The sequence below is a fragment of the Toxotes jaculatrix genome, chromosome 12 (genome assembly GCF_017976425.1).
Source record: "Toxotes jaculatrix isolate fToxJac2 chromosome 12, fToxJac2.pri, whole genome shotgun sequence".
Taxonomy (NCBI): domain Eukaryota; kingdom Metazoa; phylum Chordata; class Actinopteri; family Toxotidae; genus Toxotes; species Toxotes jaculatrix.
In genome coordinates, this window is record NC_054405.1 from 12,677,777 (window position 1) to 12,749,865 (window position 72,089).

The window sequence follows — 72,089 nt, forward strand, 5'->3', positions numbered from 1 at the left end:
CAGGACTTACCTTTCTCAGTTTTGAATTTGATTTTTAATATTTCATTGTGGTACAGCCTGTGTTAATGTTACAGTTATGGCTCCTCATCCTTAGGTTATAATCTGGTAAACACATTAGAGAACAAACAAAACAGAGGGCAGGAATAGGATTAAGAAGATGCTCTTTACTGAACCCTAATGCTGGATTTGGGATTGTGTTGAAATATTGGTTTAAAAGATTTATTTGGTGGAATGAATCATAAGCGCTTTCAGAATGAGCTTGTCTGAGGAAAATGGTTGCTTCACCCTGGCCCCGGCTTGGCTTTTTATTTTCTTAGCATTGAATTATTTTTACTCTGGACTATTTCATTTTTTCTTATCTTTCACGTTTATGTATTAGAGCTAAAGCCACACTGTCAACACAAATGAAAAATACAATGGCAGCCTAATTATCAAAATGATTTGTGATTTTTTTTTAGAAAAAAAAAAACCTTATTTTTCACTGTACATAAAGTTAATCACAGTGTTCGTACCTGATCATAAATTGGCAAATGTGTTCTTTTTCAGTAACGACTGTGACGCACAAATCAACAGTGCTTGAAGTAAATCCATTTAAGACAAATAAGAAAATTATATAAACATATCCATCCATTTTATTTGCTGCTTTATGGCCACTTTAACAACCAGACTGTTTATTCATTTATTCATGCACAGCATAACTACTCTTCCTTTATTTTGTGATATATTACATTATATTATAAAGCGTTATTGTGCTATTTTATAATAACGGGATGGGGAAAAGCAGCACAGTATAAATCACAATGCATACTACTGCAAAACACCAGCAACCTATAATGCATCAAGGCTTCTAAACTTTAACTGACCACCAATAGAAGCAGCAGTTGTTGTATTTAAGTGTATTGTGTTGCAATGCAGTATATTGCACAGGTGTTTATGATGGTTCAGTGTCCACCTGCAATACATTTGGGACTCGCTGTCACCTTATGCTTTGTCGCAATATCATTCATGACAAGGAGATAAATCAGATTTTTTTAAGCTTGTCTGCGCTGTAGGCACCCTTCATTGAGAAACACGAGCACGCGCGCACAGGGTGCGGGAGCGCGCCGGTCTCACACTTCTTTGCCACAGGCGTCCCCTGCTGCCGGTCTGCAGCATCTCAGGCCTGCCGGAGGATTAAAACCACGGAGGAGTGGACCTTGACACTTCCGCCTCTGTGCGGTGTCATCCCCACTCAAGTGTTTCGCTGACGGTGTCCGTCTTCTCCTTGATTTGACATTGTAGAATTTCTTTTTTTTGGTCGACTACAAACGGCGTAGGCGCTCCTTAGGAATACTATCTCCTGTTTAATCTACATGACATCCGATAATATCTGTTAACAAGTCATCGAATCTGCATTACTACCAAGTACATATGTAGCAGACTTCTTGTTTTCGTCAAAGGTCGTCGGCACTGTTATGATCACTGGCTGTAGATATGACTAGTAAATTAAGTATTTACATTGCCAAACCTTTCACCACTCACTGGCATCCGTCACACCTTGATATATTTGTTCCAACATGTTTGAACTCAACCAGGATACACATCTAAGTTCACTGATGCACTCAGAAATTTAATTTAATACCTAGAAGTGACTGCTGACAAAATCCGAGCTGAAACCATTAGTCGATTAACATACAATTGACTGGAATTTTTGTCATAATCGCCTGATTCTCTCAAGTAAAAATGCTACACTTTTTTGCCAGTTCTGGCTTTTTAAATGTGAAGATTTAATGCTTTTCTTTGGCAAACCATGATAGACCTTTTTCCATTATTTTCAGTTATTTTATAAATTCTATCTATAATGTAAATAACTGTTAATAGAAGCCTTTATCAATAGTAATAATAATACTAACAATTATGTGGGCATGGCATAAATGCCATGCCCACCTTCAACCTCAGAGATACACACTTAGTACAGCTTACCTAGGTGTTTTGTAGTTATTCTGGATTGCAGGGTCTGGTACAGCCCAAACTTAAAATCCCACAAATTTTCCAAACATTTTCTTCTTTAGGATTTGAATATATTAAAGCAACAGTCACTGATTCTAATGTCTGAGCAACATGATGCTCAAGCTTTTTATTATGTCCTACATGACATCACAATGTACCAAGATTTTAATTGTTAATCCTAGGAGCTAGTGTACACTTCCCTGCTGTTTGCGATGGAATAACTGAATCTGCACTCCTGAAAATCATTTTAGACTTGGTGTGAAAGGTATTCTACAAAACACGACCAAAACCTCAATAGGGTCAGTAACTTTTATCACCACAAAATGAACAGGCGCAAAAGCTCATGTCTGCTACAGTCTTAATCAGTTGTCAAGTCATTTTCAGAAGGAGCTAACACTCAGATGTTCTACTCTACAATCCCAGTAGTGACCACGGTCAAACCAGGAAGGCTCAGGAAGAGATAAGCGTGAGTAAATATAGCAGTTGGGTGTAATCCACTTCGTGCACTGCATTATCCAGTGAGTGTTCATCTCATGCTATGACAGTGGAGGAGACAGTTGACATCAATGGTTTAGGTTGTTCCCCAGAATAAATTTATTCAAGTTGGGACCATACAAACCTAGTGAATGACAGGAGGAGGTATCAGATTTCTTACAGGAATGACATTGGTAAAGTGGGTGTGGAACGTTTAAAATCATAAGGATGCACAAGGTACTGCCATCGCCCACAGCTAGTGGTGAGACACTAAAGTTTGTTCCCATAAATAAGGCAGAATGCTGAGTCCATAGAAATGGAAAGTTATTACATTTAGCCAAATTGGACAGTGATGTGACAACATGAAGAATTAGATGACTTTCTTCAGCTCATCGTACAACACCAGCACGAAGGCGCCGCCCATGCCTCTAAGCACGTTGGACCAGGCTCCCTTGAAGAAAGCCTTAGAGCCCTCATCACGTGCAATCTTACGCCAGCAGTCAATGGTCCCGCTGTACATGATGTCAGCTGAGGAAAGTAAGACAAGAGCAGAAGTTAGATGAAGAGCAGAAATAAAACACAAGAAGTACTCAGGAAAGAAAGGGAACTATACTGCAAACACACCTCCTTTACGTCCGGACTGCATCATCATACGTCTACGGACAGTGTCGAAGGGGTATGAGGTCAGGCCAGCAACAGCTGTCACAGTCTGAGCAATCATCCAGCTCACCAATATGTGAGTGTTCTTGGGGTCTGGAAGCATACCTGAAAAGACACAAGAAAAAAAACATATATAAACATATATCTGTAGAAGCTGCTGACTTCTCTCTACAAAGTTTAAAAAGTACAATCAGCGTACCCTTAGCTGTGTCATAGATGCCGAAGTATGCAGCCCTGTAGATGATGATACCCTGCACAGACACATTGAAGCCCTGGTACAAGCCTCTCAGACCATCAGACCTGAAGATCTTAACCAGGCAGTCACCCAGACCATTGAACTCTCTCTCAGCTCCAGCCTTTCCCACATCAGCTGCCAGACGGGTACGGGCGAAGTCGAGGGGGTACACGAAACACAGAGAGGTGGCTCCAGCGGCACCACCAGAGGCCAGGTTACCGGCAAAGTACCTCCAGAACTGGGCGCGCTTGTCAACGCCATCAAGGAAGATCTTCTTGTACTTGTCCTTGAAGGCGAAGTTGAGGGCTTGGGTGGGGAAATATCTGATGACATTGGCAAGGTTACCTCTCCAGAAGGAAAGGACTCCCTGCTCCTTGGGGATACGGACAACACAGTCGATGATACCCTTGTACTGCTTATCTGCAGTGATCTGCTTACTGGCATGCTGGACCTGAAGTAATAGAAAAAGGAGCAAAGAAAGACAGGTTAGGTTTAAACTTGGTAAGTCAATTACCTGTTGAGTGTATGACAAACACAAGGTCCCCTTGTTGTGACCTTGGTGGATGTTAAACCTGTATATGTCAAACTGTAAGTGCATTTTCACAGAGGTCAACATCAATGTTTACTAGTAATCAACTGATAACGGCTGCTATGCTTAGTTTAGAGCGACCATATGTTTATTAATTGGAAAAAGATTTTTTTTTTATAATCCTTTAACATTTACATAACTCGGGCGGGGGTCAGTACTGGGATCGCTAGAAACAATGCCGCAGTACAGGTTGGACAGAAAAGGATGTAGGACTTGTTGACCCGGCTGTGAATCACTGGAGCCGGGCCTTGATGCAGCCACCACACTTAACGTTAGCCAACGTCAAGATGTACATTAGCCACCGTGTCGATATCGTAGTCAATTAAAGCGAGAACATAATCGACATGCCGCCCTGTTGTAAGTACCTATTAAATATTACAGCTATAAACACGCTGTAGGAGTTTCCGTGTGTTTGTACACAATGTCCCAGTGTCACTACAAACGTTTGTCCTTTGTTAGCTACGCCGGCTAAGGTTAACGTGGGAAGCTAGCATTAGCAGCCAGGCTCGTGTAGGTCATTTCCCATCGCATGATGACCTTAAATCCTTGAACCCATCACTCCAAAGACTTTCGTCGATTCTACATCAACACATACTACTGTGGTAAACTACAAGCCCGTGGACACGAGAGGACTACCGGCAGAGACGAGCACTTAACTATGTTCAATGGCAGTTAGCGGAATCACAAGCGCTAGCCGGCTAACACAGGGCGCCTTCCGGGAGACAGCTTCTTTTACCTGAAGGAGAAGCTTCACTCTCTCGATTGGGGCGACGGCTGTTTTGGAGATGGCAGCGGAGATGCCACCGGCCAAGAAATCCTTGGCGAAAGAAATAGCTTGTTCACTCATGGTGCGATGTTCTTGATGTGCCTTTCAGGTAACCAGTTAACAAGATATATCCCCACTGCCCTCTACGGTTGATGGCCTGCACCGACGAAATGGCCGATTGTACAGGCGCGTTGCGGATTTATCTAATACAGTCGATCGCGAGACAACACGGGAACTAAGCGTTGAGGCTGACGGCCAATTCGCGAGCGTTATGAAGTTTTCCACCAATTACAGTCTGCTGTCGTCACTTTACGTAAATTCCTGTGTCCTAGAAGAGGAAATCCTGATCTTACAAAATACAGGAGAAGTGATTTAATTAAGATAGAAAACCATACGAGCTATTGCTTGGACTTGTTCATATTTGGTTTCCACTTCGGAGTCACGAACATAGACCAATAAAGACAGGGGCTTGATCATAAGGCTTGATAGACACAGCTTTGTGCTCTAAATCATACTGGAGGAAAGTCATAGGGACATACTGAGCTCAGATTGTCAAGGACTACAGAGGCCTAATCACTCAAATGAATGACAACATATTAACTGATCTTAAACAACTCCCTGTAACTGTAACTAATAATACTGCACGGCCTCTGTTGTTTTTCAATGATGCGCATTCCCTCTGAATTGATATGTGTTGTATAACCTTGCCTATAACTTTTTAACTATTAGGAGGTGAACTGCTGTTCCAGCTTGTGGGTGTTTTTCTCTAGTCTATTTATGCTTATGCTGTTTGTAAAATCTGGATGTTATTAGATGCCAGATGTTTGATTTCATCCTCAAAATATGTTCCTCAGCAATGGCTCTGATGGTACCAGTGCTTGGAGAAGTACACAGATCCTTCACTTAAGCAAAAGTTAAAAATGCATCACTGCAAATTAAAGTCCTGCATTAAAAATGTAAGTTACGTACAAGAACAAAATATCGTTATTCAGAACTCTTTTCAGAGTGTTATGTTATATATTAATAATACATTGTATTGTCACATATTATTACTTGATGTTACACAATTTGGGTATGTATAGACAATTTCTGATACTTCATGCACAACTGGTTAATGGCAAAGCAAGCATTAATTTTTAAAAATATTTTAACACCATTTGTTTTGCATGTGATATCTTAATCTGAAAAATGACTAAAGTGACTAGTGACTAAAGCTGTCAAAATAATGTAATGGAGTAAATATTAGCATGCAATTAAAAATACTCAAGTGAATTACAAGTACCTCAAAATTGTACTTAAGTACAGTGCTTGAGTAAATGTACTTAGTTACATTCCTGTAGTGGTTGGCACCACAGGTTTATGCACTCACATGAAATGAAATGCCAGATCCTGAGTTTATGGGGGGATCTAATTTGTTACACTGTGTATCCTGGACGGCAGCAATGTGCCGAAATTCCACAATAAAAGTTTAATTTGTGTGGTTAGCAAAGTGGTTAGCACTGTCTCACAGCAAGAGGGTTCCAGGTTTGAACCCTGGTCTGGGCTCTTCTGTGTGGAGTTTGCATGTTCTCCCTCTGCCTGTGTGGGTTCTCTCCGGGTACTCCGGCTTCCTCCCACAATCCCAAAAACATGCATGGGTTAGGTTAATTGGCCACTCTAAATTGCCCGTAGGTGTGAGTGTGTGCGTGAGTGGTTGTCTGTCTTTGTGTGTCAGCCCTGCGATTGACTGGCGGCCTGTCCAGGGTGTACCCTGTCTTTCGCCCATAATAAACTGGGATAGGCTCCAGCTCCCCCGCGACCCTGACGGATTAAGCGGTAGAAAATGAATGAAGTTTAATTCATCCAGTCTAAGCTTGTCCACTAGAGGGCAGCAAAAGACTTAAGGACTTTGTCCTTTTTATTTTATTTTATTTTATTTTTTATTTTATTTTATTTTTTTTTACTCTTTGTATGCTCTTGGCATTTCATTTACATTTAAGTATGTAAATGAAGTGCCAGTCATTACATCCTTTTGGATCATTTCCTCATCAGTCTTTTGGATCATTTCCATGATCCAAAAGACTGATGAGGCTTGACACATTGCTTGCTTCCTGTTTTCACTGAAGTGTCTTAGTGTTATGACAATATGTTCTAGTGGTTCATATGTCCCTGTGGCGGTTTATGAAATTACTTGTATTTTGTTTCAAGCCTCATCAGAACAAGTAAGTAAGCAAAATATGTTTCTCATTAAGATGATGCCAGCTGTTGAATATAATGTTTATAGCTTATTACACCAAACCATGTTTAGTTTGGCCACACAAAACTCTGATAAGACTGTTCTAATTAAAAAACACCTTTATGTCACACTAATAAGCCCGTGCTCACATTATTAGAGCATCTGGACCTGTGGAACTTACAGTAACCTGCGTAGATCTTATCTCACACACAGGGCTGACCACAGGGAGGAGCTGCTGTGATGCCATTCAGTCTGCATCAAAACACCCTCTGAGGAATCCTTGATAGCCCTCTGAAGCAGGGGTAGCTGTTACCTGGAGTAGACCACAGTAAATTTAACCTTACTTAATAGACAAAGGTGCTAGAAAACAAGTTGTGTGAGACTATTCACTCACACACTACAAAATTTGTTTGATGTTACAGTAGAAACAACTTCGTTTAGAGGAGATAGTTTAGTTTGAGTATGGAGTGTGAGGTCGCCTTGTGCTGCCATGTTTACGGTGGATAACAGTGCTTTATCAAAGGCTTTGCTTTGTTGTTCTTGTTTGGTTGGATGTGCATTTTAATGACAGTCACTGTCCACTTGTATTTCTTACTGGCACTTGAGCATCCAGTTGAACAGGATGTGTAAATTAATCCACTAATCCCTCTGCTCTCTTTTAATTATAGTGAGGACAACAGGTCATTGGCAAGCACTTTGCAATTTTAAATTGCTTTTGTTCTCTTTTAGTGACAGGCAGCGGTGGGTTTATTTAATCACGTTTTGAGTGTAGTATTTTAACTAGAAATTTGATACTTTCAACTCCAGAGAAATATTTCAAACAAACAAACAAGTAACTTTCAAGTGGAAAAATTCTGTTGTGTAACTTTAACAAATTTAAAAATGTAGATCAAAATCTTCAATCAAATTGTTGATTGATTTTTTTTTTTGGTTTAAAACCAAAACCAAAACCACCAAGGACGCTTTGTTTCCTTCTGAGGACGCAAACAAAAGTGTGTGGGAAGTGTGTGTGAGAAATTTAATTGCTTTTCCCCAAAAGCTGCACTGCAATCACATGTGCAAATCTATTTTTGTGTTCATATGGGAGGGAGTAACACAGAAAATGGCAACCTTTGTTATACAGTATCTGTGCATGCACAGACACAAACTGAACAATTAAACTAACTTTTTGGGCAAACAAAAGGAAGAAAAAAAAAGACATCTCAGTGTTACAGGTGAGTCACATATATTTTAGTATTTTTTCACTACATGTCACCCTCTGGACCAAGCAACCCAACAACCACAGACCAGCTGCATTGGTGGTTCCAGTGGAACAAGTCAAAATTTCACACTCCCAGTCCTGCTGTAAGCTGATATAGGAATGGAAACGGCAGTGGGGCTGTAAACTGGTCACAGGCAGATGGGGGAGGGGGGATGGGGGGGAGTGTTTAATTCAACATTTAACATTTAAGCTTGTAAGGGGAAAAAAACGAAAAACAAAATTTATAACAGAATTATTGTCTTCACAGATTGGTCCAAAATGGAAGGAGAAGACTGTGTTTGTCAGTGAACTGATGCTGCTTCTTCTTGAGCTGAAGACGCAGCATCAGTGAACTGATGCTGCTTCTTCAGCTCAAGAGTAGGTTTTCTCTGAATGTTGAAAACGTTTGATTATAAGTTAACTTTCAAAGTCAAAGCCTTTTATATTCAGTGAAGGTTTGCTTTGAACACAGCCAGTCTTTAAAACCATTAAAACACAATAAACAGTGGAAACAGTTTAGTCAATTAAGTGGATTAGTTAGTGAGTGAGAATTCTGTTGATGTGCTATGAATACGTACCCCCCCCCCCCCCCCCCTTTCAAAAACATAACTGACTTTTTAATGCAATCTGTAATATACACCTTGTGTTGTCCGTCAACAACCCAGCTGTTCTCCCACAGGAAACATTTTAACATCCCACGGGCATCTTCAGCCTTTTCAGGCGCCAATCATATTGCGCCTTTAACAGAGATGCGCCATGCAGTCTCTGCGCTCTGATCTCGATTCCAGCTGGACAACTGTGGAGCTGCGACGCAGCCACACACATGTGCAACTGCGACATAACTCGCACTTGGGAGACTGTAGCGTGTCTTACTGGAGCTGCTGCAGACAAACTTTTTTGTTTCTTTTTTGGATTAAATGTTTTTTATTTGGAATCTGCCGTTACACGCTCACTTGAGATCAATATAACTGGGATCCGACAAATAAATGGGACAACAAAAATCGCGAGAACTTGAATCGCTCCAGCTGTGTGCACGGTTCAGTTTTGCCAACTTTGTGTACTAGCCCATCCGATCTGCCTCAGTCCGTGCAGGCGCAGCAGCAGCAGCAGAAGAGGAGGCTGGATGTGGCAGGAGACGGGTCACTGAGCTGCAGCGAGCCGGGTGCGAGTTTCCCAGTCCCCAACTCTCCAATGTCACCGGGCAGGATGATGATCATTGGACTTCTGCTCAATGTCTTCTCTCATGGTGAGCAGCATATTTCTTATTCCTAACAGCTGGCATATTGTTTAAGATGTAGAAAATGTTACCCACCGTTGAGATTGTATCATCACCTTAGTCTGGCAGTGCATGGCTCAGATTATGTATTTTCTTTTGGAAAATATCTTGTTTTGGAACTTGAACAAGAAAGCAAATGCGTGTCTGCAAAGAGATTTTCATGCACATGTCTGGTGAATAGTAGCAATTAGGCTATGGATTGAAACAAAGCCCCCAGCTCAGATGCACATGAAGACACTGGATTTCAGATTGGATTGCTGGTAATAACTTAATAATTTTGTAAATTTATTGTATTAAGAGGACACTTGGCTCATTATTAAAAAACCGGGAATGATTGGATGCCTAAGCATAAGACAGATTTATTTCAAATTTAGGAATATTCTCAGTTTTGCAGATGATAACTCTGTTCCACGTTTGAGTAAAACTTTTGAGATGACCTTCAAAATAACATTACAGGGGTCCATAAAATCAGTTTCCCATTCATTATCTCAGAAAGCAGCTTTAGATTTTACATGTGGATGACATCATGGGTTCAGGTCTGTTATTTCTGCCTTGGATTCGTTCCAAATAGAGCTGTTCATCTCCCAAATATTGATTGGGCTGTCCCAGATCATGGAAATATCACACGTGAATTGTTCAACTAAATGGTCTTCTCCTTTACATGAAAGCGTGTTGGCTGCCACATCTGTAAATCATTGACGTTTTACATAAAATGTGCATTAAAGGTTGCTGGGATGAAGGATTGAATATGAAAGCAAAAAAAAAATAAATCCCAAAAACTTAATGGCAATAATGTAACGGACTAGTTTGTAGTGTCAGTGCTTTGTGAGTCTTTGTCTTTACTGATAATCAAATGGAGAAGAGATGGTGTAATACCTGTCTGATTTGACATACAGTGCATGAATTTGAATTCCTCTGCTACCACACACACACACACAAGCTCCAGCAAAATGAGTTGTAATCATTGAAGTCGATAATAGTGACGGTGGCTAGATAAGAAATCTCCCAGTGGAGCATAAAGCTTGTTGATCTGTGGTTATTGATATTGAATTATGTCATTTTTGATCATAAGCCGGAGCCGGAGCAGAGATTCTTTTTCATAATTTGAATGCGGTTTTATGTGTTGTCTGCAGGTCATGTATCCGTGTCCGTTGTTAACACAGACCAAATAAAAACAGAACTCAAATACACACAAATACTGTAAATGTTAGGATTATTTGAGTGGTACAGGGGGTGCAGGCTTCATTGCACTCAGGAAAATTCAGATAATGTCAGGTGAAGCTTCCCGTAAGAGATTAGTATCATAAAATGATGAATGCATTCCTGTGAATGTCAAACCTTTCAAGCACCTAGTATATCATCCAGTGCGTCCACCTGTCAGGCACTTAGGCGAAATCAAACTAAGAAACGCAGTTATGTTCAAGTGCTGTTTAACTGGCCTCTGAGTCATTACAAATGCAGATTAGGTGTCTGTCATGATGCTGAATTATGCCATTATACCTAATTGCAAAAGAAATGATTGGATTTAAATTTTGTTTATTGACATCATTAAAGAAAAGTGAAAGGCAGAACTCCCTTGGCTTTCATCTGGTTTTGGATCAGCCTATTGTAAATCTGCTTTGTTTCTACAATCTAGTCATAGACACTATTAAGTGACACTGTGATGGACGCTCCCTGTCTAGTTTTAAAGGTAATGTATAAATAGCCCTTCTGAACTGTATTTCATTTCACACAGTGTTATTTATACCTTGTTATATATCTGGCCGTGTGCAACGCTGTGACCTAAACAATGGAAGTACAAACTTCAGCAGACAATAACCTCCCCTAGATGTCCAACATCTGCTTCAGGACTCCATACTTCATTACAAACTACATAAGAAAACACAGGAAAGATTCTGCATCTTGAAAACACATTTCATGATTTGAAAACTTGTCTCCTCTGATATAAATGACATAGTAGTTATTCTCTATTCTTATTGTTTTCATTTGTTGTGCGTTTCTTTTTCCAAATTAATAGCAGTGCAACGGAAACACATCTCACATACAATGCACGAGATCACTTTGAATGTGTCTTTGTCCAGATATCAGTGGAGAGCAGGCTATTGTTGAAGGACACTAAACCTGACTTTGACCCTTTGCTTCAAGGCCTGTGTGGATTATTGCTAAAGTCCCAGCACAGACTGCAACTGGTGATTGAGTGTTGCTATTTTGGTACTTCATTTAGTGGACGTGATTAAGCCTCAACACGGTTGTCATAAATTTATTAGAGCACATTTTCAGGCTGTGTAAAGTTACACAGGTCTTAGGTGGACTAATATCCACATGCTTGAGCTGTTTATATTCAGGATTTGAGTGTCTTATATACACACTGAGGGGTGCACCACCTTGTGCACACAGGTTTATCTAACTCTTGGCCTCTTTATCTTTCCCGCTGTGCCATAGACTCTTCTTTTTCTCTCTTTCTGCTGAGGCATTGTCTTTATGTACTCTGTGCTTGTAATTCAGTTGCGTTTAGGACGACAGCACACAAAGATTAAATTGGCAACATGCCCATTGGACATTACTTAGATAAAAACACAACCCTAAAATACACTTTCTGAAAATGCAATTATTTCACATATTTGATGTTTTACTTTCAAGAAATCATTTTAATTAAAATGTTCACATCAAGGATAACTTTAACATTAAAAAGTGGTTTTCTGAGCGACACCTGCTTTCCACTCAACTCGCCATCAAGCTCACAGCACAAAAAACTAAAAGTTTCTTGAATATTAATTTGTACCATTTATGTGTCACTGCCTGTTATACTTAATTTGTTCGCTTCATGCTTAATTTTACACGCTTGATGGCACCAACACAAACCCGTAGCCCGATAGAAACTGTCTATTTATATCGCTTTCTGGCCAAGAAATTATTTGGCACATCATAATTTAGGACTGCACCAGGCAGCAGAAGGAAGAAGCCTGAAATATTTACGCTGCTCCAGACATCCTGACTGGCTGATGCGGCACCTGATAATGCCTTTTACCTGGAGTACAGAGGAGGGTTGTTGCCTACATGATGTGGCTGTACAATCCAGTGGGGCAGCTCATTAAACGTGACCTTATCCACACACTAAATGGAATTGGCAGCTATTGATTCAGAACATGAAATGATGATTCTTGTACACACTATTGAATTGTCACCTTTGGATGCTTTGAGCCTTACCACATGCTGTCAAAACATAGAGATTGTACTGAACAGGCATAATTTAATAATTTTTGGAGCCAGTTCTCAGTTATCTCTTTTGTTTTAGAAAAAGCTACTCTGTTATGTGGTCCAAATTCTCAGTGGAACTGTCCTCATCTCTGCCATATGCTATAATAATGAGAGTGGTCACACATTGAGTTGCTTATTCCTCACTGCAAGTGAGCATTTTGTTGCAAAGCGCTGCGCATAATTCCAGAGCTGGAGTCGCTTCTGTGGGGTGTGTGCATGAAAACTGATTAAAGCAGGCGCAACTGTGCTGCACTTTTCGTTGCTCCAGTCACACAGAGATTCAGCCTTGTTAGCTTGCACAAACTGAGGGGCAAACCAAGGTGTAATTTGCCCATGCATGAGCAGCACTTTAGGGCAATTTTCAGGACATGTGAAACTTTGTCACATGTAAAACTTTTTGGAATGAAGTTATCAAGGCCCCTGTCTTGGCCTGCGTTGGACGATTAAATGTAATTGCAGCTTTTTGTGAAGACAGGGTATTGTCAGGAGGGAATAAAAGAAATCAAGTTGTTTTCTGAAGTCTGCTTTGTACAGGAGATATATTTTTATTCTCCTAGTTATTGAGTGAGACTGTATGTGTGTTCTTCACTGAGACTAGACATGTTATTGCTGTCATCAATGTGGCTCTGATGTGATTGTGTGAAGAAAGCCACAGGAGTCACTTGAAGAAAGATGTGGAATAGACACATCTAGGATGGAGAGATTTTAGATGATTTGGCAAAAAAACTGGAGGCAGACAGTTTGAAGGGAATAATGAAACCCAGCAGGTATGGCATCGTGGAGGGGCTGAGAAGCAAGGAGTTGTAAAGATGAGAGCAGAAACAGGGTTAGAGATCCTATATATGCTGAAGTGATAAAAAGTTGAAAAGAAAGTTTAAAGTCGATGAGCTGATTGGTGGAAATTGCAAAACTTTGGAGCTCAGCAGAAATGGCTGTGTCAATAAGGACCCACACAAGTTCTAATCAGCACTAATTAACCAGTTGTGTCCTTCCTGAGAAAACACCTCTGTCCAGAGGTGGGACCAAGTCATTGTTTTGCAAGTCCCAAGTAAGTCTCAAGTCTTGGCCCTCAAGTCCCGAGTCAAGTCCCAAGTCAAGACAGGCAAGTCCCGAGTCAAGTCCAAAGTCAAGATTGACAAGTCTCAAGTCAAGTCCAAAGTCCTACACTTTGAGTTTCAAGTCCTTTCGAGTCCTTTTAACCACACAGCAATAATATATTATGTAAGAGGTAAGCATATTAAACAGATGTCAGAACATCCCTTATAGCAACACATGAACTGTATTGAAACTACTCTTAATTACTCATATTATTAATATCAATCTTAACATTGTGTGATAATATATTTTGTATTTTAGTGTGTTACGTTGCAGCACGTAGACCAGCAACTCACGTGTGCAAGCTAACTTGTTTTTTCGTCAATGGACTGCTAGAGAGTAAGAGCAACGAGCAGTATAACTTTGTTTTCCTGTCGGAAAAATCCGTCTGACAGCAAGCTAAAACGGTACACATATTCTTAATATAGCGCACATTTAAAGTGACCTTGATTTTATTAGGTTTGCCTCTTTGTAGGTGGCTAAAATATGCGTTGCTGCTAACCGCCGTCTACTGTGTGATACCTTGACTAATGTTATGTATAAGTACCTCAACCATAGCCCTGTTAAAAAAATACTTAACAAAGGTATGAATAAGGGAGTGAACTCGCAGTAGACGCAACAAATTACCGTGTTTGCAATGATTTAGCTACACAGCAAAGAAAAATTAGCTACTTAGCCAATAAATGTAAGCTTTCATTCAGAACTTACCTTTCTTTGTGCAACTTCAGATGTCGAACGAAGTTCGAAGTTGTTGCGTCTCCATCTGTAATCTTCGAGCCACATGTTTTGCATACTGCAATTCGTTTTTTATTGACCACCTCGTAGTTTTTATACCCGAACGAAACTATCTTTGGTATCATTTTTTCCAGCTAGCGCGCTGTTTGACAGTCCGTCTTCATTGGTTGTCCTGCAATTTGATTGGATGGATGCTGTCGGATCAAAACAACGTTGATCTAATTTGATTGGATGTTGTGCCAACAGCACATACACACACAGACGCACACATACAAAGAAAGATACAGAGCGTTCCTTAATAACATCCTTTTTAATCTTTGGGTTTTTGAGGAAAGTAGCAAGTCTTGTCGAGTCAAAAGGCTCAAGTCCAAGTGAAGTCACAAGTCATTGATGTTAAAGTCCAAGTCGAGTTGCAAGTCTCTTTACATTTTGTCAAGTCGAGTCTAAAGTCATCAAATTAATGACTCGAGTCTGACTCGAGTCCAAGTCATGTGACTCGAGTCCACACCTCTGCCTCTGTCCACTGGTACACAAATGCACAACATGCCAACAGACCGGAAGTTTGTTCTGGTATACAATGAACACCAGAAGTGCTCATCAAAAAGTCAGAAACTGAAATGCCTTCGACAAAAACTCAATCAGAAATCCCCGATAAACTATAATAGCACAAGATGGTGCAGTGTTTTAATCCAGCTTTTACTGTGTGAAATAAAAGCATTTTAATTTTTGGAATGAGATGGGGTCAGTCACTTTGTTTTGTGTATTTTTAGGCTTGGACCCAATCTACTAGTTACTAATGTTTACAAAGGCTGCCTATTCCTTAGCCATCTGCTCGGTCCAATTTTTAATAAATAAATATATATATATATATATATATATATATATATATATATATATATATATTTTTTTTTTTTTTTTTTTTTTTTTTTTTTTGAATGTAGTAGCTTAAATCAAAATTAAAGTAAGCATTTTGGCAGGAAAATCATAATTCCTTTTGACTTACAAACGTGCTCTATTGTCCTGGAGCTCACTTGCTCTTGCTTATTACTCCCATGTTTTTCTGTTCGGTCTCTTAAGACCAATTAGTGTGTTTGCTTACACATCAACATTCGACCAACTGCACAGTTTATTGATGATATTCATATATTTAGTTTATTAGAAAGCACATATAAATACTATATTGGATTTACACCAACCAGGATGAGATTATATCCTTAAATATTCTGGTTATCAAAGGTCAGTTCTGTCACTGAAATCACATGAGCTTCATGGAGTTGCAGCTTTGAAATAATGTCCTACTAATGAACACAACAAGCTATTATTGTGAGGCCTTAGGACATTTGAGACGTCAATGTTAAAAGTTCAAAAACTGCTATAAAAATACTGTTAAATTTAGGGCTGCAAGTAATGATGGTTTTCATTACCAGTCAAGCTGCAGATTGTTTTCTTGATTCTTGAGTCTATAACATGTCAGAAAATTTAAAAATAAAATGCACATCACAATTTCCCAAAGCCAGTTTACCATCAAAAGGCTTGTTTTGTTTGATGAAAGTCTGACCTGAATCCAAAAGTGATTAATTTTCTAACAATGAATGAAAAAAGTAGATAATTCTCACATTTAAGAGGCTGGGACAAGTAACATTAAATTATTAACCAATCATCAAAATAGCTGTTGATTCATGTTTTTTGTTTTGTTTTTTTGTTTTCTCGACTAATCACTTCAGCTGCAGTTGACATGATAAATTCAGAGGGTACTGTAAAAACTCCACCTTGTTCCACTAAAGGCCTTTACGTGAAACATCAGTATGCATGTTAACACACTACTTTATGTACAGACCAGTCAGGAATCTCACTGGTCTGAATGTAGATGAGATGAATGAGTGCGAGTAGTGGCAAACAATTAGTGGCAGTCACAGTCATGTTACACCACTCTCACTTTTGCTCCATTTTGTTGCTATTTCCTCCTCAAGCCTGAGGACTTCCTTCCGAGAAGTCCATTTTGTCACAGTCCCTCAAACATGTTTTATACCAGAGTCACACTCTCCTGCCATCTTCCCCCCTCAAGTCAAATTACTGCCAAACAATCTGGATTCTCTGCTACCCAGCCCACGCGCTTGAAAGGACGGAAGAGAAATTTGCCAAACCACTTTGCTCCCTGTGAATGTCGGTGTGTGGTGTGCGGTTTGCCGTTTACGGCGTTAACCTTCATCAGCTTTGCCTCACAAATTCTATTAATCACCCCAGTGAGAAATCAATAGAGTGTATTATGGCTCACATATCACAGTAATTCATCTCCTATTCACTTTTCTCTCCTTTTCTTTTTGCTTTAAACACACATTCCAAACTCGGACCAACAGTTCAGTTAACCCAGACTTTTACTTTTATAATTTGTTGCATCTCAAACAGTATAATGTGAGCATGGTGCTTCTTTATCATCATGACATTAAATAATGTTCAAGTTATGAAAATAATTATGACCTGTCTACTGGACAAGATTTAACAGAGCTTCTCTGTACTTTATATTTATATAGATTTTTGTTATCTCTCTGTGTGTGTGTGTGTGTGTGTGTGTGTGTGTGTGTGTGTGTGTGTGTGTGTGTGTGTGTGTGTGTGTGTGTGTGTGTGTGTGTGTGTGCACAAAGACAGGCTCTCGGAAACTAAAATTGCTGATAGTCTCTCTTTATCAATGGTGAGCCTCAGGGAGCAAACACTGAGAAGGAATAATGAATAAACTGTTCACTGCCCAAACTTGAGATTACATGAAGTCTGTTTCAAATGCAGCTAAACTTTAATACTTTTAGGATTTTAATACTTTTACTTTTAGGACTTAGAATTTAATACTTTAGTATAATTATTATATATAATTAGTATAATTATCAAGGCATCATGATGTATAAATGGACAGGTAATCATCACCTTTACATACTTTGGGGAGCTGTGACTGTGAATATGACTCATTGCTCTGTGTTTTTTTTTCCCCACCTCTGCCTATGGAGTCACTGCAGTAGCCTTGGCAGGTTTCCTGCAGTGGCGATGAAGCGTAGCCTCTGTTTATGATATGTCTCAAGCCAAAGTGAGACGTGGACCTCATGTGGCGCCTGAGATTGCAAAACATGCAGCAGCAGAATTGGATTGCAGCCGTGCTTTGTGCCGCCAGTCAGCAGGAGCTTAATCGAAGTGTGTGACCGATCTAACACAATGCCGTGTGTGTGTGTTTGCGTATGAGCTTGTGTGATGTTAAGTAAAATGTTAATGTACTGAAGCATAAGTACAGGCGAGGATAAATACTGTAGGTTCAGATATTGGTTCACAGGCATGCATTAAGTTCAAACATGAACATTTGCTATGTTTATTTCTAGTTGCACAAAATATTTTTAAAAGTCTGTCAGCCTGTTCCTTAAAAAGTGACAGGATAGAGCAAATTAACGAGATAAAGCAGGAAAAGTGTGCGTGTATTGCTTACTCAAGCTATTTTCTTTCTCGGTCTGGAAACTCTGTGTATAAAGTGTAATTGCTGGGGACAATTATATGTCACATTTGAGAAAATTAATTTCCTGAAATGCTCCATCAGAATGCGTTTTTTTGAAGAAGCCTCTCATTTGTTTTCTCCCTCGGGCATCCTCTGGCCTTCCACCATTTTGTTTTTCATGGAGCAACAATCAGTATTATGAAATGATTTGAAGTTTTTCACTTCCAGTCATTCAAGACAAAACACAGTCAAAACACTCTTAATGCTTAATGACTGTAGACCATCACAGCTGTTTTTATACTAACTAATGTATTAGTTTTAGAAGAAATGTCTCCTGTAAAACTTAAAGGGATGAACCCTTTTAAATACATATATGGCTGATGTTACAGTATCTTCAAGCAGCATATTTTGTGGGAGCAACATGCTATTGCATCATATAAAAATTGTTTTCCACAGACAATTTGTTTGGGGCAACTTCAAGGGAAAAGCTTTCAGACTGTGTCTCACTGTCTGAAAGCAGAATTGGAAGCAAACGTGTCAGTTGTGTTGGTGGGAAAAAGATGAAATTGGTTTTGTCTTTATCATTTCAAGTGGAGACAGTGCTTGACATTGGTGAAAAGCTTGTTCTGAGCGGAAGGGACCCTGTTGCAAAAGGTTGTGCCTGCAGCTGTTCATGTGTCCTTTTACAATAACAACAGCAGTGCTTTTGTACAAGACATCCATGAGTACATGTCTCTGTAGATACTTAATGTCACATCGAAAATGTTCAAGCACCACACCAATGTTTTTACTTTTTCAGCCCATTTTTTTCTGTGTATTTTACATTGCTACCAATGACTTACAATAGCAAATCACAGTTTTTTTTTTTATTGATGTTTACTAGTGCATCTCTGCCAGTTTGGCAAGAGTAAGGTAACTTGACGTTTGCTTGAGGAAGGTAATCCCTCACAGTGAACATCATGTAGCCTTTATGTTTTAGTTTCCGTGATCTTATTATCACAGGGGAAGGGACTGTTTTAGAAATTCTCCCTTTTTGGTGGTTCAAATACTTGCAGGAAGATCCAAGACTTGAGAGCTGGCTGTGGAACATCATTTTTCATGCAGGAATCTACCAAATTTGCTTTTCGCAATATCCCTGTTTAGTCATCCTTTAGGCTTTATTTTCTGCCTAACTTATGAATGCAGTGCTGTTAAGGCAGCTGACTCTCAAAGCTTGGATGCCCATGTTTCTAAGAAGAACTTGGAACAGACCAGCAGTGTGAGTTTTCACATGACAGCACAGGAGATCATTCAACTGAACGCAAAAATTAAAAAAAAAAAAAAAATTGAGGAGGATAAGCTACAGCCTGGCAACCTTCCTGATAGCACTATAGATTCATATAAATTTATGATAGCATGTGTTTGAACATCATGTGTTACGAAAGAGGTGTCTGCGAAACATACACACCAAATATAATAATGTGAGGTGACTGGCAGCAGAAGCATTCCCAAAAGCTTGGATGGACTTGAAACTTTCAGCAGTGCAAACTTTGAGACAGAGGGCTGGAAAAAAAATGGTGCATTCAGAAACAGGCAAAGGTACACCGTACACCTGTGTACAAAACATTAGGAGAGAAGTCAACTAGGAATCCCACCGAGAAGATGATGAAATAATTATGATATAATTATTGCCATAAAACAACCCTATAGTATTGTTAAATTATCTGAAAGACTCCTGTGTTTCTGTAAGGAGCATTGAGGTTTTGCCCACATTTCTACTCTGTGTGTTTTTCAATTTAATCTTCCTCGTAGGATATTACACTGTAGTGCATTAGAGGGTCTAAGGAGTGCACTCATCTTGCTCTGTTTTCTTAATTACAACCTATTTAGCTTATGGGCTAGTATTGGATGATATTCAAGCATAATGCAGCTATGCACCCATTGATGGTAAAGTTGGTCAGCAGCAGCTTTGTCCACTAACATTATCAACCTCTCCTCCAGGTAGTGTTCCAGTATCTGCATCCTTAGACTGTCTGATGGCGGAGCAGGGCTGCATCCAGGAGCAGTCCTGCATGGTCCTCTATCGACTTTTGGAGTACTGTGCAGCTGAGGAGGCGGTGTCGCCCCTTGGCTCAGATGCCCGTTTGGAGTGCCTGGAGGCCCAGAACTCCTTGCAGCATTACCGCCCCCTTCAAGTCTGCAAGTGTCAGCGTGGCTCTCGAAGGGAGGAACACTGCCTCAGGGTCTACTGGACTGTGAGATTTGCAGGTGGGCTTAAGCACTGGCATGTGTGTGTGGGGTTTTTTTTTTTTTGACTCTCAGCTGCACAATCCATGTGATAATACTCCTTACTGTGCTTGTTTTTTTTTCTTTAGCATATGATGAGTATGAGGTGTCTCCATATGAAGAACTGGAGTTAAATCTGGTGAGAAACATTGAGATGTCTCGTATGGCCTCCATAATGGCAGGTAGAGTATAGCTTGTACTAAGTTTGGCACACAAATAAAATATGATTTTTATTTCCGGATATACATTACTCTGTTTCCCTTCTCAAACCCCCCCAGCTTCCACTCTTTCTGTGGATGGCCAAAACCAGTGTCTGAAGGCAGCTCAGGACTGTGGCCTGTATGAGAAATGTGGCTCCCTGCGGTCAGAATATGTCGTGGCCTGCACCAAGCGGGCAACAGCCTCTGAGAACAGCTGTAACCGCCAGAAATGCCACAAAGCCCTGCGGCGCTTCCTGGAGCGTGTGCCAGAGGAGTACAGCTTCGCTCTGCTCTTCTGTCCCTGCTCTGACACTCTGTGTGGGGAGCGCCGGAGGAAAACCATTGTCCCGTCGTGTTCCTATGAGGAGAATGTGAAAGGGGAGGAAAGAGTGGGCAAGCCTAACTGTCTGAGCCTGCAGAACTATTGCTCCAGAGATGAGCTGTGTAGGTAAGACGGACACAGTACTTACAACAATGGAAACCAGTGTCAACATATTGAAAACATACCTTTGAAAATATGAGCAAGGAAGCACATTCAACAGCTTCTTTAGGCCTCAAGGTCTCAGAGCACAGCGTCTTTTTGCCTGTGATTAGCGGCCATGTAAGCATGATGACAAGATGTTCTGAAAATAACAGACTCGGTGCATTACATCTGGTCATGTATTAGTCTGGGACTTACATAAAATTTTGGCACCTACTTGGCTCTTAGCTCAAATATCAAAGTATCAAAAAAAAAAAAAGGAGTTAGTTTTTATTTTCAATTTATCCTTTCCACACTGATAACAGTGGAAGAGAAGCAGAAGAAGAAAAGATGGATGTTTTCCAGAAAAGATGGATGGGGTTGGGGTGCGGGGTGGGGGGTGGGGAGCGGGTTGCTCAGAAATGTTTGCTTTTAGTGGTCCAGAATTCACGGCTGTGAACATGCACATGAGTATGATTATGGCAGCTTTTCTGAGGCTAATTTTAGTCACTTCTCTGTCTTCTTATTGCTTATAAATATATAGGACTTGCTTACATTAATAACATCCTAGTCTCTGTGTAAATGTTACAGAAGTTATTAATGATAAGCAACAAAAAAAGTTGTTATTTGAAGCAAAGAAGGTCACACTAAATCCTCCCTCTGCATTATTAGAAACACATTTTGGACAAAAAAAAAGAGAGGAGCACTAACTACAGCTGACATGAGGTTCTTCTGTTCCACACGCATGGTTACCATGTGGTTCCACTAAAGAGTGTGGGAACAGTACAGAAACACTCATCACCTTTTTTTAGTTTCTTCAGTTTTAGCTCAAGATTTACAATATCATAAATTTGCTTTAGATTATTGATGAAATGTCTGAGTGATTCAGCTACAAGTGACAAGATGTTACAGATGTTGAGGGCTTGTTTTAAAGATTTACTGTGAACATCAGGCATCTGCTTTTGAAATAATTTTAATTATAATTGGGTATTACTATCAGCATTGAGGATATTATTCTTACCTTCAGTACCAGTAATTTTAAACAAGTTAAATTGCTTTTAGAAAATAACTGTGTGTAAGACATTAGAACTGCAAAGCAAGAATATTATTAGACTTGGCTTTTAGTGTTTTGCCTCACTGAGAAGAATGTTTTTGGCTAGTTTTGCAAAGAAAAATAGGGGTGTTGGTAGGCTGGAAAAAAACCCTGAAATTTCACTGACGTTTACATGGTTTTAATGTGAGTGCACAACTATTTCTCTATTTTGAATTTTTGGCTTCAACACTGCACTGTGGTTTGTGTTGTTTTGTTTTAGCTGGACCCCAAATCCTGAAAAGAAATTGTTAAAACTCTTTAAAAAGCACTGTTGCTCTGTGCTGACACATTTTCTTCTGTGTGTGTGTGTGTGTGTGTGTGTGTGTGTGTGTGTGTGTGTGTGTGTGTGTGTGTGTGTGTGTGTGTGTGTGTGTGTGTGTGTATGTGTGTGTGTGTGTGTGTGTGTGTGTGTGTGTGTGTGTGTGTGTGTGTGTGTGTGTGTGTGTGTGTGTGTGTGTTACAGATCCCGGTTTGCTGATTTCCAACACAACTGTCAGCCCTCCCCTCTGTCTGCCTCTGGCTGTATCCGAGAGAGCAGAGCTATGTGCTTGAAGGCCTACGCTGGACTCATAGGTAAGGTGAAGGAAAAGAAATTAAAGAAGTAGAAGAGGCTGAAAGAGGGAGTAGTTCAGAAAAAAAAGAGAGCTACTCCTTTGAGAGCTACTCAAAGGACTCATTATAGGAAAACATCAGTAGGTGTCTTACAGTGATATTTGACTCATATAATTTTCATTTTGTTGCACTTAAAAAAAACAAGAACAGGAGTTCATAAATGGTCAACTGCCAAAAGTTGCTGCCCTGGGAATCCAGTCAGCATCACTTAAAAAAAAAAAAACCTGATTTAAAAATTGCATTTCCAGCTCCCCCACAGAATGATCCAGGTAATATTATTTCCTTTTGTTTTCCACACTGTATAAAAGTAATTTTGTGTACCTGCAATTATCAATATCGAGAGCTGGAAAATTGGTGACACTGGATCCCCTGGGCAACTAATATTGCCGGTAGACTGAGTCTTACCTTCCATAGAGGTGTGTGCTGAAAATGAAAATCTCCTGCCTGAGGGAAATATTCCTTAAAAAGTTGCACCTATAATACATCTTTTTTTCTTTAACCAGGAACCATCATGACTCCCAACTATGTGAGCAACAGCAGCACAGAAGTGTCCCAGTGGTGCACGTGTGAAGGCAGTGGGAACGAATGGCAGGGCTGTCAGCGGATCCTACATATGTTCAGCAACAATATATGTCTGCGTGAGTAAAATGCCATGGTTTCACCACAGACAGTACAGTACAATACACCTTCAGGGCTGCTCATCCATATTGAGTCACAATAATAAGAGCTAGCTGTTCCAGCACAGGAAGTGTTGAAACTCTGAGTCTCCTGCAAGACAGAGGCTGTAACTGGTCATGTAGATATACAGGTGTGTTTCAAGCAAAAAAACTTAACTTTCTGGATGTTTCAGATGATGGTACATTTAGTGTCACAGTTCAATACCACACCAACATTTCCCATTAGATAATTGGATAACTGCATATGAAGAATGTCTCTAACCATGATAACAATGTTTATACATTAATACACTGATCAAAAATCCAAGTATCAAAGAGTTTTGAGCCAAGGAATGAATGTTTGATTTTTCTTACAGCTCAGTCTGGGAAATTGAGTAAGACTGAGTTTCCATATTTCAGACACACTGCTCAATTTGATGTTAAATAACATCTTCTCTTGCTGACAATTTTATCTTTGTTCAAGACAATGGCAGAGGAAATGCCATACCTGAGTACAGACTAAAATGATCTTGAGAGGCTGTTCTAACTGAGTGTTTTATAATGTGCATTAATGCAGAATTCAAATGAGGTGGGTAATAATTGATTATTGAGAGGGCGAACCAGTGAACCGTCATGTTTTCTTTTTGAAAAAACCAATGGCAAGGGACATTCTCCCTAGTGAGTGGCTGGCTGCCAAATGTGAATGTGATTTCCAGGCTCTGTGGAGTCAAAGAATCCCTTCACCAAATCTGATATGCATGTACATACATATACACAAGTGGCTTCTTGTTGAATTGTTGCCAAACCCACAAGGGTGGAAAGAGCACCAGAAGATACACCGCAAGAAGAACTCAACAAATATAAAAGTCTCCGTTACTGTAAAAGGTACTCGCAGTGTCAGTTGTTATGTAACAATCTTTATTGTGTAACATTGAAATAATTAGGGTCAGAGGCCAAATAGCTTGTTTTAACTGAGAGAAGAATGCACATTAAGGATGAATGAATCAGTAGATGTCGGTTTTAAACAGTGCTGTGTTCCCTTCTCCTGCAACATATTATTTCACATCCTCTAAAAATATTGTTGTGGGTAAGTTTAATTGTGATTCCAAAATGATGCACATAGTAGATAGAAGAACGAGGGGAACATTCTATACAAATTCATCCCATTCATGCATCATCCCATTCATGCGGATGCTTTAGGTCTTGTAATGACAGTGCTAACATGCTAAAGTTTAGCAGGTATAATGTTTACTATATTCATCACCATCTTCATTTAGCATGTTAGCATTTGCTACTCAGCACTGAACAAAAGTGCTATTGTAACTTATGGGAATGTCATTAGCTGTAAAGGTATTTGGCCAAAAAACAAAGACCTTATGATGGCACTACATGAAAAGTCAGAGGATCAGCAAAGTTATTGCAGTTCATCCACAGGGGCACATGGATGCATCTACCCAGTGTAGTGGCAATCCATCCAGTAGTTGTTCTAATATTGCTATCCCTAGAGCCATGCCACTAATGTGGCTCCAAAGTAATATTCAAATGTATTTTGCCCAATCATGCAAAGTAGTTGCAGAGCTGCAACTATGCTTATAAAAGTCACAGATAATATTTTGGTGATGCCTTCAAAGATGAGTAATGATGTGACTCTAATGAAGATGACCCCTGCTGATTCTGTTTCAGGCAATGCCATCAGCTCCATGGGAATCTCCGCTCCTCCTCCGGTGGAAAACACTCCTGTGCCAGCTTCTCAGCCCTCCCCACGCGTCTACCAGGAGAGGGTCCATGTCAGCGTTAACACTCTCCCTGAATTCACCAGTGTGAGTGCTCTCTCTCCTTCCTCACTGTCGCACCATATGCTAATGTTAGACACTTGCTACAAGCCAAACTGAAAACGTGGTCGACTGTATCAGGTGGTAACACCTAAGTATCACAGGGACTGTAGCAGTGAGTTGGGCCCAGCAGCTCCCTGTATAACCTCAGATTATTTCTCTCCCCCTCCCTCCGCTACCCCTATCTCTCAATGCGGCGCAGGATTAGCCGTAGGTGTCTGCAGCATTAGACTCAACCCTTACTGTTAATATTCATGCATACACACCCATCTGCTCCATATTCCTCATTTTCTCACCATCTTTATCCTTCTCATTCCTTTCGTCCTATCCCATCCCACAATCCCTTACCATACTGAAACCCTGCCGCTGCTGGGCTGCATCCAGATATACAGTTTATTTAAATACAGTTTATTTAAAGATGACAGTTTTCAGTTTCCTGATTGTTATGTGGCACTGAAATAGGCTTAGTTGAGGCATTCTTATGAAACCAATAAATGTGTATTGTAATAAAAGAATGCTTCATATGATATTAAGCTTTACACTTAATTTCAGAACTCCATTGCCCATGAAAAATGTGAAGTGAATCCTGAGAATGGATTGCTATGCTACAACGGTAACAGAAAGCAGTAAGAACAAGTGCTCTGCTCTAGTTTTGATGTCAGTGATATGTCAAGGCTGATCTGAATAGACTTTAGAAAATAAAACTTGGGCCCAAGCAAAGGTCTGAGATAGACCTTTTATCTCAGTCTCTTTCATGGTACACCCTCACACCTTCCTCTTTTCCTGTGTTCGAGTGGAGGCTTCACCGTATTGAGGGCAATCCCAGAGCAGTTAGTGGGAAGAATATGTGGAATATAAAAACCTGCAACAGCGAGAGTTTGCTGAATTATGATACTATCACTAAATCTAAGTGCACATGCCAGAATAGGAAAGAAGCACAAGTTATTTTGATTATTAACATAAACCTGTGCTGTTTTTTTCTCTGTTTACACAAGAAACCTTAGACAAAAACTGCTAAATGGATAAGATAACGAGAAACGTAATATCGGACAATGTTTCTCTGTCCTCCCTGGTTGACAGTTTCAATTTGGTAGCTCCTCTGAACACATCACAGTATCACACACAAAAGGGAAATAGCTTGCTACAAGTCTTCTCATGATATTTTTACATTTGAAAATGTGGCTTTACTAATTTTCCACAGATTGTTGTGTTCTACACTTCTTAAATTAAGTTTTTTCCTTTTTTGTCCCTCAACTGAGGAAAATAATCTCAGCATTTTAACCACAGCAAGTGAACAAAACACACACATACACAAAGCATGCACATGCACTAGAGACACTGAGGCAGAGGGATTGAACCGGTGGCTCTCCGACCTTCAGCCGGTCCAAACTCGCACTCTTTACTTGCTGTGCCATGGCTGTCCCCAAAGGCTGAACCCGACGTGATTTGAACATGTAAACCTTCTGATCTGGAGTCAGATGCGCTTCCATTGCGGCACAAGTTCTTCGGTATTTAATTTCTTGACAGTCATGTTGGTTACATTGCCCTGCATTACCCTCAAGAGTGTCCTAAAAATGACAGAACGATCGGTTTGTCTGAATATTCACTTAAACTTGTATCTTTTTTTTTTTTAAACGAAATACAGAAATGTATTTTATCGCACATGCTCACTGTTCTGGGATCATACATCTGCAGGGAAACATAACAGCAGGGCGAGCAGGCATCAGTTTTCATGCTGGCAGCTTACAGTGGAGAGTAGTGAGTATATTTCCCTGTTCATACAGTACAGTCTCCCTGCAACTTTGCCCTCCACAGCTGCAAATTTGACCTCTGGTGGAGCTGCCCTCTGTTTTAGACTTGTCAAGGGACAGAATCAGATGAAAAAGACCAGTCCCATGTCTCCTTTGTTTTTTGTATTTTGTATTTCTGTCAACAGCAAACCTCAGACACTTATTTTGCGGACAAGTTGGTTTTGAGCCAAGTTGCTATCAAATGATTTTGGTGTTGATCTGGATCTGGGATTCCTGCCAATACATGGTTATTGTTTTCTTAGTCACAAAGATGGAACTAATAGAGATAAAGACAAGGGTCATACTTTGAGTGAAATTCAAAATCTAAGTTATTGGAAGAGTAGCTTTTGGAGAGTTGTTCATTAGCTACCCCTTAATTCCTTTTGATGTCTTTAATCTTTTGTTGCACCACAGTGTGGAGGAGCTTTATATGCTTGGTTGCTTTTTAAATCACCAAATCGGCCTTAATGCATGTTAATGTATAAGAAAAGTGAGTAAGGCATTGACTTGCTGCACTTGCACTCTTGTTACCAGAGGCCTCTTGGTTTGTCTGGTTTAGTCTGAAAGAAGAGCTCTGAGGAAATACAGAACATAGTGCTTATGATTAGCACCAGTTTAATTTAATTCAGTTCAAAATACTTTATTCGTCGCCTAAGGGGCCAATTTGAGGCACATGAGTTTCCTAACACAAATGTGCATAAGCAATTCACACCCGTGTTAGAAATAGTTGTTTATACAATATACAACTGCAAATTATGGTAAAAAGTGTTACAGTACATTTGTCAACCTATACACCGGTGAACCGATCTGTTCTTGTGCTGCAGCTGTTCACAAGTCTAATGGCCTTTAGAATAACACCTAAGAATTTGTTTCACATGCAGGCATCTACAACACATTCCTGATGGCATTAGGTTAAAGTTGTAATTGAGTAATAGAATAAAATACTCCTTAAACAAAAGGTTCTTTGTCTTTTGCCATGCAATAATTTTATAGTTGAGGCAACCAATGCCTTGCAATCAGTTTTGTCAACCAGCAACTAACTAAAAAAGTTGAAACTCTTTCATTAGAAGAAGAATACAACATTATCAGTATTCTCTGATCTACTCCAAAGGAGTTTTGTTTACTTAGGCAGTAAAGATGCAGCTGAGCCTTTTTCACCCTGGCATTAATTTTCATTAGGTCTTAATCTGTCATCAGACCCAGTATATGTAGGTCTGGACTGTTTTGACCCTTACTGTATGTCATGAATGTCTTTTAGAGGATTGAACACTAGAATTTCATTATTTAAATTAACACAAAAATTCAAATGTTGTCAAATATCAGACACTTATGAATGTGACACTGTCATAAAATGTAACATTAATAACTTTTTTTTATACTAGTGGTCCATTTGTTCACAATCAAACGCTTCATATTATAGCTTAGCACCTTGGTTGTTTTCGGCTGTCGCTTTAGGATATTTTCATATGTAGTTTTGAGTTCTGTTTTTGTGGGCCATTTTGTGAAGTTTACATCCTGAACATCCGCCCCACATGCTTCACCACTTCTCTTAATTGGAAGAATCACTCTTTCCCGGCTTTTACAGATGGAGGACAGTGAGGGAGAGGAGCAGCAGGAGGAGGAAGAAAGCGAGGAATTCAACGTCATCCCGCCTTATTCTGAGAAGGACTCTAACATTGAATCCAGGGCTAGAGGGAGTCAGCGGGGAGCAGCTAGCCGAGCAGTACCTGTGTTACCTTTACTGCTTCTGCCTACACTCATCCTGGACTGGAAGTGTTGGGGTTACTGAAGCCTCCATCTCATCCTCCGCTCATATTTTACACTTGCCACCACTTTCAAGTCCATCACAGCGCTCAGAATGAACCACACAGGACATTTGCGAGGAAGAAATGGAAATGCTCCTTTTTAACTTTACTCTTTCTTTCTTTTGATTTTTTTTTTTTAAATTACCCCAACTTTATTACTTTATTATATGGTTCTGTTTTTCCAATCACTGCCTCCTCAAGAGTTAAAAGATATCAGTAGCCCTGCAGTATCTGCCATGACTTTGCTCAAGTACTCTCCTATGAAAGGAAGGGAACAACGTGAGCAGATATACGAGTGCATGGGTGAACTGAGAAGTGCTGTCTGGGCAAATACTCTATCTGGAGCCTGCTTCACACTCAAAGTACATCCCCTCTTTTAACAAGAAGCACATCGCCCAAGGCCACATCCACTATACGTGCTCCCAAAACCCATAAGCAGTCTACTCCACTGCAACCGGACCTGAGCACGGCTTTTGATTTCTATTTCATGACTCATGTCACATCCGTTTCTCCTTCCCTCCTTCATACTGTGGTTGAGTAAGATAATCCATAATAAGAAACTGCACCACACTTAAACTACTTTGTAACACAAAAACACTTTTTGAAATGGCTTCAATTAAAAAGTGATAGACGTGAACCCAGTGCGTTATCACATTATGTATAAGAGATCTTATGCCCTCTCAACTTTTGGCTCTTCTCACTTTGTGCACCAAAAAAGCAGATTGCAACAGTGACTCTGCCCTGCTTCTTTAGTTAACACGCTGCTTAGTACTATGCCTGCCAGGGTGAGTGGCTGAGAATCCAACCACGGGCAAAAGCAATGAGATCAAATTCTATTGTAGAAATGATGAGCAGAGAAAAGCAACATAAGCAATTACAGCACAATTCAAACTGCTCAGCGTGCAGGGGAAGTCAGGACTAAGGCTCAGGGGAGGAAATAGCCAATTTACTGCTGTCATACCCTCTCACTTTTTTATCCTTAGGAGATGTGTTTTTAGTGCTCCCTCTCCTTCCCCCACATGTGCTTTAGATGTTGTGAGAGCAAGATGCAGAGATAGGGATGGACACAGGACGCTGTAAAGCCTGCTGGCTGCTCTGATCATTGAGCAGCACATTGAGCCATTATCTCTGCCTGAAATATCTTTTGCTGATGTTAATGATTTTTTCTCTTATGGCTCATTTTCTTGTGAAATTACACAGCTGCAGGGACGTAGGTAAAGAGAAGGATAGCGAAGTTTCTTAAGACGGATAAACTTGTCTAATTTGAGGATGAGTTTGCAAGAAATAACCTGTCTGAGCTCTGCAAGGAAACGTTCTGAAATACAGTATATTCATGTTTTTTATTAACAACAATCGTTGTGTGTAATGTAATATTTACAGTGACTGTGATGCGGTCCACTGACTTCATCATCTTCAAACAGATCAGTGCATTTCCAAAAACAAAATTAAAATCACTGATTTACCGTATATGTCAAAGGAGCACAGCTATACGTGCTCATCCACTCCCACACCAGAACCACAGTTTGAGCTGCATTTAAATCAGTATTAGATGTTTGAATAACACTTGAGGAGGCAGTATGAGCCCCGCCACATTTTTGACCCCCACCCCCTCCACTGCTGAACCTGTTTACATGATGGTTTATTGACACAAAGGCTGATGTTTTGATAAGGACAGAAAGTTTAAAGGCAGAAACGCACTGGAAGCGTATGAGCTATGAGCTATGCTTTTTTTTTCACATGCAGGTCCATCACCACTTCAAGCTTTGGTTTGATTTTTAGAAGTCATAGTTGGACTAGAATTGATGTTGTAAGGTTAGTGGACTTTCGGTGACTGTTACCCACTTCAGGGCAAAATAACATCATGCAGCTTTTTGACCTCAGTTTTGTTGAGGGTTTGGCTACAGGAAGCTAAGAAGTGGATGAGGAAAAGGTCAGTTAAAGTTCTGAAGTGTGACTGCAAGCTTAGTAGGTATAAAAAAAGAGCACCTTCTAAGCAGGAATGACATGTGTAAGTAACATATTTGGACAATAATTACATCCAGTGCGCTCGGGCCTTAACGACTGAATGTGAGTTTACATGTATTTTCACATTTCAGTAGGTTTGTTTATATTTGTAAACTATGTAAAGTACATATTTGCATCAAACATGGCTTGTATTATTTGATGAGTTAAGGAAAAGAAAAAATAACAAGCTCATTCTCCATCCATAAATGAAATTCTTGAAGAAAATGTGTGAATATTCCCCAACTTGTTCATTTTTTAGATTGTATCTTGAAAATTCAGTTGAGAGACTCTGTACAGTAACGTGTTTCACACACTAACTTTGTTTTGAGAACATATCAAACATGCCAAATAAAAGCTGACTATAGTGTGTAATAACTGTGCAATTTTGTGACATAGAAGAAACTGTGCTGATTTGCTAAGAGAAGAATAAAAGTCACATTGGAGATGTTCAAGTCTAACAGTACAATCTGCTTTACTGTAAATCAAAGCTGTGAATGAACGTCTAACATTTTAACATTTTCTTCCTCTTAACACTTCTTTTCAAAAGTGGAAAAGACTGATACACCCTGATGGGAAAGGGAGTATCGCTGACAAATTTAATCTCAGTTTCAGTGCAAAATGAACTGAAATACCTTAGCTGATTTTTTAAATTACAGGTTAAAATATACAGCTTTCTATACTATTTTGGACTTTGATTTACTTTAATTAAAAACTTAGTGGCTTAGAAACTATAAATAAATTATAAATAACTGGTTTTCCTTGGCTCATAGCCACTTTAGATAAACTAAGTCATTTGTATTTTACTGTGTTTACATTTTAATTTCTGACTGACAGGGGTGATTACAGGGTCTTGGGGCTTCTACATCTAAAATGACACCACTGTGGCAGGAACAAGCTACAGTGGAATGATTTCAAGGAAGAAAAAATGGGGCTGTAGCAGAAACTGGCATCAGCCTGTGCTTTAATTATAACAAGTACAGCATGAGTTTTCCAGGCCTTTGTTTTTATGTCCAAATTCAGTCAACTGTCTGCAAAGTCAACTTGTGCTTTAGTAATGTGAGGAAAATTATCTTCTGCATTTGAACTATTCAGAACATTTAGGAGCAGTGGGCAACCACCAAACTCAAATCACATATGCTTCCATCACGTATAAACATTTCACAAACAATACTATTGTCAGAAACTGATTTGTAATAATTTCCCTGTTTGAAAATCAGTTAACAAACTAACGTCTTTGCTATTTTCTGCAACATTATAAATAATAATTTGTGATTATATCACAACAGTCATATTGTTGCTTTTTTGTTATTATTAGTTTGAGGTGAGACAGAACAGACTTTTCAAATCAAGCAGTCAGGCATTCTCAAGCATTTTGAGTTGTCATGGTAGGAAAAGCACCAGTGTTATTGATAACATTAACAACGACAGTATGATGGTGAAGCAGCACGCACATTACCAGGACACTGAAATTGAACCAATGAAATTTAGACATCATTAATTTTATGGTGTCTAAATTTCTGTGTTTTTCCTACTGCAACATGTCAAAGTGTCTCCAGTAAAAGAGTCTAGCAAGCTAGTGGTGCGTCTCTGGAGCAGTGGCGCCAGTGTTTGTTTGTTTTTTGTTTGTTTGTGTTTTTTGTTTTTTTTTTTGTTTTTTTTTGTAAATAAACTTTGGCACCCCTTTATAACTGACTATACCAGGGGCCGGCAACCTGTGGCTCCTTCATCCCTCTGCTGCTGCTCCCTGTGACTTTGGAAAATAAATAATGAGTATTTCATTTAAATGTATTTTTATTTTAGCTCGTTCGTTTTTTTTAAATGAAATTCCAAATTTGAAGATTACGGTCATCTTGTAACATTAAAATAAAACGTTTTTAATTTTTTGTCGCTCAAAATATACGTCACAACCGCCGATGTGCGACACCCGGCGGCAATATTTTCAGGTTGACAGCTGATTGCACGCTCCAGTACACGCGATAAAGTCATGGCGGAACACAGAAGCAGACGGCAGGTGGATAGTTTGGATTTTTATTTCATATAATAGACATTGAGTATTTTATTTGAAAGTAAGCATCAAGCAACTGTCTTTTTTCGGAGTTCAAAATGTTTTTGTTACATGCAGAAATAAAATTTCGTGCTCTCTGTAGCAGATCACTGATTTAATAACTGCAACACGCTATATATTTTTTTATACATAGCATACATGTGGGAGACGGTCCAAATGGTTCTTTGAGTATTTAAGGTTGCCGACCCCTGGACTGTACTGATCAAAGTACACAATATCTTTGCTGGCTAAGGTGCTTTGTCTCTACGTGTCTCCTCTTTGGGTCTATTACCTTTAGTTGTCTCAGACTGTGATGAGTGCCAGTATTTGTCTTTAGTCTCTCCTTACAATAACAAACTTTTCCACTGCTGTGTTGTGTGTTACAGTTCCATTTCAGTTATGAGGTGAATCAGTGCAGACTTTTCAAGTTTGACAAGCATACCAATGGAAACCAACTGCCGCCTTGAAGAGTAAGTACAACCAAAAAAAAAAAAAATCTAAAATCCTATGGCATGCATTTGCAAATTGGGTGTATAACAACATAAACAGTACGGCTCTATTTGGGTTCAAACTAAGGACGTTCTTTCTGTGAGGTGACAGTAATCACAACTGAGCCACTGTGCTGCCCCAGGAGGCACTTCTGCTGCCTAATATTCCAGCACTGTCCTCGTAATATATATATTAAAGATAAGCAGTTATGTTAATGTGGTTATTAATTAAGTAAATCAGGGCATTCATTTGCAGATAATCCTATGTAAACATACAGTACTTGTCTTCACATTTTACATGGAATGTATTAATATGAACTCAGGCATGAACTTGGAATCTTAAAGCACTAATGAAAATTAGGTTTTCTTATTAATATGATAATTTGTGCAGCAAGAAACTCCACAGTCTAATCAGATCACCCCAGTTTCTCTACAGTTTCTAATATTGTGTGCTGTTCTTGTGTTTTCCCAAGAATGTGTCTCCACACAGACTGATGCCACTGTGTACTGTAAACAGTGGTGGAAGAAAAATCCTCAATTGCATGTGAAAGTCCTGCATGAAAAATCCTTCTTAAGTCAAAGTACACAAGGACTTTTTTCCTAATCTTTGATTTTCTGTGAGACATCAGGTCAATATAAAATTTATTGGAATGAAACATGAGAACTTTAGAGGGAAAAAAACAGACACCTGAAATGTGACTCAGGCTGCACACTGCTTTTTGGAAAATGTCAGAAGCCAAAAAGGTTAGTAACCACTGGTTTAATCTTTAACAGTGTGTTCTATTTCAAAAGTCATATTATTCATTGTGCAAAATCTTGATTTTAAAGGTAAATGTAACTAAAGCTGTGAAATAAATGTAGTGTAGTGGAAAGTACAATTTGTACTGTGGTGGAGTTTAAATATAAAGCAGTATGAGATGGAAATACTCAGATAAAGTACAAGTACCTCAAAATTTGTACTTGAGTACAGCACCCAAGTAAACGTACTTAGTTACTTTCACCCTCTGCCTGTGAGAAAGAAACATTATGCAGGCAGCTTAAGGGGCAACTGGAGAAGTTTTGGAGAGGAAACTGATGTGATGCATCATTGCCAGCACTCACTTCCCTCAGGCATGTTAGGATTTTTATTAGAATTTGGATTTTACACTTCAAACATTTTAAGTGATTTTACAACTTTCCTTTCACTACACACATTCACTCATTGTCATAATTTTGTCTTTGGGGCAGTGCTGTGAACAAACCCTAAAAGGGCACCTTTGTGCTGTGGCACTTCCAGGGTGGTTGTAAGAATTTTGTACAACAACGTGCACATATTTCGTGTACAAAATAGCATTGTATGTTGCAATTACATTACGAATAGAAAATGGTTCTCATTAGTGTGAAATTGATTGATATAATGTGTTACATCAGTCACCTTAATAGTTTCAGTTTCAAGGTGTTTCACAAAAGAATAAAAGAACAAAAGGTATAAAAAGGAATAAAAACTTAGTAAAAAAGAAAATTACAACAGGAGACACAACAGTAAAAACAGCAGACACATTACAAATCAAAATTGTGTGCATAATGACTCAAGCTCAGAAACATTTAGAAAAAAAAAAGATAGGTCTCCAGCTGTGACTTAAAATACCCTAGAGAGTTTGCTGACCTGATTCCCAGGGGGAGACAGCCTGGGACCCAGGACAGAAAACGCACAGTCCCTTTGTGTTTTCAGTCTTAAGCGAGGTACAACTAGCAAACCTCACGTCGAGGACCTGAGGGAGCTGTGCTGTGTTTCTGCCAAAAGTCTGATTGGTATTTATCTAATGCATCATTTTCTTCTACCAGTTCGAGAAGTTGCTTTAAGGCTAATTTTTCTAAAATCTAAGATATAAATGGTAACTTAGAGAAGGGTCTGTAGTTCACTGGTGAGCTTGGCACAGTTTATTTTGAAGTGGTTGAAGTGAGGCCACAAAGGATTCTGGAGATAAACTGATGAGAGGGACTGGTTCATATTAGCAAGCAGAGATGATCCAATAATGCTAATGGCTTCTTTAACTAATTTGGGAGGGGCACTGTCAAGGACTCACTGAAGAATGAGTGTGGGAAACGGTGTCAACCAAATCACTGAGGGAGTTTGGAGATAATTGATCTCGTAGGACAGGACAGATGTGGGATGCTTCAGTATGGGGGTTGGGGAGACTGGGGGACATGATGGACGCTCTGATTCTATTTGAAAATGTTGGCATTGCTGACATGATTTAGCATATTATGAAATTTTGCTCAGTGGAGATTTGGTATTGTAAGTAAATCAACCTGCAGTCTCTTTGGTTTTGTTTGTCTTTCAGACTTCTTTTCTGAGGATGACTATTGATGGGTTAGACCAAACATGTCAGTATGAGACCCCACATGTATGTGTAATTCCCTTATACCTGCAAATAGGGGTCTGTACAGACATGTTGGGTGCCATACAGTAATCATTGGCAAAGTAGAGGCATTTTGCAGCAGTTCTTCTGCCTTTCACGTCTGCTTTTAAGTTCTCATTTTATTATATGAGTCATATTTATGAATGTAGTGTTGCATAACCCCAAAATGTTTTATAAGTGATGCTCTGTTGAAATGACACAAAGTTTTAATGGCTACAATTAATTATACTTGGGCGTTTTGAGCAAAGTCAAGGCTATTTCATCTGTACTTGGACAATGTCACAGGTTATTCAAGTTGCCATGAGAAGAATTGTCAACAGTCTTACATGCTTTCACCTTCCATCCAAAAAACAAAGAATAAGCAAATAGGACTTGCAAAAAAAAAAGAGAGAACAGAGAGGTATTATTGCAATTACTAATATGACTAATGTGTCTTTAGCACAAAGGTAGTATTAATTGTGCAGAGATAGTACAGCAGGGGTGGACAACAATGTGCCCCAGAGGGTCAAGAGTCTACAGGCTTTCACCATAAAACCTAACAGTGGATGATCTCACTGATTAACACACCTTCAATAAGAAAGGGTAAACTAATCAGTGGAAGTGCAGCCCTGGATGTATTGTTAAAAGAACCTAATTTTTCAGCTCTGCTTTTTTATGCAAACAGTCATATTCATATTTTGGAACGTTTTTAGCTGCGGTGGAACAGACTATGCTTTAAGAGTTGTTCCTTTGTGTGCATACTGGACCTTTTCTGTTACCATGAGGTTCTGCAAATGGACTTAAGACTCTTAGTTTCTAGAGTAATGTTTGCTAAAGGGGTGCAGCATTGCTTTTACACTGAGGTGCATTAGTGGCCTGAGGGCAACAGCTGAATATTGTTTTGTTTCTTTTTTTTTTTTTTTTTTTTTTTTGATGGTGCCACCTTAGGTTACTTAAAGGAATAGACCAGCATTTTGGGAAATGTGCTTTTTTTGTTTTCTTGTTGAGAGTTAGACAAAAGAATTGATACCACTCTGTTCGTGTGCTAAATGTGAGTCTACCACCTGCAGCCAGTTAGATTAGCTTGGCACAAAGACTGAAAAGTCCACTGTTTGAAGAAAAGACTCCTAAATCTACAGAACTAACTAAACGGTTTCCTTCTATGCTGCATTTGGGAATAATTTTCTCAACTGCATTAAAAAGGTATTTGTAGATATATTAAAATCCAAACAAACTTCATATTGTTGAATTCTGTTTTCTCTGTTAACTTAAACTTCATAAATTGTAAAAGTGTCATGTGGGCATTGAATTGGTAATGTTGACAGTGCAGTGGACAGTGAGGTCAGCCTGTTGCCCATCATGATTTGACCTGCAAAATTGCTTCATGAGTTGCAACCAGAACATTTCATCTGACACTTTCTCTCCCACCTGTTCACGGAGCAGACTGCTTCACGCAGAGAACAACATTGCTGCTGAGACTTGTGTGCAAAGCTCTTAGGTCAAGAGGAGTCCAACTCCTCGTAGTGTGATTCAGAAAAATTAAATGTGAGGAAATCGCAGTTTTTTTATTTTGTTTTTGTTTAAGCCACATACTTGATGACACATGCACAAATTAACATCAAGTCTGTAGGGATGTGGGATTTGGCCATTGCATCATAAAATACTCAATCCGTGTTTTACAAAGCTGACAAAGCTCAAAGAAAAAGAAATCAGTCACATTTTGTGGCCTTAGAACTTTCTGCAGAAATAATAACAGTCACCACACCTGTACTTGCTATACCTGTGGAGCAGATTTCAGTCAGACAAATAAAGAATGATGGCGTGCAATTATTTTCCAACCATGTGTCAGAGACCTTGATTGTAATGTGCTCTGACATTTTGCAAAGAAAATAGGCCCACTTACAGTTTATGGTGATTGCATGAGAGAAAGAGGGAAGGTCCCCCTGATGTGAATCTGTAACTGGAGGTGATCTAACTCTGTGTGAGGTGAGGAATAACCATCACTTGTCAACACAGGGTAACAGTGTTATAGCTTTCTGCAATTACTTTAATGCTTTGAGCTCTTTTTCAATTTCTATATTATTTGATTTTTTTACGGTGTTAATTATAAGCAGACTGTACATTCTCCATTCACATAATAGCAACATGATGTTACAGTTTCACGCCTGATTACAGTTATTTAAATTTACGCATGAAAACCAGAAATAGTGGAAAAGTGTGTGTGTGTGTGTGTGTGTGTGTGTGTGTGTGTGTGTGTGTGTGTGTGTGTGTGTGTGTGTGTTTGTGGTTCAAGTGCTGCGATATGTATCCTATATCCTGTGCAAATATTCTTTCAAACATTCTGATAACACATTACAAAAAAATCTAAATGTAACTGCTGAAGCCAACAAAAAGTAACACAAAGTTTAATATCCTGTCTCTTGGTCAATGCAAGAAAATAATAAATATTGAATAAATAATAAGTAAATAATACTTTCAAAGTATTTATTTTGAGTGAGATTGAGTGAGAATATAAACTTCTAATACAGCAATAACAGAGTCTTGGTGTCCTTGACTGTCTGCTGTGAAGTCTTAAAAAGAGATCATAAATAAAATATCACTTTCAATCATCCGTAACTTTTATTCTTAATTTTCTTTTGACAGCTTTTATTGTTCCACTCAGGCATGCAAGAAGGATTTGTGCTGCCATGGTTTTGCTTCCCTGTGGTTCAGAATGACATTGTTCAAAAAAGCCTTTGAAAAACTGCAGAAAAGTCCCCAAATAATATTGTAGAGAAAACAAATCAAAACAATTTTGCATTGTTACAATTTTGTGTTTTGACAAGGGGCTCATATGCTACTCACAGCAGGTCCAGGTCTACCTTTACCTCAGGTGTAACAACACAAGGATGTCTGTATGTTACAGTTCTGCCAATCTAATGTTTAAGTTCCACAGAGTCCATGTTTTCAATTAGGTCATCCTCACCTCTGCCAAGAAAATGTATTCATTATCCACACAGCTCCCAAGTCTGACTGACTGACTTGTTACGGAGCACTTTATCTTATTACACCAGTGACTGAAGCCTCAGAAGCTGTGGTGGAACAGTGCTGTTATGACAGCCATGTAATGTCCAAATCATCAGTCCAGGGCTTTTGTTGTTTGATGATTTCATACTGATGAGCTTGGATAAATATTGTTTGTTGTTTGGCACAGACGCGTCAGTCCTCCATTTTTTAGCATGGCTTAATATGATAAAGTCTGGCTCAACAGAAGGAACAAAAGTCTTTTCTTTTCCCTCTGAATTGTGCATAAGTCCTTTTGTGTGTGTGGCAATCATTACGTTGTTGGGACACAAACATGTTTACATAATCACATCGTTGGGACTCACCTCTCATCTGAGGACATTTTAAACCAGTATTGTAAGGTGATAAGGTTAAGGGTTAAAGCGTTGGGGTCAGGGTTACAGTTAGCATTGCACAAATGAATATCAGTCAATACAACACACAAGATCAGTAAATCTGTGTGTGTGTGTGTGTGTGTGTGTGTGTGTGTGTGTGTGTGTGTGTGTGTGTGTGTGTGTGTGTGCATGCGTGCGTGTGTGTGTGTGTGTGTGTGTGTGAGTTTGCATCCATTTCTCTTTCTTCCTATATCCCCTAATTGTCAAAATACATGACATGCACACACATACATACATTTCTTACTTATTGGATGGGCTTCTGGAAGGTGTGGCACATTTCACTGGCTGCTAATTTTTAGTGTATAGATAGATTTTTGAGATTGTTGTTGTTTTCTAAAAATGACAATAGGAAAACATAACATCTTTTCCGGTTATGCATTTAAAACTGTACCAAGCAGTTTATACTATAGAAATGCTTGATTAGAGTCCTGACTGCAAGTGTTGATTAACTTGAGTTGATTTTTATTTGACAAACACTACCTCTTCATTTGCCACTGTTTGCCAAAAGGAAATGTAGCAAACAGTTCTCTCCACAAACACAAACATATGCGAATGCTCACCCGGCACATTGTGCTGATTGGATAAATGTTTGAAAAAGTGACAATTTACACAGTTTCCTCCATATGGACAGTCGTAACCCTCATTGCAGTGACTATGCATATAAACATTGCCCTACAGTGATATACAACTAAATAGCCAATATGACAATGCTGCCGCTCCAGGCCTGCCAGACTGCAATGCACAGCTACTAAAGTCAACACATTTTGTGAAATGAGTTTCCCCGAGAACTCTGAGATGCAGATTTTGTTTTGCGGACACAAATTTATGTGAACATTGTGTTCATCTACCATGGAAAGATTACGTGACAATGCCATAAATTGGACTTTATGATAATAGTACGTTTATAAGCAAAGGGCCAATTTGATTTTATTGACCATATAGGCTGTAGCTGCTATGACATGGGTCATTGAATCTGTGGTGTACTGGACAGTTTTCAGTGCCGTCAGCATGAAGTTGGCTGCTGTGTGTGGAAGGTTTTTGCAAATAATCCCCGGATGCCTTGATACTTTTCTATGGGAAAGAACAGAGTGACTTTTCGGTCTTGATGTTTTAGCAGATCATCAACACATGAGGTGAATTAAGGGCTTTTTAGCGATTCTAACATGGAAGGGCATAGAAGGACTGATGTATCGTGTTACTCCACAGCTCTGTCCAGTTGATGTCCTCATGGTTCAGTCTCTGACCTTGCTTTGCTTAGGAGCCCGCGCTGTCGAGCCTCCCTGCCTCCCCCCCCGTATTTGTTCGGTAACCATTTCCCCGGTGTTCCTGTGGCCCATGTTGCACCTGCCCTACAATATCCCATCATGTCTGAGCTCTGACAGAGCCTGACTGTAACTGTTGGCTGCTTCTTTTCAGTTTCATTTGCATCCTGCTGAAAAACCCCTGCAGCTCTGACTGTTACATTTTTAGACTTTGACACTGTCAGTTTCATTTTACATTTTACCTTCACAGACATTAAATTTTCAATTAGTTTGGATAGGTTTATCTCCCCTGCCAGTACAAAGCCACACTAGGAAGGCTTTAACTTCTGAATCTGCTGTTTAGCATTTAAGGCTGTACTTTATAATCTCCCTGAACTCTTACTGGGCTTCTGCGGCGAAGAAATCCAAATGCCTGACAGTGACAATCTAAATCTATTTAGGCCTCCTAAGTTAGAAACTTGATTTATACACTGGGTGAGCAAGCAGCAAAACTTACTTTTGATTGCATTCAGCGACTCTGAATTTACAATTAGCTTCCTTTGTGCTGAGCATGCCCATCTTTTTTCTTTCTTTTTTTTTTTTTTTAACAAGAAACCAAACAACCACACAAAAAATTTGGTTTTAGAAGGACTGGAGCAGAAGTGGGACATCCTTGTATTTGTATTAGTTGGTGCACAAGTTGACATAAATAGTGTAGGTAATATGATTGATCCTCTATTTATGTGAACATTGTACTACTACAGAAACATTCAGTATGATAGTGCTGCAAGTGTAGACTACGTTCTGGATCAGTCGCCTCAGGAATATTGGGACATTTGACGGACATTATCTTTACTATTCAAACATTGAGATAAGGTTGAAAAACAGTGGAGTTTTCCTTTAATCTGAATGTGGCTGAATGTGGCTGTTTGGTCAAAATCGGACATCTCAGGTGACATTTTAGACACCACTGCTCTGATTTTGATAAGGGATGAAGTGTCATCATGGTCAGTTGTGACCTTGTCATGCTATAATTAAGGGAAGTTTCCCTCAACACCCTGATACACACACACACACACACACACACGTAAGCACACGATCCTGAATAACCAGTTCATTCACACAGGGCCCTTATTCTCCTGTGTTTTTTATTTTGTGTGTGAACATAAAACACCTAAGAGGCTTTTCACTAGATCTGCCATTCAGCTGCTTTAACACAAAGGTTTTACCACAAATAAATGACATTATTACTGTATTTTCTATGCAAAATGTAGAGCTCTTGTTCCTACCAAAGTTGCATAAACAGCTTTGAGTGAATCCATTAGCATTTCATGTTAGAGAAGCTATCCTGAAGTGAGAATACAAAGGGAAAAATAATTAAAACTTCAGAAGAGTTTATCTGATTTTAACAAACTGTTAGAGGAGGAAGGGAGGAGGAAGAGATCTTTTTAAAAACAATGATTGTAATGAAGAATAAAGGCACTGATAAAGGGGGTGAAGGTGGGTGTGTAGCAAAAAACCAAAATAGTTTGCGTTAGACTCTTAAAAGTAATCTAAGCATCGGATACTAACCTGTTGCACTGACCACACTGAAATGTTTGAATGCGAAAACAATAGCTGAGAGTATAGGAAATCCCAGGATGCGACACAGGCAGAGAGAGGAAGGCAGAAAAAGGGGAGAGGAGCCTCAGCCAAAACACAGCTGCTGGCTGAATAAGTAAAGCCACCTACAGGAGGAACAGGATGATGAGAGGAAGCAAGAGAGAGGAGCAATTCCCACAGACTCTATCAAACACAAAGACTGAAAAAAAAGAAAGAAAAAAAACAGGCGTATGGGAGAATGTCTGAGAGCTGCAAAAGACACCTTTGCTTTTTTTTTTTTTCCTTCCCACAATCACAGAGAACGCAAGATTGAAAAGCCAATGCACACAGGACAAGGAGAAGCTAATGCCTCCGTTTATTTTAGGACAAATACAGACCGGCAATGTTGCAAATCACGTTGGCAAAAAGCAGGAAGGAAAGGGATTGAGAGGACATGGAGTGGCGGCTTTTGGAGGGGGTGTTGGTGGAGGAAATGTTATTGCGAGAGAGCACATAGTGAGAGACACGAGGCAACAGATGGAGAGAAGAGGCCCATAGTGGCTGACAGCAGTGATACTCAAGAGAGAGAGAAGGTGGTAGGGAGCGGGAGGTTTAAGCCCTGCGTCCGATAAATAATCAGAACCTTATTAGGAGAAGCAATAATGTTCTTCAAAATTAGCCCTGAGGCAATCTATTGATGTGTATGAGTCTATTAAGCTTGAGGTGGTGATTGCGTGTGTGCTGGCACAAAAAGAACGACAATTTTGATTTAATATCAAATAAGTAATGGTCATCTTTTAAAACCGTGATTGCATTTGTAGTTAGTGCCTAGAAAGTGTGTGTCATTATGCCTCATCATCCACCAAACTGCACACTCCACAACAATGCATAGGCATAATGTGTCTGCTTGAAGAGAGGGGAGATAGAAAGAGTGTGGGAGGAGGAGGAGGAAAATGAAGATGAAATGTTTGATGTATGTCTTGAGAGCAAGAGTGGCCTTAATGATAAAACACTGCCAATGAATAAGTCTGCCAGTGGACAGGGCAGGCCTGTCAGCGTAAGCATAAAAGGTGATGAGTGAGAGCTTTGCTCTGTTAAACCTTCATGCTCCAGGATGCACAGTGTTGAAGGCATAAGAAGAGAGGCCTGTGAATATAAAACATAGCTGTAATTAAGTGGAGGCATAAAAGCGGCAACACCCGCTCTGTTTTGCCGCTAATAAAAATTACAAAATGAAAAAAAGTAAAAAAAAAAAAAAAGATTAGCTCCTGAATCAGAAACCTCAGTTTGCAGCAGTGCAGAATGTGACAATTTCAATCAACAAAACTCAGCGTGTTTAATCTCTGTTCATTATTCCAACGAACGTATGAAGCAACTGTTATTTTTTGGGGGAATAGCTTGAAGTGCAACAAAAATAAGCTGTAGATATGGCTTGGCTGTATGGGGGAAGACATGATTTTTTTTTTTTTTTTTTTTTTTTTTTTTAAATGTCAGGCCTTAATAAATCAGCAACAGAATCAGAGGTGACTGATTTGAAGTAATGGGTGGGGACTCAGCTCTCATCTGATGACATTGCAGTTAAGGGAAATTTTACATATCAGTCCGTTTACGGGTCTTGGGGCGAACCAGTGAATAAGTGACAAAACGTACAAAACGTTTCGTGGCTCCAGTGGGAGCTGTGTGAAGGCTGATCAACTGCCTTGTGTGATGTCACTTGAGAAAGTGCGTTTACCAGACCTCTGTAACTCGCTCCTCAACTCTGCTTGAGACTAGTGGCTCAAGGCTACACAAGTTGTTGCTAGCAGGACACACCTGAATCCCCGATGGAGCTGTTGTCAGCTGAGTTGCATTGTAGAGCAGACATTAGACGAGGAAGAAGAATGCACGGAATAAAAAAGACGATACCTCTAGATAGATTCTGTGGAACTGATTTTAATCCCTTTGAATGTCCTCACTACAAATGTGTTCTTGTGATATATCATAGGTTCAGTAATCTACAACTTACACTCATGACATCATGAACTACTCCATCTTCAAATTAATATAATTCCTGTTCACTACCAACGTGCAATCAACATCAGCCACTCTGAATATCGCTCAAAGCCAAGGTGTCATAAATAGTTAAACTCAAGAGCTGAACCACTGGTGATGAACAAGGAGTTTTAGCCAAAATTATGTAGACTAGCAGAGCACATCACGCTCAAATGATTTTTATTCTGCGCCGCTGTTTCCATATCTGCAAGTTATCAAAACAGGCTCTCCTTTTAGCCAACAGGCACTTTTATCAGATACTTCTAAACCTGCTTTGAATAGATTACCATGCATGATGAAGTGTGTGTTTTGAAAGTCTGAAGATATCTTGTTTTGCATTGGGTCTTTGATTCATTTTTACTGCCTTGTAAACACCTGTTGGCAAAGAAAATCGAAAATTCTACCTTAATGGAAGCACATTAAAATATCTCAGATATTTCAGTACAGTTTTAATGAAAACTGAGTTTGTACTTTTGCTGTTCCATCCTGGTACATCATACTTTCATATGTTGCTCGTGTGTGCTAATTGTGCTTTCCAGTACTTCCAGTATTGAAGAGATTCTGCTTGATAGCTTATTAATGTCTTCGTTCATTGTTACAGTGATGCTGTCATTGCGAGCATGTTAGCCTTTTGCTTAAATCACCACTGTGGCTGAGAACAGCCTCACAGAGCTGCTAACATGGCCGTAAACTCTCTTTTAAAACAGTCGACTCTCACTTTGTTGTGTTTCACCTTGAGGTTTAAAATCCACCTTGAGATTTGAAGTGCCTATGTTCATGCACTGTTTTACACACCCACATATACACGCCCACACACCAATGGACATACACACAGCACTGCAAAAAAGCAAACACACCGCCTCAATTACCCTCGCATACACACAAAACGCAACTGTTATGATGTTATAAATGCCAGAGTATGTGTCTGATGTCACTGCACTTACTTCTGTTGTGATGCTGTCATTGTGTGTTTGTGCGACATGACAGCCTTTTGTTCTCTCAAATATCCTGGCACAATTACTGCACAATCAGATCCACACACATCCTACTGTAAACAGACACAACCAAGACACTTACCAATATACCCATGAGAAAATCTTAAAAGAAATCTACATTTAAATGTATTCTTTTGTGTAGCAGTTTGTTATTTTGTTATTTGATATGATAAAAGTCATTTCAGGGCAGATGTCAGCTGATTCCCAACTGGCTTTTTAGCCCTTTGAGTAAACCAGGGCCAGTGGTCAGACCTTTAAAGCCTACTTTCTGGTAGGGTGAGGTTTACACAAAAGCACTTCCTCTCTATTGAAACATGTACAATGGCAGAGGCCCCCTTTTTTGAGACTTTTGCTTTGCGGGTAAATTATGCAACTTAATGGATTCATCTGCTGAGATGGATAGGATGGAGAGAATGCAGTGAAATGTCTGGGAATGTGGAGAATTACAGGGGGATGAAGGGATATAAGAATGGGAGCAAAAGAGAGGAAGGAGAAGGGGAGATGGGATATCTCAGAGGTAAAGATATAGCCGAAGGCTTTAAAGCTGTAAATCCTCCTTTCTTGAAGAAATGTGGGCTTTTTTTTTTTCTTCCCTCTCCTTCTTACTTCTCTCTTTTCACCCCCCCCCCCCCCCCTCCCTTGATCATACAGACATAAACAGAGACGGGAACATAAATGCACAAACACACTCCAACAGACGTTTGGCTGCACTACCCATAAAATCCAGCCATTTATATGGAATAGCCTGAAGTATGAGAACAGAAGAAAATATGGTCTCACATTGATGGCAAGGCAAATGTGTACAGCGAATTCAGCTTTAATAACAGGAAATGATTATTTTAATCACCTGTGAGCTAATGTCTTTCAGCTTCTGCGTCATTCAATTTCCTTGCTATTGATCTTCTACAGTCACAATGTACAATAATGAACTGCAATGGATGCTAATTCAAGATTTGCCCGTGACTCCCAAAAAACCCCCCTAGTATTAATCCCCTCCAACATGCATAGATGTGCTTACAGGCTTTACTGTGCAACAACATTTGATTTTAAAAACTCTATTCATTTCTTTTCTTACACTGTATTTTCTATTTAATCTTGCTTGAAACATAAAATGTTCACACTCTCTGTGCTAAAAAAAATCCCCTGGCAGTGTCAGGATATCAGTTAAGCATTTTTATTTTCTACCTTTAATATAATTTTGACTCATTTCATTTTTTATGTTGTATTTTAATAATATCTACAAGTCATGGTTCTGTGACCCATACACCAGACACACACTTTTTTAAAGAAATCTTTATCTTCAGTCTGAAACCAAACAATACCTCCAAAGAAATCTTGTCACATACAAAGGTCATTCAAGAGTGAGCAAATGTAGTCAGAAGAACCTTGCATTGACTTTTCAGAGTTTTACCAAGATGGAAGTAAGGAAGCGCAACAGAAAGTAGAAAAAAAATTTTTATGTACTTTGTCCACCTAGCATTAAGTTTAGTAATTTCAACTCTCTCAGTTTCTAACTTTGTGTAAACATAAGTGTGATGATGTTATTCAAATGCAAATTAGCACATGATGTCATTTTCCAGCCGAACAGCCAATAGCTTATATCATTGGACGACAGCTGGCAACACTGTGAGGAACAATCCTCTTGACAGTCGAGATGACCAAACAAATCTTGGCAGACATGATAATAACTCATGTGAAAGTAAAATGTTTCCAAAATAAACAAGACAAGTAATCAGATCTCATGACTGCAGTAACACTGAAGTTGGAATATTTGGACTACAGGATGTGTATGTAAATTAGGAGACATTGTGACTGTGCAGTTAGGTTTGTGCATGTGTACTATTATATGCAATATGAACACCAAGCACCTGGTGTTTACAAAAGTTCTGGGTACTTGTGATAATTTATTTCTCCTTTCCTCTGAAATGTCCAATTACTCCCTTGTTCCCTATGTTCTTGTTTTCTTCCACTGTACTTACATTTAAGAACTAATAGAAAATCAGTAAGTATTTTATTGATAACTGAGTCAAACGGCAAAATTACACTGTGAATCATGAGCTGTGTTGTGTGTGTTGTAAAGAATGTGACGGTGGCAGTGTGGCATTATGGTTGTGTTGGAGGAAGACAAATACTTTTCTCTTTAAGAGTCAAATAGAAAGCAAAAGGGTGATTTTTCAGTTGTAGGATAATGATTTTTATATCTTGACAGAAGGTAGAGATCTAGAGAAAAATACAGAACAATGTGTCAGGCAAACATCAGCCTCATGGTGTGAGCGTAAACAGTCTACAGAGCAGAGGCGAGGCAAAGAAAGTGGATGTCTCTACACGTGTGATAGGAAGACAGAAGCTGCAGAAAGGAGAAGAAGTGATGGAAGTATGAGTGGTCAACCCATCCCGTGTTTATTAAATGAAACTGGCACTGAGTCAAGACGTTGTGCGAGAGCAGATAGAGGGAGTTGGAGAGGAGTGTGTACAGATTAAGAGTGGTATTAATTCTGACCCATAATCTCTCTGCCTGTGTAATTGAGGTCGCACATCATGGGAGGCTGAGTTTGGATAGCAACTGGCTTTCTGCTTTACTAAGCTCTAAGGAGGGAGCAAACAGACACAGAAATGAACTGAGGTGATGCGATCCTTCCCAGACTTTCTGACTGTAGAGTTTGTGTTTAGAGACAAAGCTGAAGGAGACAGCCAGAGACACACTGAAGACAACCTCTGTAAAGTCCCACAGACCTAAAGTCTAGCCAAATTAAACACAAAACTAGAGGGAAGTTTGGTCAGAGTCAAGTCTTGCTTGAGACCAGCTGTTTTGATAACACACACATTTGTAATGATAATCAAACTTAGAAGTATTTTCAAATTTAAGATGCAGAAAGATCAATTCAAAAAGTACATCCAGGATTTTAATTAAAATTGTAATTACCAGAAAAAAGGAGTTATGATTTGTATTTTTGTTATTATAGCCATTGGTGGTGTGAATTAGAGGTTCTGACTGACATTTTTGGGGCTATAATTTGATTGGTTAAATTTGTCTTGTATCAGTGATTATAGGCTCATCACAGAAGTTGATAGCAACTCAGATGTCAGTCAGCTGCTGAAATGTAAAACACCAACACAGAGGGTTGAAGCTTGGACACTGTTTGTCCAAAAAAGGTTTTATCCCCTTTTGAAAAATGGAAAAATGTGCACAATAGCCACAACTCCCAAACATAAAATAACCAAAAAAAAAAAAAAAAGAAAGAAGAAGAAGAATAAGAACAATTTGTACTGGTAACCCCTTCTGGTGTGCCACTTGCCATAACAAGGACCTCAAAAATTTAAAAAATGCATCCGAGGATAGCTAAACTGTCTACCTCTATTACAACAATCCCAAACTTAGCTTACTGTGCTCATATGTGGTCCCAACCCATTGATTCTTTCTCTCTGCCTTTGATCTTAGTTTCTCAGCCTCTCAAACTTCATTCCTCTATTCACTCTGTTCTTCTGCATCTGTCTGAGATCAATATTGTAATAACTGGAGAGGAGGCAGCCCCATCATAATCAATAAGAGCAACGTATAGCTAGGCAGAGGTAGACAGAGAGAAATCATTCTGCCCAACAGCGGAGCTGAATGTTTCTGACACCTCATTCATTACACTATTGAATAATCCATTGGCTCTGTCACAGCCACAGAAGAGCAGCATAAGCTCCGGTGAGAGCACATCTGCAGGCGCTCGCAGCTGGAGGAAACCTACAGAGAGCCTCATTTTTCCTTTGATTACACAGAAGATTCATGTGAGTTTAAGAACATGTTAGCGTATCCACAGGAGGGTGGAGCAAGTCTCAGACAAGTCTCAAGTATTAACTGGAAGTCAGCGCTGCAAGTATCGGGTTTCTGAAAGCTGCATTTCAGTTTTTCAAAGCAGCTGATAAAGTTTATGTCTGTGAGCGAGACAAACAGAGATCACATCCCTGTGCTGTCTTGTTTATCTCTCGCTGTTCAGGAATTTTAACTTGAGACTTTTGCCTTCGAGTCTGAAGCCTGGTCATGTATAACCTACATCAAGTCTCAGAGCCATCAAGTCCAATCATCTGCTTCCTTTGTGACTCAAGTCTTGAATCTCAGGTCTGCAGCTCTGTGAAACCATAATAGAAATCAAAAGACAAAACGTGTCCAGAATACAAGAATTTAAGTGTATTTATAGTTTTTAAATACATATTATTGACATATGTTTGGTGTGGCCAGAAGACAATAATATTGACTCTATATGTCAATTTAAATCATTATTAAGGAACTAGTTCCTCGTAGTGTCTCTTCACTCACACCACTTCAGCTGACACATCTTTCAAGTGTCTCTCCGTGGCTGATTTTAATGAGGACCCCCTGGAAAACGAGATGGTGCATCTCAAGGGACTTGTCCTCAAATGTAAAATTATAAAACAAAAGTAAACAGCAAGCTTCTGAAAGCTCCCCCACACAATAGCTCTGCAGATATTAGCTGCAGTTCATCATTTCAGTCACCCCTCACAGCTTGAGATGGCAACAACATGCAGAGTGTCAAAGTTTGGAGTTTCAGCTTTCAAGATAGCTATTTCATTCCTTACAAGTTTATCCACTGACAGCAACATCAGTTCACTAAACCCTGAGGAATGAAAAAAAATCTATGCACATTAGTGGCTTATTATTTGCCACCAAAATATTGAAACCTGGTTTTTGTTTCTGGGGACAAGTAGGACAGTTACTGATGATGTGATATTAATAAAATGGCTCTGGGAACGTTTTTTTTTTTTTTCTTGATCTTCAGTTCAGATCAAATGTGACCTTGCTTGGGTCAAAATTTGTGCAGCTGCCGTACATGCAGCTGACACCACTGAAATCATTACACCACGTCGTGGTGGGAGGAGAAACAGACATAAGATGCAAAGTCATCAGCTCAGATCCACATGTGTCTGACAGACAGACTGAAACACTTTTTTGCTCTTGAAGTGCCTGTCAGTTGACTTTGGTGCGCTTTAAACTCCGGGCTAATAAGGATGTGCTGTTGGGAATTTGTGTGCATGACAGCTAAGCAGAAAGAGAGGCTTTGATTAGCTACGGGGCCCATGCAAAGAGCACAGAGAACAGTCGTAGACCTGAACCGAAAGGGGAAAAAAGGTTCAAATACTGCAGAGGTTCAAGAGGGTTTAAGCAAATTAAACTGTACAAGCCGCGTCTTCTCTGACTAGATGCAGTGCATTTTTAGGTCAAATGGACAAACAGTCTTAAAGTCAGTCACTGCTAACATGTCCGTGACAGCTGTGGCAAATACATCAGCAGTGCAATCATGTCAAACACTGCACAGACCTTTGTGACATTTCAGCCAATCACAACACGTGAAATCAATTGAGGATGTCAAGCTGGATCGTGGTGCAGAACAAAGCACAAGTGATTATTGTCAGGGTAAAATAGGGTCATCTCGTACCTCTGTCTGTAAACAAGCTTTGACAGCACAGAGGAGAATATCCTCAATTATAAAATAACCTTAACACATGAAATGTGGCTCAGAATGATTAGAAAACACCAGGGAGTCTCCGTAGGAGCTCTGGTCTAGTCCGGTGGGTGTTGTTTTCAGTCTATTTCACACTAAGAGGAACTCATTTAGATGTTGTAATTCATTTTGATTGAGGGTTGCAAACATTATACTGTGACCATTTTGTGATAAAAAAAAATAAATTGAAGTCAAAACAACAGCAATAACAACAGTTCAGAGCTGAAATCATTCTGAAATCATTCTATCTGCAACCCATTCAGACCTGAACACCATCGGTTTTAGATTAATTGATACATACACGATATTCATCTCCAGTGTCACCATTGCGTTTGCACTCTGTCACTTCTCTAAGCTTATTAGTGATCAATTGATGTCATCATTGTAGCATTGTGTGCAAATCATCTTTAATCTGTTTTATGCTGCTAACACAATAATGAACGATTTTTGGCTTGTAACACATATTTCAGAGAGGTACAAGCGCACAATATCGAAATGAAGCATTGAAATAAGTGAAAACACATGAACACTGTTGCCTCTGTGAGTTCATGGTACTAATGCACCTGTAAATGTCATGCCAACAGGTTTGGTGGAAGAAAATTTATTATCTCTTCAGGTATTCCTGATCAAATATAGTTTTTCATTTTGCTCAGTCTTTGTGTCATCATTGCAAGCTCCTAGACTGCATTACAGCTAAATTAAATAAAATAATAAGAGCTAGTTTAGCATCATCCATGCAGGAGCTACTTTTGTTAGTGTCTGTGGCAAAATCTGTTTCTCAGTCTTCAGTGGAAACAGTTTATTTTTAATTCACCAACATAAACAGTGATTGACGCCTGTGTGCAATGATATAATACGAGCAGAACAAAATAACACAAAAACAATGCAAGCATGATGACTTCATTAAATAAACGTGAGATAAACATGATAACTCCTCAGACAGAAGTCACTCCAACTTTGCCTCCTTTGTCATCCAGCTGAACTCCTTCTTCAGCACGTTCAACATGACTGACCTCGAGGGAGACTGGACTGTGGCCTCCTCCAATAACAGCGGAGAACAGGAGGATGGTCTTCATCGTGTCGCACTCACTGGCTATAGGAGCTCAGGGAATGTGCAGTCCAGCAGGAGGATGTGTTGACACAGACAAACCAGCTGTCTGTCGTACTTAAGGGCAGCAGGTAAACAAATGTCTCGGTCATGGGTGATTTTAAAGGCCCTACTAACCCATTTTTTAATTGGCTTCTCAATATATGCAACAGCGCCCTACTTGAACACAACTTTTTCTGCCAGAGTTAGAACAGTTTTGACTTTTTTTCACTTTTTCACAGATGTGTCTCTTTTTGTCTTTGTAAAAAAAAAAGGAGCTGTCACATACTTCCACAAACCAATCAGGACTTAGCAACATTTAACTCAAAATGTGATGATAGTTGTTTGTTTGCTGATGTTGCCAGAACATTGTCAGTCAGATCTGATCAAACCACACTCACACAGTCCTGCTGAAGCAGATAAGCTGAGGTTTAAAATAATGTACTGCCATAACATTCAGCTACTGATACAGGACTGAGCAACACTTTCAAATCATGTACAGAGGAAAACATCTTGTTTTAATGGATTTGGATTTTCAAGACACCAAAAACATATGAGAATGAATGGCTATGAACAAAACAATGCCAATACTTTTCTGTCTCTCTCATTCACTTTTCTATTTACATTAGATAATGCTCAGTCAAGTTAAAATAACAAACATTTCCTCTATCTTCCTGAAGTACCGCTATATTTTCTGGCATGGCTAAAACAAGTTTCTTTCCACTTAATTTTCTCTGAAAATGACTTTGATACTATGTCTAACAGCAGAAATGTGTAGTTCAAACCAAGATCAGGATGCAGCATTTGTGTCTTATTAGACTGTGGGGAGACGAGAGAGAGATGAAATTCAAGAGAGAATTGGGGAGGATGTGTTATAAAGGTCATGTTTTGGATTTAAATCAATAGTTTGCACCTGGCTGATTTCTACCTTTTTCTTCTTCTTCTTCTTCTTCTTCCTCCTCCTCACATCTGTGTCAATTAATCTTACTAAAGAAAAGTTAATTTTTTTTTCTTCAGGCATGCAGACTAGCGTGACCTCAGAGTTCCTGACAGAGCAAGTGACAAGATGACAGTCTGGGGACCAGACTGGAAAGGCAGTGAGAGATTCTTCTGGACAGCTTCATTTTGCTTGTTATTCCCCTAATGCATTATGATTCTGAAACTGTTTACTCCATGAGCCTTAATTGGTACAGCTCATGTAGATGTGCAGTGATTTACAATAAGGATCAAGAATGCAAATAAAGTCAAATGGGGACATGTATTCTTTGTTCCCCTGACGCCCTGACAGCTACCAATGCTGAAATTTCATTACTACTAAAAGCATAGCATGCATTTTTGAGTTCTATAATACTGTTTTTCTCACATAGCCGTAATGAATAACTGACTCTATTGACATTGAAAATATACAATTTTCAAGCAGCAGTCAATCAAAAATTCTTTCAGGTATCAAGAGACGCCCTGCTGCCCCCGGTCCGTTACCTTAAAAACAGCTGAAAAACCTCAATGTGCTAGAGAGACAGGGAAAAAAAATGTCAGAGGAAAGAGAAAATTACAGAGAGCAGCTGTGATTTGGCCCAACAAAATTGTGAAGAAGATGTACAAATAATACAAGAGCAGCCAGACCAGTGAGTGCAGACAGATGGCAACATCTCAAGGCAAAGCAAAATGAGAGGAGGAAATATGAGTGCAACTACACCAAAGAAAGATGATGCAATAAAGCTCTGACACTACACAGAAAGATGGAAGCAGAAGAAGGAGATGGATGGATGGAGGGTGAAATAAACTAGAAATCAGTGGAAAAAAATGTAAAAAAAAAAAAAAATGCTGGATGACAAGCGGCTGTTCGTAACCACGCGTTTACAGAAGATAGAAACAGTAGAGCAGTAGAAGAAGAGAGGTAGACGCCGGGAAGTGAGTGGGTGGCCATCAGTGCACAAGCCTGAAGCAATGAAACATTACGCCGGGATAATGAAGATGGTTCTGCTCGGTCACACTCCACATTAGCCCAGAGTCAGGCCGACCCCAAAGTGTCAACAAGTTAATAGACTGGGTACCAGTGACTCTTTCACACCAATGCTCTCCACCACAAACACCAATTATTTACAGGAATTTTGTGGATAAATAAACATAGATACCTCAGCATGGAAATTAATAACACGGCCTCAGTCTGAGGTACAGTCAAGGGTGTGAGCATTAATGAGTGTGTAGAATTGTTTCTTGAAATGTGCAGTGTGTGGCTGCTGGTGTGATGACACTGTCACTGTTCAGTGGGATATCAGTGGAGGCGAAAGACAAAGGTAGCCATGATGTTAGCCCCGGATCCAGGTGCTGCTCGCTTGTCACAGGTCTTTTGTTTTCTATGGACAGGAAATTCAAACAATAATTGTTTGTAGTCACAGTAGTTTGTTAGTTGGACTTTCTTTTTCACAGTGCTGTGTATCACAGGGAAAGCCAGCATTACACATTACACACATCAAAACATCACAATGACAGGCAGAAATACATGAAGAACAACGCAACAGCACACAACAGTGACAGCTGTAGGGAGCACAGTATGAAAAAAATAGCATGTTGTTATCTTGTTATCTTAATTTTATGTATTTTCCTTTGATAGAGGATGTTGGGTTAGGACATGTAGGGATTGATGGAAGGGAAATGTAGAGAGTGATTATTCTAAAATGAAAATCAGTGGGGTGTCGTATAGTGAGAGAAAGGCAATTTTATTTGATGGGAGGGTGTGAAACATTGGAACTGTCAAAAATCTGTTTGGTTTTCTGACTACTGGTGCAGCATGAGCTCCAATATGAAACACACTGTTGACATTGTAAAAACAATTTCAAACAAAACAGTTGCCTATAGAATGTAGATTAGGAGTAAAAACAACCAGGTAATATGGTGAAGAAGTAGTTTTCACATTTCATGTAAGATTCATTGAGGCTACTCTGTATTACTTAAAATCACCTGTCAAGACATTTCACTCAGAACCATAAACATGAACCTCAATCAGTAGGATACGTCCTATGGGAACCATGAATGTGATTAAAATATATCTAGTGTGGATTCTGAATCCTGGCTTTTGAGGTGTTGGCATCCCCCAACCAGGAAAGGACTTTGTTAGAAGTCATTCATTTTTTTGGGCTGAACAACACTTTTCCACAAATCTCCCATGATTCCTTGCTCAACTCTGTACACAATGAGAGCGATTTAGTGAGATGCATTCCAATGACATTACAATGGAGACTAGCTAGTTGCAGCTCCAAGGCACTTTTAACCCAAAGCCTTGAAGCCATGAATTTTAATTCAAATCACTGATGAAATATACCATTCTTTTAGTTTGAATCCTTTAGATGCCACACAACAAATGCATGAACAGCGTGTGATCTTGTGGAGTTGAGAACTATGCAGCAGCCCCATGGTACATTAATGAATCCCGAATTAATCCTTATCTTTGCTCAGGAAGTGTTTCTGTAATATTTAAGTAACACGTGCCAATAGTGAAATACAGTAATCTGTCATGTCCTGATATAAAATAAATTCCTTCTCAAACCACAACTGAAAATGTGTCTTGGGTGTAGAAATCTGAGGCACTCTAAATCTCTCTGTTTATTTTGGTTCATTCAAAGGAGGCAGCCATAAACAAACCAAGCATCTCCAAGCAAAATGAAATAGAGGAGGGGCTCTTTAAGACAATTTGCAACCCTCTATCTCAAGCAATTAGGTGACGACAGGATTGACAGCAGCAGAGAGCAGATGCAGAAATGTGACAGGCAGCCAGACACTCTCTAGAGTGCTACACCCAATGCACCTAATACTTTGGCTTGTAGATAACTTTACAGATCAGCTATGATTATGTTGCTTATTAATTCAATCAGTCAGCTCCGACTGGCTGCTCTTTTATTAGTGCAGTCTTTTACTAATTCACTCTACAAAGGCAGATGTGAGTGATGCAAGCAAAGGGAAAGAAAAAGGAGGAGGAAAGGCAGACGGAGGGAAGACAGAGGAGACCTTTGGCAAACTCTGCAGTAATTGCCTCAAGTCATTTAAAAAAAGAGTTTTGAGGATGAAAAATTGATCCATTGATCTATTTAATCAAGAGCTGACTCAAGAGTTGTCCTTTAGAGTACCTCTGGCTGCAGACAAGGCTGAAATAAAAAACGGGACCCAACGTTTTTAGATTTTACATTTCTGACATTCAGAGAGGTTCCACATTAATTGACCATATCAGAGGCCTCAGCCTCTCTCAGCAGGTTTCTAAGGATTCAGCATCACCGTGTCATGAGCAGACAAAAACACATCCTCTGAAAGCCATGAGAGACCTAGCTGAGTATTCCTCTTTTTCTTTTCATTTGCCCCTTCCAGGCATGAGAAATTACAGTGAGAATCAGCTTGAACTGTTTGCAATATCACACTTGAAGCTTAAATCTTAAAAACATTTTTAAACCATAACGGCATCACAGGACAAAAGCTTTATAAAGCTTGTATAGTGAGTGTGGTTCAAGGCTTTTATGAAAATCATTGTATTTATCACTGGGGGTTATATAATTCTTTGGCTTTTTCACATATCAGAAGGATACTGTACATCACAGTACTGTGATGTAGAGTATCTACCAATACTGTATCAGGGCCGTTTTGGGGAGTGTGCCTGGGTTTCTGGTGTGTGTGGAGAGGTTTACAATGTAGTACTTTTCTGTAATATTCAAGTGTGCTTTCTTTTTTGCTGGTTTGTAAAACCAAAACACTATAAAATGCACTCACTTCCCAGTGTTTATACATGAAACATTAATTTCTTGTCCTTCTCCTCTGCCTCACTCCCGCTCTTGGTCTCTCTTTGTATGTGTTAACACGTCGTGTTAACTAAAGTATAACAGCACATGGTGTTCTGTCATGACAGTCAGGACACAAAATGCACTTCAACTTAAATAATATATGGGGCTTAAAAGGGCGAGTCATGGATTTGGTTATTTTCTCACACATGTGGAAGTTGTACATCAATTCACTGAATCGCATCCATCATGTGTTCGGAAGAAGTTGAGAGGAAGCTTTTTATTTTCCTCTAGAGAATCAATTTTTAATCTTTTCTCGGCATTGTGATGGTGTGACTGAAAGAAATTCGGATGCACTGCTCCGTTCCCATGGAATAATTAACAGAAGAGGCTGAAGCCCAAAACTAACAAGTGTCTGAATATTTAGGCGATTCTGTCCCTCATTTGAATGACAGGTTCTATGTTAATAATGTAACTATTAAATTCAATGCCTCTCTCTCTCTGCACAGCACAAGAGCCTGTGAGTCATTCATGTAAAATAATTAAATTAGAACTGAAAACAAAAGCTCAGTCTCGTGCTTTTGATGGAGCTTCAATAATAACAATAACACATCCCAACCACAGAAAACAGGAGAATAGATGTTACCCATCTCTGAAGGTAAAGTACATGTATCTCAGCTAATAACTGTCATAATATGTAAAAACTCCATAATTATGAAGAATAGCTGCAGTTAGTTTTACCTAACCGCGTATGTAAAAATGTCACTCAGAATTAAAACGTAGCTCGATATGCAGCAGTAGATTACACAAAGCAGAGAGGCCTTTTTGAAATCAGCAGTCCAACCATCTTAATGATTCTTTTGTCCTTGTTCAACATCAGTTTTTAATTATTCTGCTTAGTTGTTAATTAACTTTGTTTCAAGGCCACTGTGTGCATTTAAAAGCTTGAAACAAAGAGTGAGACAGAGAAAGGATTTTTTTTTTTGGTTTCCAAATGAATATAACTTCCTCAGCTTTTAAATGTTCAAAGTATTTCGCCATATACGAGCTCGAATAATGCCAAAAGCAGTGTGAATCGAGGGGATAAAATAATGGCATAATGGGGACTCTGTGAGGTTTCGCCTCTCATCGAGGCTTGATGAGGTCTCCAACTTGCTGCTGGTTCTTCTTCTGGGCCTTGATCTCCAAAAAAGAGCAGCTCACTGTCAGCGGTTGAGATGGTGCACATATCTTCACACACAACGATGTACTGTGTGATGTCCTCGTGTCAGCGAGTTTGTCAAAATTGTTCCAAGCTTCTGTGAACATTACCCAGTTTGTACTCTTGAAACACTCCCTGAGAGGAGCAGCATGACATGGTCAGACAGTCCCAGCAGAGCCTGCAGGAGCAGGCGGTAAGCGTCAGCATTTGACATGAAACTGCTCGAGTGTTTTGTCCACAGGGGCACGTCATCTGTTGTCGTTAGGGAGCTGAAAAGGCAGCTTGGTGTGGTTAATGTTACCAAACACGATAACTGTGCAAAGCGTGGGAACCTTCCATTGAGGAGATGAGGTGATTCAGTTCACAAAAGAAGGCAGTGGCTTCTGGCAGGATGTAAATATTGGTCACAATAATGGAAATGAGCTCTCCATAGAAGAAGAATGGACTCTGAGTGAGTGGCCAGTGAGGTGAATAAAACTGTTAAGTGCTACAGTATGTGGAGACGTGGCACCAGCAGCGTATAACCATGAAGCAAATAACCTCACCTTTAAATTTAAAGGGTATTTCAGTTCACCTGTCAGCATGAAAAATAGTGTGGTGTGGAGGGGTCATTTCAAGCTCAGGTACAGAGTAATGTTTTTGGTCTGAAAGTTTGCGAGAATTCATTTTACACCTGAACAGTTAGATATCAAAAGCCCCTTAACATACAGTTTCCCACTTTTAATCCGCTCAAGCTTTAAAGTGGCAATAATTGATATTTTTGTAATAACAATGTGTCAAATGACAATGTGAAAACATTGTGAAAGGGGTTGCTCTCATAATAAAGAAATTATAGAGCTTTACAATGAGTTTCAGGTCATTGTTAAGCTGTCTGGCCCTTGACTTTACTGTTTTGATTCACTCTCACCGCTTGGATTGTGTTCAGCTGCAGCAGGCCACTGCTTTCAGCAAAAAAAAAAAAAAAAGGCTGCTCTAAAAACCCATTGCACGCGACTTGCTTGCCACCAAACAGCTGACAGACACAGTTAGCAACTGGCTGGTGAACATACTGGAGCAGTTAGCAGCTTAAGAAACAGATATTTCCCTCTGGAGTTGGAAGAGACCAAAAACAGAGCTTGAAGAGAGTGAATACTTAGACTTGTGTTCACAGCTTGTGCACAGTTACATCAAATACAAATTTTCCAGATGTCTTGCATCATTTCATGCACAATTCTTAATGCTCATCCTCCTAGAATTTAAAATAAAGCATTTTGGAATTCAAACAATGTTTGGCCCCACAGTGTGAATCTGAAATGACTGACCCAGCAGCAGGTCCAAACAGCAGTGCCACTCACCGAAGCTAGAAAGGTCAAATCTTTAACCTCAGCATTGATTTTTTTGAATTCTGGGCATCTAAGAGGGAGACAGTCTCAAAACTGTATATGCGCTTTGTCACAGATGTTTAGGAGTTCCAGATAAACTGTTATGACAAGTTTTTTTGGTACATCTCATTTGCATTGATCTTGGATACCATCATCATCAGTCTCTGCTCCTGCAGTGGCCAAGAAACATTTTGTTTTCAAATACCAATAAAACATTTTTTGTCAATTAATTTCTGGGACCATTCCATTAAGAATCAGGTAAATTACCAGACTAGATGAGATGGAAAAGGTGTAATAGCAATAGGCATTGTTGATCCTTCTGATTAATTACCTGAGAGCATTGCACTTTATGATGGAGAGAACATGTAGTCGTTTTTTCTTTTTAATTTGTACCATCCCTTCTGGGTTCCACCGAGGAAAAAGAACACACACATAAAATCGTAATTCATGAAATATTAAATAATGTATTTACATTGCCTTGAGTGCAGCAACCTATCATCCCCATCCAGGCTCTGTGCTGCCATTTCTGACCTGAATTACATGTGTTGTTAATTATGTTTGACTGGCTTATTATATATCTAACTTCATCTGCACACCGTAACTCCTGCAGTTGACTAGCGACCCTGTGTTATGAAATTATTAAAAACCTGAACTCAGTGAAACCCGAGGGATTTTTTTTTTTACATGTTTCAGTTAAACTATGATATAGTATTTGGTTTAAATCAAAGGTGTCTCTGACTTATTATAATTAGTTATGACCAGCTGGCCACATGAGTGCTACCAGCAAAATCCATTTTTCTCACAGAAGACCAAAAGTTAGAAGGGTATCACATTACAGGAAATAATAACATTGGTGCAAAAAGCATATTGCTGACAGAGAATTTCCATATGAATCTGTCATTTACGTATACCCAGTGTCCAGTGAAGTTGGACTGGGGGGGTATGCATGAAACATTAGATTTATTGTGTCTGCTCCTGCTCCTTTCAGCACCTGTCCCAAAAGGCAAATTAATCCCATGCCAAAGACATATCCCCTCTCTCCCTCTCTGTGCCTAGACATGACACATCTGTCGCAGCCATTATCCACAGCCTGACATGTTTCTGGGACACATCACATGCCACCTTGACATGGGGGATGTGGTTACTGCATGGCTCTGCCTGGCTGAAAGCAACTTAAATGTGGAGCTTTTTTCTTTTTTTTTGCAGACTCCCCCACCCGCTCTTCCTTCCCTCTCTCCTCATATAACCTCAATCAAAACACTTTCTTCATGGTAAAGAATAGACAACAGTTGAATAGAAAAGTGTCAGATTACCCTGCAGGAGACAACCTATCTCTGTGCACAGAGGTGGAAAAGAAAGAGAAACTGCTTCACTATCATGTCCTGATTTGCATGCTTTCTTTTCTGTTAAAAGAATATATGTATTTTACAATGTCATGTTGATACTAAAAAACACCCCCTCTAAAACCATAAATATGTTCCAGTGCAGAGAAGTGCATGACTGTCCCTATGAAGGCAGTGTGGTGCAGTGCCCAGTGCTCAGGTGGTGGCTGCCCCTGATGAGACATAGCGGTTGGCTGTTCTCAGTCCAACTAAACAGCGTCATCAGTAGCCAATCACAGGGTCCAGCTCTGGTCCCTGATCAAAACACAGAGACTGGACATGCCTGTAAAGCTGCTTTTTCACGCTTGCTTACACAAATGTAACAGATGTACAGATATGTTTTGCGTTAAGAAGAAAAAAATTGCCCTTATTTCTGGAAAATGTTTTCTCTTTCAGCCATTTTGGCCTTTGTTATTTTCAAGTTTGTTGTTCATTGCTATCTACCCTAGCCATACCAGTGGATGCTAATCTCCTCCACCATCTAATGCTGCTTTGATTTACAGCTACAACTTTTATACACATACAGAATCTGTACTCATTGCCAGCTTCACATGCACAGGTATTAAAAAAATACAGCAAATCAAAATGACATATACTAGTGTTAAATAATTATGTATTATATGGATTTTTACAAACAGCTTTGAATTCCAGGGTGAAAATACATGCATACACAAGAACACACACACACAAACAATCTGCAGATTGTTGGCATATTTTCCCTTTCAATTATACAGCTGTCTCAAAATTCTTTCTCAGCAGCTCCATCACGCGTTTCACTGCCCCATACCTGCAGGATATGTGTGTTTGTGTGTATCTATGTGTGTGTGTGTGTGTGTGTGTGTGTGTGTGTGTGTGTGTGTGTGTGTGTGTGTGTGTGTGTGTGTGTGTGTGTGTGTGTGTGTGTGTGTGTGTGTGTGTGTGTGTTGGGGATGTACTATAGAGTCAGGGAGAAAAGAGACATCAGAAATGTGTGTGTGTGCTTGACTGTGCATGTGTAAGAGAGAAAGGGCTGATTGAAAGGGATGGACTGTATGGCCCGTCTCTGCACCTCTTTCAACCTGCTCAGTGAGCCATGTGCTCGGCCTTGTAAACTGCAGTGCTACTTGATTACTTTGTCAGTCTTCTTAAGTGGCTTTTGCTCTGCAGAGAAAATAGGCAGACATGTCCGACAGAGGATGTCCAACAGAGAGTAGGAAACACAGGGAGGTGAGAAGAGACGCTGCATCCAAATGAAGGCAAATTATATTCTGCTGTCTTGCAAGAAAATAATGGAGTACCATCAACCATGTCAAGTTTTTTTTTTTTTTGACTAGGTGGATTTTATGTCGTATCAAACCAAACAACCAAAATTTCAATATCATGCAGCACTCCTGTAGAGGACCTGTTCTGTCTCTGCTCTGAACACTTTAGAAAACTGTTCTATGTCATCCTCACTTCCCCTTAAGGAGACCCCGGGAAAAGCAGAGACAATTAATTTCTCCAACCAAATTACCAGTTCAGTTCTTTGGATAAAATTCAAGCAATTAACAAAAACATTTCAAACACATTACTCCTAAGGTACCTTTCAAAGAGAGGGAAAGAAGGATGTGGATGGTCAACTTCATTGTCATTGATTTGTAGAGGAATTAAGATGATTCAAGGAAAGCACATCATCAAAATGAAACTTGTTTTGCTCGAATGATATGATTTACACAGTGTTAAAAGTTGTCAATAATAGTTTTTAATCTGTTCTGCAGTAATCCAGTGGATTGGGAAGTTTCTTGCTTCAACCCCTAGTGAATCCAGTTAGACAGTGCCACCCCTTGGCAAAATTGGGTACTATGTTGATACATGATACATGACTGAATAAGGCATTTACCACACCCTTTAGTTTAATCCTGAAAAATAGTATTGTTCTCAAGGCATTTTCTGTTTCATTTGACAATAGATCTCAAAACATCATTACACACCAGATGGCTGTAGCTTTTTTTTTTTTAAATTAATATCATGCACCCAGACATTCAGTAGTTTCCTCATGAATATGCAGAGCAAGGTTTATTAAGAAAGTGCACTGCATGCTGTTTCTTCTCAAATGTTACCAAATTTATTGACCCCACATTCCCCACTTGAATTCCTTTTGCTTTGTGGTTCTATTGATGGATGAGGCAACTGTGGACATCACCCATTATGAGATCTGTGATCAAAAAACACTTTGTGCTATCTGCGGTCTCTGTGTGCATGAAAGAGATGGCATGTCCAAGCCTTACAAAAGAAACATCTTGGCTAAACAATACTTAAAGAATGTGCCTTCTCCAGGATCAAAGAGCATTTAGCAGTTGTCATGTGGGTTTTAGTGCCAGCTCAGATCTGAACACCTGTTAGTCTACTTTTTCAAGGGCACGTGCTAGTCCTGGATTTATTGACTAGGCTCGGCACATTGTCATTACATACGTTTGAGCCACTAGAAGGGGTGGATTTAGAATTCCTCTTGCTTACAACTTTTAAACTTCCATTAGTGGTATGTCTATGGTTGATCAATCCTGCTTTAGTGTCACTGAACTTATGGTTGAAAACTCCAACGTGAATATTACCCCTTTTTCATTTAATGGTCTACATTACCTCACCTAAAATGTGATGTAAATCATTGTGTTATACCAAGGGGGAAAGAGAGAATTTGAATATCATACATAAAGACGCTGTCCTTGTATGTCTGTGCAGTGTGGTGGAAATCCCCAAGCCAGCGTTGCCATTGATTTTGACGGACAGGAACATGATGAGCCATGTCAGCTCTGCACCAGTGAAGCAGGGCCTAGCTCAGAGGTCAGTGGCAGGAGCTGGGCAGGCAATCAAATGAGAGACATTATTGTACAAGAAAGAGTCATAATGTTCTTGCTCTTTCACAACTCACTTCAGAGTTAGATATTGATGAAATAAGTTACTGCTGTTCCTGTGCAAGCAAATGCAAACAATATTGACAGAACAAGGGCCGGGTTTAGTGAGGAATGCAAGAAATTTTCTAAAGGCATGAATACAGACTGACTATCTGATGGGTATTAATATCTAGTGCATTTTCTGATCTCAGGCTTACATCATCAGTAAGGCATTAGTCATTAATAGTCATTAAGAGGGATGGACGGTTATGGAATACTTGAATTGCCATGCTGAATTCTGTTATATTACCTAAAAATGCTTTTAAAATGAAATCAGAGATCTACTTCAATGACAGTGAGTTTTCTGTGTATAAATTTCATCTGGCACTGGATAAATTCTGTATCTTTGAATCTGTTCTTTGCAACATTTCATATCTCAAATATGATGATCCGGAAAGCTGATGTAAGTGTTCCTGTCTGTAAAGTACATCAAAATCAACCTCACCCTATTCTTTACAAACTCATGCAGGCAGATTTGTGGTCTAATTATTCAACAGCATAAGATGATCAAAGAGAGATCTAAGAATAGATAGCAGATCAGGATTTTTGTTACTATAAATAGTAGCAGAGGCATTTTAGGGATCATCAGCAAGCATCTGAAAAGTGGAAGTCATGCTATTGCTGTGCAAATGCCATATACCTGTATGATGATGTGATGGAAATACTGGAATGAACTATACTGGCGAGAAAAAGGAAGTTTGTATGTTTGTAGTAGTGGCTCCAAAAATACCCTAAAACAAACAAAGGCTTTTCACACTAACATCTTCAGAATACTCAAAGCACTTGACTTTGTCAAGCTATAGCCACATCACAATAATTTAATTGGACAATGAACATCCTATTGCCTTGCTCTAACTCTGCTATAAGTTATTTTAACCCTGATCCTTTGGGCATAACCTCGAAAAATCAGGGATAGCCCTGCTCTGCAGCAGGGTTAAGCCCAGGGCTAATGGTAGGGATTTCCCACATTTGAAGTTTTGAGTGTGAAATGACTGTAAGCTCGGGGCTGTCAGAGCTGTAAGCCCTGGGCTAACGGTAGTCTCAGCTGAAGGCTAAATATAGAGGGAAAGTCGTGATGATGTTTCATGTCTTTATCCAATAAATGATTGCAGGTGAAGAAAATAAAGTTGTACTGTTGCTACTGAAAAGGGGTACAGATGTGTATACAATGTGCAATGTGTAAGATACTATATAATTTTAAGTGCTTTTTTTTTCAGTATTTGTTCAATGACACAAAAGTCAAGCCAAGTCAACTGCCAGAAACTGTCAGGGAAAGAAACCTCTGAGGAGGATTTATATGTGTGTGGTAGATGCTGCTATGTCCTATGCTTTTAGAGCACAAAATCTATTAGTCCAATATTACACATAGTCTGAATTTGATTATTTTTCAGTTGTGCTATTCTTTGCTGAAAAGTTTTGCTCCTCATTATGGCCTTGCTTGATAATGTTGTGTAATGGGTTTTCAATGAAATGTTATTTTTAAAAAAAGAAAAAGAAAATACAGAGCTTCTATTGAGTATTATTAGGTACATGTAGCTGTGATACTGTGCAGCTCTACATGTGCAGGTCAGAAGATAAATGTCGATGTGTTTCTCTGACATTTACCGTGACTTTTATTTTGAGAGGAAACAGAAGTGACGTTTTTGTGGTGGGCGGGACTACCTGTTTGTAACTTCCACCAATAGCATACTCGCTTGTTAAAATATGAAAATGGCGGCTCTCTGTAGTGAGTTTGGGGACCTAGTGCAGATTAAGAAACAGCTAATATCTGTTATATCGCTTTGTAAAGAAAGAGGACTTCTACACAGCGCGAAGTGGTGAGACTAACTGTGACTAATGTGCCATTAACTGACTGTCTTTGTGCTCTGTTAGCTTAGTAACTTAACACTAAACGTTAACGCCGAGTTACTTGTCTGTTAGCGACGTTAGCAGGGCTGTTGACAAGTCTTGTTTTAACAATTTAGCTAGTGCTGTTTTCTTAATACATTAATATTTAAATATATTGACATTGTACTTTAGTCGTTAAGTGATAATTTGCGTTAGATCCACAAAGATAAACGTTTACATTATGATGCTATAGACAGTCGTGTATTCAGGGAGCAAAACATTGTGAGCTGCCAGTTTTTTGACTACAAAACATAAATGTATTGTACCGGTGTTATCAGTGTACATAACGTTATTAACGAAGCGTTAATATTAATCCTGAACTTTATATATTTTGTGGTGTAATTTCTTCCTGCAAGAGGAAATGTGGTGTGTTATCACAAAAACCCTGAACCTAAAACTGACCCTGATCATAATGTGTTACAGTTTTGTCACATGCTTCCTGTGTTTACATTTCAGGGCTTCCGAGTTGGCATTTGCTTTGGACCCACTTCCCAAGGATGAATTACCTCCATCAGCTCCTTTTACTGAGGTTTGTACTCTCTCAGGGCCAAAGCTTTTCTGGGTTTAAATTGTTTTTATTATTTTTTACAACCCTTAAGTAACTGTAGGGCTGAAAAATGATCTTATGCAAAAGTTTTAGACTATGAAAATGATGTTAGTAGTTTTATTTATCAATTAAACACCACACAGTGCAATTAAAAGTGCAGTTTTCTTTTAAAAAGTTTTTGACAACAATGTAAGTGCTTATACATCAGGTATCACGCCTATACACCTATATCATGCTTTGGACACACAGGCACTACTCTGTGTTAACAGTTCGTTGTTGTGTTTTTTTCCCCTTGGGACAATTGAAAAATGTAAAATATCACCAGATCATGTCCAAAACAATCAATGAAATGCACTAGAGCTATTAACTATTAACTAAGCTATTATTAACAGATAATAGAAAAGTCGAACGGAAAGAAGAAAGAGATAAATGATAATCACAAAACAGTGTAGGTATTCAAAGTTGCAGCACATCATTCTTCCATCTTATGTTGGATTTGCCATTTAATTACCAGTTAAGGAATGCTCCTGTTCACAGTTTTCTATGTGGAGAGAAAAATTGTCTGTTCAGTGTATGCTATGAAAGTGGTCCATACAGTTACTAATTTCTGAAAGTAGTTTTGTGTGTTAGATAAGTCTTTTTTTCCCTGTCTAAATGTTGACTTGATATAGACGATGAGGATAACATTTCTTGTCTATTGTCTGTCCAGGAAGATGCACAAGACCTGGATGCACTTACATTGGCCAAATCCTACTTTGACCTGAAAGAGTATGACCGCGCTGCATACTTTCTGAAAGGCTGCTGCAGTCAGAAGGCTTATTTCCTTTATATGTATTCTCGCTATTTGGTAAGATGCTGTAGATATCTGGCATGCCCATATCCTTTAACCTCTGATTTAATTTCAGGACCAGGCTGCTTATACTTTTGACTGTAATACATGTGAACCATTTAACCGTAACTATATCCTTCTTTGTCTTCAGTCAGGTGAGAAAAAGAAGGACGATGAAACTGTGGACAGCCTGGGTGAGGACTTTTTTGTGTGGACCAATAAAAGAGAACTAAGGGTGTTTTTGTTGCCCTTTAATACTGAACTTTTATATGTTTTTTCTATGTGGTTCTAGGTCCTCTGGAGAAGGGTCAGGTGCGCAACGAAGCCTTGCGAGAACTGAGGGTTGAGCTCAGTAAGAAGCACAATGCAGGAGAGTTGGACGGCTTCACCCTGTACCTGTAAGAACGTTTCCTCCAATACTGTATACACTTTCCCTACATTATATAGAGGAGTAGGGCTGACACTGTTGTTAAACTCTGTTATGTGTGTGCAACCATGCATATGTGTGAATTGGAACACAGGTATGGGGTGGTGCTACGAAAGCTGGATCTGCTGAAGGAAGCTGTGGATGTGTTTGTTGAAGCAATTCATGCACTTCCTCTTCACTGGGGAGCCTGGCAGGAGCTCAGTAACCTTGTCACCAATATTGAAATGGTAACAGCCTTTATTTTTGCACATTTCTAGAAATTATAGATAGCATTGTGTCACTGATTTCATGTACCCAAGTCCACAGTAACCAAAGGTAATTTAAAGGAACTGAAATGATACCATTTAACCTGTCCTCTTTGGTTTTCTCCCCAGCTCAAGTCACTATCTCTCCCAGACAGCTGGATCAAAGACTTCTTCATGGCCCACATGTACACAGAGCTGCAGATGATCAAAGAAGCATTGCAGAAATACCAGAACCTCATTGAGGCCGGCTTTTCTAAGAGCACCTACATCATCTCCCAGATCGCTGTGGCCTACCACAACATCAGAGGTTTATCTTTTATCTTTTTATCTTGCCTGTCGGAAGAATGACATTGGGGTCAGATTTAGTCTTAGTCTCTGTCTTGTTTCATTTCAGATATTGACCAAGCTCTAGCTCTGTTCAATGAGTTGAGGGACCAGGATCCATATCGCATTGACAACATGGACACATTCTCCAACCTGCTCTATGTTAAGGTGAGTTCACTGCTTGTGCTTTGACTCATTCCCTCAGCTATTTGACAGAATGGTCAGAGGTCTAAATAATGTCACCCAGGAGGGACAAAGTGCCCTGTACAAGGACGTTTGAGTGGGACAGATGCTTCCTGACACTTCACTATATCATCTTGATGTTTTCATTTGACTTTTGAATTATGTCCGGGGGTTCACAAATTTTCAGCATAGGATCTAAGTCTGTTGCTGATGGTAATACATGTTTCCACAGAGCATGAAGCCAGAGTTGAGCTACTTGGCCCACAACCTGGTGGAGATAGACAAGTACAGAGTGGAGACGTGCTGTGTCATCGGTAAGCATTCAGCTGATCAGATTGAATGCCACTGTTCACAGACATACAGTGTTACAGCAGCTTTTCTAGTGAAGGGATGATTAGATGAAATCACTATACCTATACTCTGTATTATAATTTAGATGTGCTACTACTTTTTTGTACTGTGCTTGGTTTTCTCCATTTTATTAAACACATGAATAATTTGTTTTTCTATTTTTGTGTTTTATAGTGTCATGGCCTTGCACAAATTGCAAAAAACAGTTAAATTTTTTCTTATTCTTCAGAGTTAACTAACCCCTGTACAAGTACTAAGAAATCTTGTGTCCTATCCACAGGTAACTATTACAGCTTACGCTCTCAGCATGAGAAAGCAGCTCTGTACTTCCAGCGGGCCCTCAAACTGAACCCTCGCTGCCTCGGTGCCTGGACCCTCATGGGCCACGAATACATGGAAATGAAGAACACATCAGCTGCCATCCAGGCCTACAGGTCAGACTGAAGATGTAGAGCATAGAAAACCTACATGTTTGGTGGATAGGTCAGCATCTTGTTCAATGCGTGTTCAATGTGTTGTGAGCATTGTTTGCTCATATTTACTCATGTTTTTTTTTTTTTTTTCCCTATGAGGCATGCTATTGAAGTGAACAAGCGGGACTACCGTGCCTGGTATGGCTTAGGTCAGACCTATGAGATCCTCAAGATGCCCTTCTACTGTTTGTATTATTACCGAAAGGCTCATCAGCTCAGGTATGGATTTTCAGTAAATAAGACAGCTCAAGTATTTTGAAATGGAATGTGTTAAAATCTGAAACATTCATAAACCAAACTTTCATTATTTGTTTTGACATGCTGTGATGTGCTCTGATAGACCCAATGACTCGCGCATGTTGGTCGCACTGGGTGAAAGCTACGAGAAACTGTCGCAGCAAGTGGAAGCCAAGAAGGTGTGTATGTTAGAACTGTTAGTGATTCCTCTTTGTGTAATTAATTCACTAAGGTTTCTGGCTTATTTGATTTGGACCATGACACACTGTCTTTGTCTAGTGTTACTGGAGGGCATACTCTGTTGGAGATGTAGAGAAAATGGCTCTGCTTAAATTGGCAAAGTAAGTGGCTATCGTTGTATCCTGAATATAACAACTGAAAAACATGAATAATACAGATTGTGTGGTCTAAACACAAAGTAGTCTAGATCACATTTTCTTTAATATTTAAGCACAAAATGATTATGATGTAAAATGATGTAATCTGCAGCTTTTTACTGTTCTCATATGTCTACATGTTATTTGTATTATCCAGAAATAGGTGCTAAATGTGAATTCTGCTTATTCCTTTGGTAGGCTCCATGAACAGCTGAATGAATCTGATGATGCTGCACAGTGTTACATGCTTTACATCCAAGACATTTTCTCTTGTGGGGTAAGCATCTATGTACATTTTTGACTGGCCTGCACAGAGCCTTCACTTGTGCACCTTTGGAATGAATAGGATAGATGAGTGTGAGCCAGGCCTTGTCACCCAATTACACTAACACAATACCTGAATTTGGATATCTGCCGATACCAAAGCTGTTTGCTTTGGTTTATCTTTTGTTTAAAAGTTATTAGCGCAACCGATGCTAATGCGCTAGCACGTCAATGGGATTCTCCATATTATGTTAGCATCGAGCTAATTGGTACTTATTACCACTTGTAGTAAGCAACCGCCCCTTGGTACAACGGCTTTGCAAACTTTGCATGTTGCACACATTGCACATTGCTGTCTTGCTTTGGGGTGTTTCTAGTGCAAAATATTTCCACACAGTGGACATGTTTTGCATTTTGCAGCCAGTTGGCAGAGCAGCCGGCAGGGAATGACTTGTGGAGTCATTTCAGCAGACAGCATTAAAGCACAGACATGGTCCATGGATCGGAAATCTCCACAGGTTGGATTGGAAATTTCCGATCCTTGAAAAATGTTGGTATCGGAACCCTATACCGATACTGGATCGGGTCGGCCCCATCCCTAAATGAGATCATGAACAATCACAAATGGATGTAATATCCACTTGTCCACATACTTTAGTATATTTATTGTATTTGTTTGGAAGAAATGTAATTCTAATAAAATCTTTTTATGATAGGAACAACTGGAGCACGCTGAGGTAAGCACAGCCCTGCGGTACCTGGGTCAGTACTATTTCAAGAACAAGCTCTACGATGAGGCGTCCCTCTGCGCTCAGCGCTGCTGTGACTACAATGATGTAAGTGTGCCTGCATAATCTCAGCACTCTATTCCAGCTGTAGCAGTAGAGTATAAATTGCAGTAATACGCTAACTGGTGTCGGTGGTCATCCTGTCTGTAGGCTCGTGAAGAAGGAAAGGCATTGCTGAGGCAGATCTCACAGGTCAGAGATCAGATTGAGACACCATCAGCAGATCTATTCGCTCCGCTCTCAAACAACAACACTCCCGTCAGGAGGGTGTCTCCTCTGAACCTCATCTCCTTTACACCCTGACACCTACCCTCCCTATTTGTTGGCCTTAAAATGGACAATTTGTGTATCCTGTGACATGAAACTTCTTACTTTGATAGACTTTGCCAAAAGACTGTGTTGGGAGGATTTACTTGTGGATGTATAGAGTTGTTTATGATATTAAAATTGCATTTGTTTGTAAAATTTGCAATCCTGATCATTTTTGTCCACCATAATACAAAATTTGTGCTGTAAACATAAACAGCTAGAGACCATCTTGCAACGTTAGTACTCAGTAGTTATTGCAACATTACATAAATACTCAGTAACCTTGGGCTGGGTACACTCATCTCTGAACTCAGCCTTCATTTTGATCTCAGCCACACAGCTATACAACCAGCAAGCAAGCATACTGAAAACCACCTCTGTGGTAGTTCCTGCTACAGTACTAGATTTTTAAGATTCAAGATTCAAGAGTCTTTATTGTCATTATGCGAGCATAACAAAATTTTTCAGAGAATCTCGGCTTAAAGGCACACATATAAATAACACAAATACTTAAAAAAGAACACTTATGAAAATATAGACACAAAGTAAGTAAAGTAATAAAGTGCAGCTTAGTGCGGTCCAGTGTATGGAAGCTGTCAGTGTTGATTGTCTTCTGTGTGGTTGTCACCAGGGATGTGTGTGTGTGCGTGTGTCTGTGTGGGTGTGAGTGTGTGTGTGAGAAGGTGGGTGTATGTGGCTGGAGGGGGGAGGGTGCCTGTGTGAGGGTTCTGTAGGGGGGTTGAGTGTTTCACTGCGGGGGGGGCTATTGTTTTAACAGCTCTGGGGAAGAAGCTGTCCCTGAGTCTGTTTGTGCTTGTTTTAATGTTCCTGTACCGCTTTCCTGATGGAAGCGGTACAAACAGTGAGTTGCCTGGGTGGGTGGGATCGGTCGCAATGCATCTGGCCCTTTTCTGGACTCGGGCAGTGTAAACTGAGTCCAGATCTGGTAGACGACAGCCTACAATCCCCTGTGCTGTCCTCACCACCCGGGCTAAGTCCTTCCTGTCCTGTGCTGTGCAGCTGCCATACCACACTGTCACACTGAGACACAGGATGCTTTTGATCGTGGCCCTGTAAAAGTTTGTGAGCAGCTGAGAAGACAGTCCAGTCTGCTTCACAGCTGCTAAATACAGTTTTTGTATGATTCAATGCTTAATTAACAATGTAAAAAGCACAAATAGAAAGGATCCATCAGAGCACTCCCACACAGTGCAAAGAAAAGAGACTTTAAACTAGGGATGCACCAATCCACATTTTTTCACTTCCGATCAGATCCCGATACCTGAATTTGGATATCTACCGATACCGATACTATTCGGATACCAGAGCTCTGTTTGCTTTAATATTATTATTATCATTATTGCTGATTTTATATGATGCTGTAATAAATCTTCTCTACAGGCAAGTATGATATGTACGAATGTATGCATGCATGTCCCAAAAGGCAACTTGAGGTATAAGGTCAGAAAAGAAAGGAAAACAGGAAATCCTGTTAACAGTCAATATTTATTACAGTAAATTCAAGGGATACACATAAAGGGTAACCTTCTTTTAGACTATCCCTCTCCAAATAAAATAGAAATAAATAGGGCTACTTGATCTGATGAGCACAAATTAAGTATACGGGTTCTTGTAGCAGCAACAAATCAAGGTTTTTCAAATCTCAAATATCCCGAGGGGCGGAAGATCACTCACGGTTCATTTTCTTCCTGCTGTACCTAG

At 39.5% G+C, this 72,089-nt stretch overlaps 3 protein-coding genes across 3 annotated transcripts; 2 read left to right on the forward strand and 1 right to left on the reverse strand.

The window, feature by feature from the left end:
* Nucleotides 1–2,559: 2,559 nt before the first annotated feature.
* Nucleotides 2,560–4,893, reverse strand: si:dkey-251i10.1 (uncharacterized protein LOC100038774 homolog). Its single transcript, XM_041051010.1, has 4 exons — nt 4,684–4,893; nt 3,323–3,809; nt 3,088–3,228; nt 2,560–2,991 (listed from the first exon to the last, which is right to left on the reverse strand). Exons 1-4 carry the CDS (start codon nt 4,792–4,794, stop codon nt 2,834–2,836), a joined length of 897 nt encoding a protein of 298 aa, XP_040906944.1. The 5' UTR covers nt 4,795–4,893; the 3' UTR covers nt 2,560–2,833.
* Nucleotides 4,894–9,093: 4,200 nt separating this feature from the next.
* On the forward strand, nt 9,094–31,092 carry LOC121190726 (GDNF family receptor alpha-4-like). The gene is made up of 8 exons (XM_041051691.1): nt 9,094–9,414; nt 19,982–20,248; nt 20,356–20,448; nt 20,545–20,914; nt 22,483–22,592; nt 23,135–23,269; nt 24,971–25,107; nt 28,495–31,092. Exons 1-8 carry the CDS (start codon nt 9,360–9,362, stop codon nt 28,696–28,698), a joined length of 1,371 nt encoding a protein of 456 aa, XP_040907625.1. The 5' UTR covers nt 9,094–9,359; the 3' UTR covers nt 28,699–31,092.
* Nucleotides 31,093–64,830: 33,738 nt separating this feature from the next.
* On the forward strand, nt 64,831–70,504 carry cdc23 (CDC23 (cell division cycle 23, yeast, homolog)). The gene is made up of 16 exons (XM_041051635.1): nt 64,831–64,943; nt 65,470–65,542; nt 66,270–66,407; nt 66,541–66,583; nt 66,682–66,787; nt 66,911–67,043; nt 67,191–67,368; nt 67,456–67,553; nt 67,801–67,882; nt 68,200–68,353; nt 68,492–68,611; nt 68,733–68,808; nt 68,909–68,970; nt 69,205–69,283; nt 69,987–70,106; nt 70,209–70,504. The coding sequence occupies exons 1-16, from the start codon at nt 64,831–64,833 to the stop codon at nt 70,359–70,361; spliced, it is 1,728 nt and encodes a 575-aa protein (XP_040907569.1). The 3' UTR covers nt 70,362–70,504.
* The last annotated feature ends 1,585 nt before the right edge of the window (nt 70,505–72,089 follow it).

What these genes read in the sequence shown, in the direction of transcription:
- si:dkey-251i10.1 (XM_041051010.1), bottom strand. Translation starts at nt 4,794, where the DNA reads ATGAGTGAACAAGCTATTTCTTTCGCCAAGGATTTCTTGGCCGGTGGC. An exon ending in GAGTGAAGCTTCTCCTTCAG is followed by an intron (nt 3,810 to 4,683) that starts GTAAAAGAAGCT and finishes CTATTACTTCAG; the next exon opens with GTCCAGCATGCCAGTAAGCA. An exon ending in GCAGTCCGGACGTAAAGGAG is followed by an intron (nt 2,992 to 3,087) that starts GTGTGTTTGCAG and finishes TACTTTCCTCAG; the next exon opens with CTGACATCATGTACAGCGGG.
- LOC121190726 (XM_041051691.1), top strand. Translation starts at nt 9,360, where the DNA reads ATGTCACCGGGCAGGATGATGATCATTGGACTTCTGCTCAATGTCTTC. An exon ending in GCTCAATGTCTTCTCTCATG is followed by an intron (nt 9,415 to 19,981) that starts GTGAGCAGCATA and finishes CCTCTCCTCCAG; the next exon opens with GTAGTGTTCCAGTATCTGCA. An exon ending in CTGGACTGTGAGATTTGCAG is followed by an intron (nt 20,249 to 20,355) that starts GTGGGCTTAAGC and finishes TTTTTTCTTTAG; the next exon opens with CATATGATGAGTATGAGGTG.
- cdc23 (XM_041051635.1), top strand. Translation starts at nt 64,831, where the DNA reads ATGAAAATGGCGGCTCTCTGTAGTGAGTTTGGGGACCTAGTGCAGATT. An exon ending in GGCCTACCACAACATCAGAG is followed by an intron (nt 67,369 to 67,455) that starts GTTTATCTTTTA and finishes GTTTCATTTCAG; the next exon opens with ATATTGACCAAGCTCTAGCT. An exon ending in GGAGACGTGCTGTGTCATCG is followed by an intron (nt 67,883 to 68,199) that starts GTAAGCATTCAG and finishes TCCTATCCACAG; the next exon opens with GTAACTATTACAGCTTACGC.